The 72,089-nt window shown below is 37.0% G+C and overlaps 1 protein-coding gene and 1 non-coding gene across 6 annotated transcripts; both read right to left on the reverse strand.

The window, feature by feature from the left end:
- Positions 1 to 4,212: 4,212 nt before the first annotated feature.
- Ythdc1 (YTH N6-methyladenosine RNA binding protein C1) lies at positions 4,213 to 37,690 on the reverse strand. 5 transcript variants are annotated; one of them, XM_074042078.1, is made up of 17 exons: positions 37,282 to 37,689; positions 27,367 to 27,468; positions 26,642 to 26,970; positions 26,101 to 26,521; positions 22,255 to 22,344; positions 21,746 to 21,799; positions 21,072 to 21,166; positions 19,397 to 19,505; positions 19,196 to 19,313; positions 15,407 to 15,491; positions 14,102 to 14,268; positions 11,513 to 11,595; positions 10,060 to 10,096; positions 9,924 to 9,963; positions 9,752 to 9,814; positions 7,446 to 7,580; positions 4,213 to 5,186 (listed from the first exon to the last, which is right to left on the reverse strand). In XM_074042078.1, the coding sequence occupies exons 1-17, from the start codon at positions 37,307 to 37,309 to the stop codon at positions 4,962 to 4,964; spliced, it is 2,181 nt and encodes a 726-aa protein (XP_073898179.1). In that variant the 5' UTR covers positions 37,310 to 37,689; the 3' UTR covers positions 4,213 to 4,961. The 5 variants fall into 5 exon arrangements, with proteins under 5 accessions (XP_073898179.1, XP_073898178.1, XP_073898181.1 ...); XM_074042077.1 differs by having other exon boundaries at positions 9,924 to 9,987; XM_074042081.1 differs by having other exon boundaries at positions 5,052 to 5,186; positions 7,395 to 7,580; positions 9,924 to 9,987; positions 37,282 to 37,690.
- Positions 37,691 to 51,540: 13,850 nt separating this feature from the next.
- On the reverse strand, positions 51,541 to 51,612 carry Trnal-aag (transfer RNA leucine (anticodon AAG)). Its single transcript has one exon. It is a non-coding gene; the product is annotated as a tRNA-Leu (tRNA).
- Between the last annotated feature and the right edge of the window lie 20,477 nt (positions 51,613 to 72,089).

Consider the following 72,089-nt stretch of genomic DNA (forward strand, 5'->3'; position numbering starts at 1 on the left):
TTTTGAAATTCATAAACCAGTTTGTTTGGCAATTAAATATTTCAAGCCAAAACTGAGCTAATTAATCACTAAGAGGTTCTATATACAAACTGTGAGCCTCTCATGTAAGCACATTAAAGACTAAAGTTCCTTTGACATTAGAGAGAGACCTAAGATCTGAAATAGTTTACTGATCTGTAGTACAGTGAATATTACAAGATCAAAGAGGTCTTTCAGGTGCTACAAGCAAATTTAGGGAACAAAGAGTATGAGGAGGATAGAGACCCAAATGACACAGTAACGAGTACTATGAATTGCTTATGGTCTTTAAGGCCCCCTGTGCCTACTCTAAGGAACTTGTTATCTAACAATTTGGGCCAGTTCTGTCCCATGTGCCTCATTTTAATATCGGTATCAAACCACAGTAGGTATGTTTACCAAAATCAAACAAGTCTTGTTTCTTGAACACACATATTACATCTGATAAAAAGTCATAGAAGAAAGCAAATCCAAGAGAATGATATCCAGTCTAACTTCTTTGAACATTACTTTACCCAATAAAATTCCTGGCTAGGTTTTTAAACAATGAATAAATACATTTTTTTTCTTCTGGAAACATAACAATGATGTATGGATTTTTGGGATCACAGCATTACAGAGCACACGGAAGAAACCATGCCTTTCACAGTGACAAATGCTATCATAAATGCCTTCAAAAATTAATAAAAAATCCTCCATTTTATGTATTTCAACTTCTCTTACAGAAAATTATCTTACAATCGTAAATATAATGGTCCTCTCAATTTTTCATCATAAAAAAAGAAACAGGAGGAGGGAGGGAGGGAAAAGAGAGAAACAAAGAACAATGAAAAAAAACAGGAAGTTTGAAAAGGACAGTTACTATACGCATTGAGTGAAAATATGCATAGTGAATGAAATAACCCAAGAAAGTTGAGCAAAAAGAAAAAAAGCTAGCGGTATCATTCCTACTACCTAACTTCAAAATATGCCAGTCATATATAACTGAACTCCAGGGAACTAGCACAAAACCAGACACATGAACACAAGATAAAGAAAACAGAAATAAGTAACATCTATCTACAGCCAACCAGTTTTCAACAGAGGCTTCAAGAACACACAATGAGGAAACAATAGTCTCTTTAACAGTGTTGGAGAAACTGGGTGTCAACAGCCAAAAGAATGAACTTAAATTCCCACCATATACAAAAATCAGTGCAAAATGGGTTAAAGAATTATATCTAAGACTCAAACCTATGAAACTAGAAAAAAATATAGGAGGAAATACATTTATTTGATAGAGGCTTAATATCCAAAATGTTTATGTAACTATGAGTCAATAGCAAGGAAATAACCCAATTAATAACTGGGCATAAGCCAGGTGTGGTGGTACACATTTATAATCCCTGCACGTGGGAGGCAGAGGCAGGAGGATGGTGTGTTTAAGACCAGCCTCAGCTATTATTAAGACCCTGTTACAAAAATGAATAATTTTAAAAGGAAAAAGACCCAACTATTCTAAGATTTCAAGTACAAAAAAATGTTTACCACCAATCATCAGGGAAACCAAATTCAAAACCATAATAATATAGCCTCACTGTTGTTAAGAATAGCTATTATCAAAGGGCTGATAGAGTGGCTCAAGCATTAAAAATGCCTGCCCTGAGTTCAAACCCAGTGCAACCAAAAAAGCAAAAACAAAAAAGACTGAGTTGGGCTGGTGTAGTCACTCGAGTGGTAGAGCACCTGCCTAGCAAGCATAAGCCCGAGTCCAAACGCCAGTACCATGGAAAAAAAAGAGTTGGTGACAATGTAGAGAACATAGCAACATCATGTATAGCAATCCATGGAAAAATTTTATGAAATCACTGCAAAAAAATTAAAATAGAACTACAATATGATGTAGCACTTCCATTACTCAGTACATATACAAAGAAAATTAAATCAGAACAGAATCTGTATGCACGTTTATTCATAAGAGCCAAGAAATGGAATCAATCGGACATGTACATCAGCAGAAGGATAAAGAAAATGTAGTAGAAGAACCAACTCAAAGTTGATTAAGGACCTTAATTACTCACATTACACATGTGAGTAAATGTAAAAACAGTAAAATAAAAATTAAAAAAAAACCAAAACCATAGTCAAATGAGATTTAAAGGCAAAAGAAAATGTAGTAGAAAGGAAACCCTGTCATTTTCAACAACATGGATGAACCTGGAAGGCATTACCTTAAGTAAAACAAGCCAAGCATAGAAAGCCAAATGGCACATGAACTTAACTTTATCCAATCTCAAAAAATGATTCTAGAAGTACAGAGTACAACAGTGGTTACCAGAGGCTGGAGTGGCTGCAGGAAGAGGGAAATGTTGATCAAAGGTTTCATATTTACAGTTAGGCAGGAGTAAGTTCAAAAGATCTGTTGCACAGCATAGTAACTATATACTGTATTCTTGAAAAAATACCCATTTAATGTTGTGCTTTCACCACAAAATGGTAACTATTTGAGGTAATGTGGTTATTAGCTATTTCACAAAGTACATGCACTACAATTTTATGTCCATTTACATGAGTTAATGCAAGATTTTAGGTTTTAGGATTCCTTGTAGAAACTTAATAAATGTTAACTTTTAGAATCCATTACTCAATTCTAAGGTCTTATTACCCAAAATCCCTATCATAATTTAAGTGTGGATGGACTCTTCAGAAAAACTCGGCTTACGAAAGCCTGAATGATACTGTTAGTATTTCAAATTATCAGTAGAAACTAGCACCATCATTTTAGACATTTACTTATATTTCTTTTTTAAAACTGACGAGGTAACTTTTTGGAAACACCAAACTGGATAAAATTATGGGCTGAATCTCGGTAACATCAAATACTTTGTAATATTGAACAGGTTTAACAGTCTCTGAACTTGTTTCCCAACTATAAAAGTAGAATGAGATGCTATGTGAGGATAGATCAGTATGTAGCAGCATGAAAATGCACGATGTATTACTGTGTTCAAGTAGTATTTATATTACTATCATTTCAGGAAAATGACTTTAATATCACCCATCACAAGTTTTATATAACTACTTATTTCATAAAATTGCATTTCCAGAGATTCTTCCAAATCTCAGATATTCTTCAGCATTTAAGTAAAACACAGCAGATACTGTATAACTCACTGATGAATACAAAAATCCAGTGAACGACTTAGCTTACCAACACCAACTGGTTTTAGTCAAGTTGACGGCAATGACAAAAACAGTACTGATTTCCTAAAGAGTTAAAAGATCTTTCCTTTCCACCACAATGCAGATTTAACATAAATCCATAGGTTTCATTTTTGAGATAGATAAAACTACTCATTGTGAATACATAGGAAAGTATTCTCAATGCTGATATGAAGGTATTAAAATTGTAGTTTTAAGTTTTCAACAGTGAGGCTCCTGTATTAAATATAAAACCATGTATTGTGATTTGGTACAGATGCAAATGCAAGTATGAAACTGCTTAATATTAAAAAGAAAAAAAAATGCCAGACATTCAAATATCCCTAATGTTTAGATATTCAATTTTATAAAGGCCAAATGTTCAGGTGTATCTCAAGAAATTAAAATGCAAAAGCTTCTTCCATAAACCATTTTCTTCTGTGGCTCCATGTTACTAAAGGGCTTGTCACTAGTAGGACTTGACAACATGTAAGAACTATAAAAGGGTTGGTTACATTTAAGTCTTATTTAAGAGAAAAATATGCAAAGTAGTTCAATTATAGAAAGAAAAAAAGAGAAAAATCTAAAACATTTCTGGATTAGCACAGAACCAAAAATGTTATCAGACATACAAACACGTAACCAAAATACCAACAAAATCCTACTATACTGTGTTTTTATATCAGAAAAAGAATTCATTTTTTCTAAATAAAATAAAGCTCAACTTTATTTGGCTGATGTTTTGAAAACAATGTGTTAAATCAAAATTTGCAAATCAAACTCATTTAAATTCAACAGAGCAAGTGGCTTTAAGAAAACAAAACAAAACGTAAAACCTAAAAACACAACAGGTTTGAGCACCTTGGGGCAGAGGTTGCCTGCTAGTTTCCAGTCAGCTCCCATAAGAACTTACCCCCACCTCCACTAGAGGGTGCTCCTAGAGAAAGCATTCTTTATGTCTATTCATGTATAATAAAATAATCTGGAAATCAAACAAGAAGAAACTGTAACAAATAAGTGTCAATCTTTACCAATTTATTTTATACAAAACAGTAGCAATGTAGAATATGAGAATTATCTTCCGCTGCCACACACCAAGTTGTGAACATTCCAAGCCAATGTATACAGTTTGGAGGGGAAGGCTAAAGAATAGCATCCACCATGCTACTGAACATAGGAATTTTTTTATTTAAAAAGATTAAAAATTAGATAGCAATGTCTTCTTAATATTGCTCTCATCATTGAAGACTAAAAAATAAAAATAAAAAGTGACTTTATGAGAAAAAAGAGGGAAAAGAAAAAACCAAGAGGCTGCTACAACACTGCCATACAGTCAAACCATCATACTTCAATATTTGCATACGTGATAGCAGCATTATTTTTACTGAACCGTGTGCAACTACATGTGGAAACACATCAAAGCAAAATACCATGGCAGTTATCAATCAAGATCTGAAAGAAAGAAAACGAAAAAGAACTCTAGAATGAACACACTGTAAGATGAACTTTCATGGAGAATGAATCAATATCTACATTCTTGGACTGTTCCATTCTGCCCCAATAAAAGTGTCAATGTAACTGTCAACTGTGCATTTTTGGCGGATTTGAATTTTTCCAGTTCTTATACTGCATGCTTGGAACAAAGAGGGTGATAATAAATCCTTCTACACAATGAAAATAAATTTACTACTTGTAAACACACACAAAAAAAATACAAGATTTGTTTTTTTTTTTTATCTTCAATCAGTGCTTCCAATAGCACATTATCTTCGGTATCGACCTCTCTCCCCTCGGTCTCTGTCTCGATCACATAATCGCTCTCTCTCTCTTTCTCGATCACGTCCCCTATCTCGCTCTCTGTCTCTTCTATTATCTCTAGGGCGGTCTCGCTCTCGCTCCCGATCTCTTTCACGAGGTCTGCTTCTCCGACCACTCACAACAGCTTGTGTGCGGCGAAGGAAATCATCCACCCGCATATCATAATCATGCTAGAAAAGAAAAGAAGTAGGTTAAGCATGGCAAAAATTTAAATGAAATTTATGAATCCCTAAAAATAATTAGCTAGTGGAGAGGAAGATATTAGAAAAATGAATTTGTAGAACCTAATTTGGACATTAAAGGAAAAAGGATTTGATGCCTCACTAACTGGACATCTACAACATAATGAAATTTCTCCCTGCAGTTTTCTATTCAACTTTAATGACTTTTCCATCTGGTCCCTTTAATAAGATTTAGCCAAGGTAATCACCTGATCATGACCATCAACCAACCATCAATGCTATCTATTATGCTAAATACCAATGTCTTTATGCAATCTATTTTCCTCTCCTAGTGTAGACTCTGCCCTTTTGAGGTGAAATTAGGAAGTTTGATGATCCAGATTTTCTCTCAAAATAAAAATTTATGGAATTTGATGAGTAACAAACAATTTATGGACTTTGATGAACTTTAAGAAAGTATGTACTTCAGTAAGACCATTCAGTCTGTTCCACACAAAGCTAACTATGTACTGAAGAAAAGGACAAAAAAGGGTAGATGAGCAGCAAAGTGAGATGCATGGGTAAAGTTGCAGCTGCTTCTAAGCCTGAACCTGCTCTAGTTTAAAGCCTTCTATTTTTAGTTCTCAGCTCACCTTTACTTTACTGAATTTCATCTGTTTTCAAAATCTGTATAAAACTTAAGTTCAAAACATAATTCCAGGAATATACACTAACAAAAAAAAAATTAATGTATAAAAGTGCATAAAACAGAACTTTATTGATATATTAAAGAATTTTAGAAATATTCCTATTTTAAAAATCATGTTACTAGGTTTTTATTTTTTCCATAAAGCTCATGTTAGCATTTATAAAAGACATTTTTTAAGACAGCAAAAAACTTCTAAACAACTAAGATTTCATCACACACAGGTTACCTTCCACTTTCAAATCTATTAGTCAGGATTCTAACATTGGCTTAGAGAATGCTGAAGATCCTGATACGATTCACAATTCTGCCTCAGCCTTCTGAGTTCAGGGATAACAAGTATGCTCTTTTAACAATTAAACTACCATTCTAAGCTACCAAACTTCAATGCCTATTAATTATGCTTCCAGCAAGTACCAAAAGACAATTTCCATTTTCTAAAAAATGTACCTTTAGGGAAGAAAATTGTACTTACTAAACAAACTCAGCTTCACTAGTCTAAAATTAGACAATGCCTTTCCTTTGCTCTGCTTTGAAATGATTAAACAAAAGCATCCAAATCTATGCACATATAATTATTAGAGCCAAATCCTGAAGGGCATTATTCTGTTGCATTTCATATCACTTAGGGTTCACTAGCATTATCTTACCAACCAGAGGTTAAGGAGAGAGAAAACAACTCACTTGATTACTCATTTTAACAAAATTTGGTATAAATAAACAAATGTGATTAAAGACTATTTTATAAAGCTATACCATCTACCCTACAAAATTATAGAATTTAATAACTACCTTAGCATATGCCATCTGTCCTCCAAAATTTGTGTCTATCAAAATGTAAAAATGGGAGACAGGCCAGGAACATATATATATATACATGTATATATACACACACATACATACATATATATATCATGTCTCACACCTGTAATCAGGAGGTGGAGATCAGGCGAACTGTGGTTTGAGGAGTCAGGGCAAAAATTTAACAAGATTCCATTCTCAACAAAAAAGTCTGGCATGGTAATAGATGCCTGGATGCCATCTATGCCAGAAGCATAGACAGGACGATCACAGTCCCAAGTTTGCAAAAAGTGAGACCCTCTGTGACAAATAACCTAAAAGCAAAAAGAGCTGAAGGCATGGCTCAAGTAGTAGAGCACTTGGGTAGCAAGCACAAGCTCCTAAATTCAAACCCCAGTACCATCAAAAACCTGGTAAATACCTATTAGCAATAGTAACTACAAAGCTATAATTAAGATCCCAGTACAAAAAGAATAACCTAAGTACTATATACTTACACAACATTACCTAAGAGTTATAAATGTAAGAACTGCTTCAACTTAAGTAGTCTGAGATTTAGTAAAAGAAATATAAATCTATGTAAATAATACAAAGGAACACAATCAGGCATTTTTAATGAAAGCAACTTGTAAGTTAATCCAAAAGACTGCAGTAAGAATACAAAATGGTTCATCATTCACAGCAATCTGGTATACCCACATTTAAATTACCTACAGAATTCTAAGTAGTTCCCTCACACCTCTGCCTTCTTGTGCACTTACTACTCGTTTATCTCTGTATCTTGCTTCATGTGGTACTGGATGATGTCCTGAGTAAGGGGGATGAGCTTGAGGAGGCGGAGCATGGTGTTGATAATAAGGATGGTGTGGAGGCTGTTCCATTCCTGGATATGCAGGCTAAAAAAGGAAAACCATTTCCATTAAGAATCCACCAAATATCCTTGTGAACAAGTCATTCTTATAATTTCCATTCCCAAACAATTTAATCTACACTAATCATTTCCTTTTACCTAACATTCAAAATACCTTTTTCATTGAAAACAAAATGTACATAAACTCTTTAACCTCTTTTAAGATCTAACACACTTTTCTACACATAATACTTAAATTCTAAACAAACACATGGTGCTTAGTAAGAGCAAGGAACTGTCCTAAGCACTTTTACACTTAATTACTCATTTAATACTCACAGCAAATCTCTAAGATAGGTACTCTTATTCCTGGTTTACAAAAAGGAAAATTTAGACAACCAGGTTAAGTAACCTGCCTAGAGTCACACTGTTAGTAAAGAGGTACATTCTGATACAACATTATGCATTCTGGTTCCAAAATTAGTTATCTAGCTAACCACTAACACAAATTCTTATCAAAGAAAGTTCAGGAGCTAATGAACTTTTACATGACATTTTAAAATGAATGAAAGGCACAGATTACTTTCATCGTTAATGTCAAGTTCATATATTACATATTTCAGTATTTTTAATTTTAGACTCAAAAAGAAGGTATTCTAATGATCCACCTATCTGCACACAGTAGCATAAAACTACAAGAGAAACAAGTTAGACAAAGAGGTCACATAACATAAAAAGGTAAAATGAGAGACACAAAGAGCTACTTAAACTACCAAGTTTTTATTTCTTAAAATTTAATGCTTCAGGTTTTTGTTTTGGGTTTTATGGTTCTGGAGTTTGAACTCAGGCCATTGCCCTTACCAGGCAGGCATTCTACCTACCATGTGAACTGCCTCCCCATCCCTCACTCTTTTGGCTTTAGATATTTCTAATAGGATCTCAAGTTTAGACCTGGACCATCATCCTCTTATTTACACCTCCTGTTTAGCTGGGGTGTAAGATGTGCACCACACACCACTCTGCTTTTATCGGTTGAAATGGGGTCTTGAGAACTTTTTTTGCCTGGGCTGGCCTCAAACAACAGTCCTCCTGATCGTGGCTTCCCAAGTAGCTATGATTATAGGTTTCGGTCTTACCTGGCTCAAATACTACTTTTTTTAATCAGTACTGGAGTTTAACTAAAAGCCGTGCTCTGAGGTGCTTTATCCCTTGAGCCATGCCTCCACCTCCAGCCCTCCAGCTGTCTTTAATATACTCTAAGAAAAAAAATCCAGATTTCTTAAAGAAAGGAAATAATTAAAAATAATAATCAGGACTTAAGTAATCATATTTTACATAATTTAATTTTTTGGCAGGATTGGGTTATGACTTCAGGGTCATGTATTTGCCAAGCAGGCAGCTCTACCACTTGTGTCACTCCCCCAGATCTTTTTGCTTTTGTCATTTTTCAGGTAGGGTCTCCCGTTTTTGCCTGGGGCCAGTCTCAGTGGGAAATCCTCCTGCCTGCAGCCTCCTGCATAGTTGAAATCACAGGTACACACTACAGGCTTATTGACTGAAATTGGGTCTGGCCAACTTTTTGCCCAGACTGGGCTCAAACTGTAACTGCAATCCTCATGATCTCTGCCTCAGTAGCTGAGATTATAGCCATGAGCCACCACACCCAATTAATTAATCCTATTTTAAATGGAAAGCTAAGTGTACTGAATATTAGATCAGGCACTTTGCTAAACTTTACATGTATTCTGTCAATTTATCTTCTGTACAATTCTGAAGCCGACATTATTCCACATTAAATGTTAAGCTACACAAGCACTGACATAATGTTCATTTCATCTGCTGCTGTATAACCAAAGCAAAGTACTACATATATGCCTGATGAGCCAAAGTATGAATGACTACTGAAATTTACAGATGGGGAAAAGTAAGATACATTATAAAAATTATTTAAGGGTATAGACTTGGAAAGAGAAGGGAATGTATCTGGCAGAGCTTGCACTACTTATCATAGTACACTATTACACATACCAATCAACCCTACACTATAAACACAAATCAAATTACTGTTCTTTAGCTGTAAAAAGAGCATGCAATTATTTATCACCAAAAATTTGTACTGTAAGCCTCTTAATAACTGCAACCATAATATTCCAAGTAAGCACTCAAAATATTAGGTACCAAAAATGAAGTCAATTATAAAAATAGAATAATACAAACCATTCCTTGCCAAGGTGGTGGTGGTCCCATGTTATGAAATTCCCTCACATAATCATTGTAGGACTAAAATGAAAGACGATAATGTCAATAATAAATAAAAATCATTCCAGGAAAACAAATCAAATCAGAACGTGGGTTTATCTACTTTAAGTATATAAAATTTAATGCTTACCCCATTTAAAAACACATCTCGGCGAACTCCTGAAAATCGTCTGTTGGGAATAAGATTTGTGAAACTAAATTCAGGTAATTCATAAACTAGTTCCAAGAATGTAATTCAAAGCTAAGCAAGAGTGAACCCAACTTACCTATCTACTTCCTGGTATCGTGGATCCTTTAAATACCCTGTTCAAACATTAAGCATTTTAGTGAATCAAATTTATTATTTTTATTGTGGCATTACAATTAAACCTTTCTTACCACTCGTTTCAATTTTTCCCATGAAATATGTACTTTAAGTGATACTATTATTACTTTACTTTCAAATTTTCTTCTCAGATAACATGATAATATATGAAGTAACTAAATAACTTTATGGTATCACAGGATTGTAAATGACTAGAAAAGTTTTAGAATGTTATCTCCTAAGTGCACAGCCCAAATCTCATTACAAGAGAAAATTTCTTTATTCTACATCAAAGAGACAGTAAAGGCAGAGGAATTATCTTTAGGACACTGTGATAGGACTTCTTTAAACAAATGTTTACCTTCTACTTGAGTATATATAGACCATGCTAAGCAAACACAGATAAGTTCTAAAAAAAAAAAATGCAAAATCAAAGGGAAGGGAAACAGAATTGCAAAATTTCCAAAAATGAAGGAATGTATTTTAAATGAAAGATCCACCATGATAAAAGAAATATCCCCACTTCTTTTTCTAAGAATCCAGCAAATTAAAATGTAAAAGTATTTTGCTAAGGCACGCCTGTAGTCCTGGCTACTCAGGAGGCAGAGATCAGGAAGATCGTGGTTCAAAGCCAGCCCAAACAAATAGTTCACAAGTCCCTATCTCAAAAAAACCCATTATAAAAAAGGACTGGCAGAGTGGCTCAAAGTGTAAGCCCTGAGTTCAAACCCAGTCTGCCAAATAAATAATAAATAAAACTGAATGGCCATGTTACTAGGGAAAAACACAACCTCTTACTTTACAAAAGAATGAAGTTTATTATCAAGAATAAGAATATACAGAACTCTTTAATGCTCCCTAACACCCATTTCCAAATGGCCCAGGTTTAATAAATGTACCTCTGATTGTGATCTAAATATGTATCTCTTCCTTAATGGTTTGTATTTTTTAACTCCAATATAGACTAAGATGCATTAAGTTTACAAATCAAGTATTCCCCATTCCTCTCTAAAAGTCGTAAAATTTAAAAAATATATATATGTAGCATAATTTCAGTTTCCATTTAATGCTACAAACCACACGAAACACTAAATATCAAAGGAAACAAAAAGCCTAATGAAGTATAAGGTTACTGCTTTCCCTAACCACATTTCATATTAAATGCATGTGCAAATAAATCTGTTTTTGCAAAATTATCAATTTTAGGTAATTAATGGATTATGAGGATTCACACTGGAATACACTAAACAATCTTAACAAAGTAGAACTACTAATGAGATTAATGATCTCCCAAGGCTTAAGTAGTCATGTTCTAAATTTTCTTCACTTTTAAAAGTACAGGATTGCAATTAAGTTTTTGTTTTGTTGTTTTAATAATTTTAAGTCAAGTATCTGCAGGATTGTAAAATATTAACCTGGTCTCTGGTGAAACTCAGGGGGATAGTCAATCCTTGGTTTCTTTCTGCTGTTATGAATATCATAATCTTCTGGTCGACGCCTATACAAATTAGACACATTAGAAATTAAACGAAAAACTGCTTGGAGAACAAACAGCAAAGCAAGAGTTTTTTACAGAGATAATTACAAAGAATAGCCCACTGATTCCTTAAAAATAACATTAATTTTTGGTGAGCAACTTATCTTAAAAGTCCTAAATTTTAACTCCTCAAATTCATTCCTATAAAATAAGCAAAAAGGTATTGCTGGAAGTAGTAAGATTCTCTTCGATCTCATTCTATAAGACAACTTGAAAGAGTAAACAGATTAAAACATATAAATCACATTTAGTAAATCTAAGCAAAAGTAAATGAGCCATCCTCAAACTAAAATAAACATCCATTTTTACAATTAAAACATTTTCGCAAATAAAACTGCCTTTCAGGTGAAAAAGGGGAAGGAGAATGACTCATACCATCATTATACAATATACTGTCTTTTTAGATTATCTAAACAAGATGAATTTAAGTATTTTTTTCTCTGATTTGCACAAAGCTATACTTTTCATATGATTATAAAGTTTGATATTTAAATAAGAACTATTAACAAGAAAGCTTTAAAAGTCTTAATACTTTGAAAACTAACTTAATAACCTTTATTATTTATATACTTAATAACAGTAAGAAACTAAGGGAAATTTTCCCAGAGACAATGTCTTATAATAAAATGAATTATAAATTGGCATGACTTGTAAGTAGGCCATGAGTTTTAACAAGAGTTCATAAAATTAGTTCAATGTACTCTTTAGAAGGTGGTATTTTACTGTTTGCAGAGGGCTGCTCTTTAATGTTTTTCATAAATATTCATGGTAAATTTAATACATAATAAAATACATTTCAATTTACTTAGCATTTAATAAAGAGCTAAACAAAATTAAAACTCCAAAATGTTTAGGAAATAAACATATCTTTTTACCCTTAATATCAAATAAAAACTAAAATAACCTAGAATCACTAATTTTTCAGCTATTTCTCTTAATGATGGCTTTCATTAACTTTTCAACACAAGTTCATTCAACTGCAAAGTTAAATGTAACAACCCCAAGCCCCCCTCCCCAACAGAATAAAACAGTCGCATCTACAATAAATAATACTAAGAAAATTAAAAGCTGGTTTAAAAAATAAACATACCGCTTTCTTGTAGTTTGGGGAGTGCATTTACGACCGGTATAAAACATGATAGTAACAGTTCATATAGTAGTCCAACTACTGACTTTAAGCTGTAAGCCACATACATAAATGGAGGCCCTGGCAGGCTTGAGAGAAGGAGTAGTGGTGTAATAAGTATAGTTTGCAGTCCATTGCAAAACTGAGGAAAAACTTCACTTGTATAAACTGTATTGCACTGGAAACCTCTTAGCTTAAAACTTCAAAAGACATCTTGGTGCTCAGTCCTTTTAGGCCAAAAGTAAGGGGCTCTGCCAGGTTTCCTCCTACCTACTCGACAATGTCCTTTTAAAGCTCAAAGAAATGGGACTCTTGTTGGATTATCTGTACCTACCACAGGATGTTTCCACCAAAAGGAAACTTAACCAAAGGTTTCATCCCATCAACCACACATCCAATAGTCTTTAGCGGAATATTTTAGATTTAGCTGTACGCAAATCTATACAGGGGAAGGTGCTGGGTAGAAGGGCTTAAACCAGTCCTTTGCAAAGACTTCTCTCCAATTCTGTAACAAGTTAAACCCCCTTTTCCTGGAAAATGATGTTTAGTTCATAAAGTAGTGATCAATAACCATGGCGATCCTCTAAAAAACATTTTAAGTCCACAGGTACTGCCAGCATCTGGAAATGTTGTAAACAGACACAGCAACAGCCCTTCCTTTTGGTTTGTTGCCGGGTCTCCCAAGGCCACTTGATCCCCTTTGGAAAGAACCTATTGTTTTCAGAAGCTCAGCAAGATGTATGAATTCACTGGGTACACGTTAGAGAATATTTGGCAATGGGGTTAACACATCACGGTGATAAAATTTCAAAGTCCCAATAATGCTCCTCTTGAATATCAAAATAACTTAAAATATTTTATCCTCCTCTAAATGAGGCGTCATCTTCTGAAAAAATATAAGTGATCCTTTATAAAAGTCCCATATCTGATAAGGCTTATCCAGAGACACACCTGAAAGAAAAGGCTTTACAAAATATTAACAATTTTTGCAAATAAAGATTTCCTCCTCTTTCTCTTTTCTATCCTGTTCATAGCAACAAATGCCTACCTCATTTCACTTGTGTACTATGTTATCAAAGTACTATCTAATCTAAACTGGTTATCACTCTTTAGGAAATAATTTTTCTGCATAAGGAAAGATCCCCATTTTCCTCTTGAAAAATGACTGAGACCAAGGTGACCATGTGAAATCCTCAATGAAGCCACAAACTAGTCCATGCAGCTTGATTTGAGGATTTTCTCTTTCTTCTTTACCGCAGGACAAACTTTTGACGAATCACATTCCTCCATCATGTTATCCTGATACATGTGCCTATTACCAGTCCAAAGAACGTTTCTAACCTTCCCACATCCCGGACTGGTTCTCGACGGGATGGACGTCCTCTTGATCTAGGCTGTGAATGCATTCTTCTCTTGTGACGCATTTTATGAATGACCTGATACAAGTCAATACTTTCATCGGGGGGAAATAGAAGACAAAGCTGGGTTCCACATTCAACTTCAATTTCCTAGAATAGTAGAGTAGTAGCAATTTATAAGACAAAAATAATACAACCTTTCAAAAGATTTATATTTTCCTGATATACAAGAACAAAAACTATCTTTGAAGAGTTCTTCCCAAGACTGATGATCACATTAGATTCCAATAAGCTTTTAGATTTACAAAACCTTTCCAAAGTGTTTCATGAGAGAGATGTGGTGGCATACACCTATAAAATCCCAAAGCTCAGGAGGCTTAAGCAGGAGGATCTTGAGTTCAAGGCCACCTAGGATACATATCCAGGCCAACCTGGGGTACACAGTCAGACCCTGTCTCATGAAACAAAAATAAAAAGGTCTTTGTGTATTTATATAAAAGACAAGAACTAAAAGTGAACACTCTCCAAAATTCAATACACAAATGTCATTGCTTAAAACTCCTATAACATTCTATTCTATTCTACTGTATTCTAATCAAAGGAATATTTCTTTGTGCAGATACAAAAATATTAGGACAAATCATACATCTTAATTCAGTGAAGCAAAAATACATGTTAGTGTGTGCACACCAACAACTTTGATAATTATGAACTGAAATACATTATAGTAACGATAAAAGTAAACTGACCCACAGACTTCCAAAAATTGAGTTACCAACATTTTCACTTATGAGGAATATAACTGTAATACATACTATTAGTTCTAGTCAAGAATTATGTGTAGGAATTATCAGGATCAAAGGTACAAGTTTATTTTAAATCACTACACTCTTTCAATTTCATTTCCAGACTTTACGGGAGCTTGCATGCGTGCGTGTGTGTGTGTGTCTTTTCAGAATGCTAGTTTCTACTCAAACAACTTCAGGAAATATGTTAAATGGCATTTGTCACACTCTGATTACTACTGAAAATCCATTTAACATCAGGACATGTTTCTTTTATCAGTTTTCTCTTCATTATTAGTAATGAAAATACCATATAAAGCTACCTGCATTTCAACATTAGTAGATGACTTACTAAACAGTCATATTCAGTAATTACTAGTTCCAATTTTAATTTGTCACATTTCACCTTTCAGAAATGGTTAAAAATGTCCTTTAAACATTTAAAAGTACTTAAAACAGTTGACTAAATGTAAGCTTTAAAAAAAAAAATCAAAATAACAAACCTGTCCGTCACGTCCAATTTTTACTGGCTTATGTTCATTCCAAGGATTAGTGAGATGAGCTGACTTGGTGAAAGGTAATTCGCGCCTAAATAGAGAGTAGTATCAATTACATTCTTTAGCAGAAGAATCCTTTAGAGGTGTTTTGTTACTTCAGTATTAAATCCGTATGGGGTTATAGCCCTATAAATCCTGAGTTTTGAAAAGATCTTAGGTGAAAAATGCATCTAATACACTCAACCCTCAGAAATACAGCACGATGTAGAGTACTGGCTGCTTACCCTCCTGATTGTGGATCTGACTGGGAACTGCAGCTCACTGCTGTGTTCAGTGTATCAAGAGAGTACTGCCTATCACTAGCCTGGGAAAATATCAAAAGTCAAGGTAGTTTCTTCTGAATGCCTATCTATCCCTTTCACACTGCTGTAAAATCCAAACAGTTGACCCGTCATAAGTCAGGACCATTTGTACAGTACTTAAGAACATCGGCTTGAAAATCAACATAATTCAGGGCTTAAACTCTAGCTCTCTTTTATAATGAGCTTCTTCATCTTTTAAGCAAGATCATCCCAATTTATTTCACTGTTATATAATAAACAAATAAAATGATATATAAAACATTTACTATTTACCTCATTTGTGCACTCAAAAAAAATTTATTCATTAAATGACCAAGTAGCTGAACTTTAACTAGCTATTAACACCAAATGAAAACAGAAGTGTCCCCAATGCTTAATTCAGAGCTATTATCCAAATTCAAGTGTCCTTCTTCATTCAATAAGGCAATATTCACCACCCATGCAAAGAATCTCAAGTTGTACAAATGGCTATATACTGTATTTATATTACTTATTTGATTTAAACACTATTAATCTGGCTCTAAGCTCTCTGAGCCATAGGGCAAAATGGGTCACCAACCTTAAATAATAGCCTTTTTTGTTTGTTTTGGTTTGGTTTTTTTTGGTGGATCTGTGGTTTGAATGCAGGGAATCGCTCAGATGTTCTTAGGGCTTGAACTATGCTTCCAGTCCATTTTTGCTCTGGATATTTTAGAGATAGGGGTCTCATGAACTATTCATCAGGGATGGCCTTGAACCTTGATTCTCCAGATCTTAGCCTCCCAGATAGTTAGGATTACAGGTGTGAGCCACCAGCACCTGGCTCCTGTATAATTTTCTGACTGTACTAGAATTTGAACTCAGGGTCTCATGCTTGTGAGGCAGGCATTTATCACATGAGCCACTCTGCCAGCCCGTTTTTGTGTTGGGAATTTTTGAGACAGGGTCTTGTGAACTATTTGCCAGGGCTGGCTTCAAACCTCGATCTTCCTGATCTCTACTTCCAGAGTAGCTAAGATTATAGGGGTGAGTCGCCAATGCCTGTATTTTTATAGTTCTTTATCAATCTATCACAATGCTGAACATTAAGATGACACATAATCAATAGTTGTTACCAAAGAATAATAAAAAGTAACAGCATTAGGGGCTGGAGGCATGGCTCAGGTGGCAAAGCACTTGCTTAACAAGCACAAGGATGAGCTCAACCCCTAATACTGTCACCAATTTTTTTTTAATTAAGAAGTTAACAACACTGATAAAACCTTATTTAACTGCATACATAAATAATGTCAAATTAAATAAATGTTTTAAAGAACTCTTCGCTGTATCTATAATACAAATGAAACTGCTCAAAGAACTCAAAAAGATACAGATTGTATCCCCAACTTTTCTTCTAGAAGTAGACTTATAATTGAGGTTACATCAAAAGATCAGTGTATCAAGAGGCAGAGCTCCAGTGTGTATTATGTTCAATACGTTTTAGATTTTCCTTCTAAATTACCAATTTAATACAGTCACAGTCATAGGAAACTCCTACATCCAACAAAAAATAGGAAGGCTAGAGACTATTAGAAAGATCATGCAGGGCACCGGTGGTTCATGCCTGTAATCCTAATTATTCAGGAGGCAGAGATCAGGAGGATTACGGTTCAAAGCCAGTCTGGACATACAATTCATGAGACCCTACTTCAAAAAACCCTTCACAAAAAAGGGCTGGTGGAGTAGCTTAAGGTGTGGGCCGAGTTCAAACCCCAATACCACTTAAAAAAAAAAAAAAAGAGTCTATAGTTCCTTGAATGCTGCACACTCTCACTTTAAAAAAAAAAAAAAACAAAAAAAGAAAGAAAGAAAGAAAGAAAGCTCAAGATCCAAAGAAAGGGTACAGGCAAAGCCAGATGCATCATTTGGTGGCACTGGGTCTAATTAGGACAAAAACCTCTGTTCTCTGTCTGGGAAAATTAATCTGAGCCAGGACATCACAGAGAACCACAGAAAACAGGGCCCAGCAAAATTTAAAAATACAGAATCCACAGTCTATACATCATTTTTTTCTTTTCTTCTCAGGCTTAGTTACAGAACAGGTATCCAGTTACCTTTTCAGCAAACATATTATAAAGAAGACTACAGATATAAACTATCTTCACTATGAATAATGCTCTAGAGAACATGGAAGGAACTCTCTGACCTCTACAAATGGGAAAATTAACAAAAGACCAAAAAACTGTAGAGTCTCTTATGTGCTGGAGAGTACTTTGGGTTATTAAAGTTAAAATAAGGGAGTGATTCTGAAAGAAAAAACAGGTAGGTTATTGGTTTATTTGGAGAGATGTTATTTCTTAAACAATAAAGGAATGAGTACAAAATATAGTCAATAAATTTAATTCTGGATGAGTAACATTTCATAGATTATAGGTTTATTTTGAGCTAATTCCATAGGGCAACAAAGTCAGTCACTTTATATGCCTTCCTTTCTTATCTGTCAACATACATTTTATTTGGTTTCCAACTTCCATGTGATTACAAAGTATCTCAGTCATCAGGGATTCAAGTTTGGGGAGGGTTTCAGGAGTCTACATTTTTAACAATGAGTGATACTGATGTAGGAGTCATCAGTTTGGTCCATGACCACACCTAAAAAAGCTTAAGTCTATTATTATTAAATCCAAAAATTATTTAAATAAGTCTAATGACTCTATATCTGAAAAGAAAAAGCACAGATTAACAATTACTACTGATAGCCCTTAGTATTTGTATTTCTCAGAGTTTAATCCTTTTATTTCTGGCAGTCAAATATAATTCCCAATTTATAGAGAAAACTCAAACTCAGACATTTCAAGTGAAAACCCTAAGTCAACTTTTAGTTCATAAAGAATTCACACAGTCTCAAATATTTAAAATTAATTTTGGTAATTATGGTAGTAACTCAAGTACTCAAAGTAAGTCTGATAATTTTTCTAATAAACAGTTAAATCTTATTCTTGTTTCAAAAGAACAGTACAACCAAACACTAATTGCTAGCTTCCTTAAAAAACAGTAATTGTTTACAAGCAAATCAGTAAGCTCCAAAATTGTTAGCCAAGTCAGACAGTAATTATTTTCTCATTCCTCAGTAACTAAATGACTGGTTAAATAATGACATTTGCATAGATATGCCACACATTCCAAACAACTGAAATACATAAAACGCTTAAATCTTTACTTTTTTTATTCTATTAGATTTATAGGCAGTGAGACAAGATAAGGTAAAATGGGTTTTCACTTTTTTTCTTTGTTGTTGCAACACTGTAAATCTCATGAATCCAAATCATTCTAAGAATAATGCCCACAAAAATACTTGAGGAGAGTGTAAGAATCAGAGAATAATGAATTGAACCACTGTAGAATTTTAAAGTTAATCTCAACTGGCAATCCATACAAAACAAGGTCAACTTTCTCTGTATTGCAATGTTTTTACCTGCAAATCCAGTCAATTTTAAAAACACCTCCCAGCATTTTAGCACTCATTCCTGCTGGAAGCACCCAGTGTATAGGAGATCCTCCATGATGTGATTCTGAAGAAAGTCTTGCAAACCCTAAGGAAATCATATTACAAAATAATATGTAAGTGCTATTATAATTAATGTTTTTATATGTCCAAATTAATTTTTATTCTCACCTTGAAATTTTCCACTTTCTCTGACAGAAAATATTAAGATAACACTCCTTGCAGATCTGAATGCAGCATTTAGTTTTTTCTCATTTACAGGCAGTGTGGACCATACACCCTATACAAATAATGTAAAGACCACAAATTGAAATTTAACTGAAAAATCTCCAAGAGCAAAAGCTGTATCTACAAAAGAGCAAAAGCTATTGATGATTTTAAGAATGCTAAAAAAAAGAAAGGTTCTATTAACAGCTATAAGAATAATGTAAGAATTACTTATTTAAAAAACAGGAAAACGATGGAGAAATTATCTACTTTAAAAATCACAAAAGCAACTAGTAAACACTAGGGATGAGTACGCTGAATAAATCAATCACCTACAATCATTCTGAAACCACAACCACTTATTCTGTTAAACACATACTGTTCAAAAGTGAATCACAACTTGTCTATCTTCCTGAAAAGGTGCCTAATAAAGTAATTTAGGGCTTTTTTGGGGGGGAGAGGAGAGTGCTGATACTGGAGTTTGAATTCAGGACTTCACTCTTTTGAGGCAGGCATTCTATTGCTTGAGCCATACCTCCAACCTTCCTAATAACTTAAAATGATTTTTAGTAGTCGAACCATAATTCCAAAAGCTTTTATAGTTAAGTTGAAATTTATATGTATCAAAGTTGAAGAAGCCTTTTTTTTACCCAGAGCTAGAATATAACTCCTCTTCCTGAAAGATAAAAAGAGATGGAATGGTAAGGCAGGGCAGAAACTTTTAAACTGTTCATACCAATCTATTCATGTTTTCATGCACACTAAGTGTTCGATTACTTCAGCTTAAATCTACTTCAGCTAAAGAACTGAATACAAGATGACCAGATGGTCTATTTGGCACATTGTTGCCTTGTTTGTAAAGTTTTATGGAATCATTCACTCAAGTTAGAATCACAGGGCTGGTAGAGTGGCTTACAAGCATGAAGTCCTGAGTTCACACCCCAGTACCACCAAAAGAAATAAATAAAAACAGACTATTAATACCAACAGAAATATGGTTGGAAAAATATTTAAACTTTAACATTCTGATAGACAGAAATGTTATTGCTCAATTTAAACCAAAAATTGCAAGATATTACAACAGCTCATGTCTCACACAAATGTATTTTTGGATTTCCTTAAAAAGAAAATTAGGATCTTACAATCACAGCTACTGGACATATCTTCTTCTTTTTTTTTTTTTAAATAGTCTGGGTTGGGCCTTTAAAGCTATCTTTTCCATTTCTTCTAAATCCAAGTGCTCTTCTAAAAAAATCAAACCCTCCTCTTAATGGAATGACTTCTCAAAAGAAGCTCATGATGTAAAGCAAACAGCAACATAAGACAAACATCGGCTAACTAAAACAGCTATTACATGTTAGCACAATATATTAACTGGATATAGAAATAAAAATGAACAGAAATCAATCTTTCGCAGTATAACAGTTGTCAACATTGAATACTGTGACTTCTAAAATCATACTTTACTTAAATTACTATCAAGTTTCCAAATAACCATAAATCAGATCCTGAGTGGCAACTGGATCTTTAATAATTTTAATGAAAATCACAGCATTTTACATTACTAGATAATTCAAGTCTAACTTCCCATTTAAATATTTCCATATTAGGATAGTTTCAATAGAACTGATGCTAATACCTTAGCTTTGGCAAGAGACACATTTTCATGGTTGTTACTCTTTATGAGGAAAAATCTTGCATCCTGAAGGACATATTTGAGTTTACTGGTTTGATCTGAAAAAAAGAAATCCAAACTAATTAACCTCAGATCATCATCCTACAAAGGAGTATAAACAATAGTAACTAAAATTAGTCTTCCACAACCCAGCTAAACTCTTAAAGCTCAACCATCACCCATTCAACCTAAGCCACAACATAAAATAAAGCAAAGCTAAGAAAAGACAACCAGCATTTTGCAAGAAAGTAAACCTAATCTAGTGATATTCCGATATATCAGATCTATACCCAAGAATAAAAGTGGCTACAAGGTATTTTTGGGGGGGGTGGAAGGGGGCCTGCAAGTTTCATAGATTTTTATCAGAGTCACTGAAATATTGATTATAGACCATTAAACAAAAACGCCATCTTATTACATCCAAAAGCTAGTATCTGAAAGGTTTGGTATTATTCTGAAAGATAAGCAGTAAAAAGTAAACAAGGAGCATGGAGCTTTTCTAGTCTAAATTATATTATTTTTTTTCCTTAATATATCGGAACATTACTACATTAAACCAACTATTAATGGAGAACCAATAGGCAAAATAATGACTTTATGGAGCATGCAATGAAAACAATTTCAAATTTAAATGATACCTTTTCGGACAGCACGAACGGAAGATGATAATTTCTCATGCTTCTTTTCTGAACCTGTATTTAGCCAAAGTACATTTGTTCAGATTGTGCTTTAATAGAGGTAAGACAAAATTTCTACAGTCTTGTCACATAAAATTCTCATTCAAGATAAATTATTCTTCCTGGCGCACCCACACACACAAAAATGTACTTCTCAATGTGTACGAGTGTTTTGCTTTTTGGGTTGTTTGAATTTTTTAAAAAATGTATTTGAACAGTTTCCCACTCAGAAAACTAGTCACTGAATCATCATCTTCCAAGGAAAAAAAAGTGAAAATTCCACTTAAGCAGTAACAGAAGATTAAAATAAGAAAAAGCTTAGTTTCCTCTACAATTATTACACTGAACATGCCAAAAATCAGTACTAATGGACAACAAGTTCACACTAAACTACAGCCTCCACACACTTTCTAAAGCAGATTACATTAGAATCAGTCAGAATATGAGCACAAAAAAAGTAAACACATTACCTGCATAGGACTCTGATGCAGAGCTTCCACTTCTATCAAAAACAATTGGTGATATGCCTCGAGCTCTCTTCCTTTCCTTCTTTTTCTCATCTAAAACATTGAAAACATTCAACAAGAGTTAAAAGTATCACAACATAGAAACTAGCATAGGTATTCAAAGGACATACCATTATATATCTGGTTTTTGCACAGCTCTTAAGGTATTAGTCACTGCTTACTTTTATTCTCATCCCCCATTTTGAAGATAATATTTAAAAGCTAAGGACATTTTGTCTTACCAGTTTCAAACAGAAAAACACATGGATGTAGCTGAGATACCATGTATGTACTTCATTGTCCTATATATAAAGATGGAAATGAGTAAATTTTCAAAGAGGAGGGGAAATCTGTAAAGCAAATATTAAGTTTTTTCCATAAAATTTACTGTGTCCTTTCTATACACCACATAGCAAGGACTGTTTTAAGTTCTTTTCTTTGCTAGTCTTAACTATGCTACCATCTTCAAAACAATTCCAACTATGTCTCCTAAGACAGTTGAGGAGTACCAGAACTGATAGCTTTTCAACTGGAGGAAAAAAAGTACACCAATATAAATTAGTGATTCCTTTCTGAGGCCAAAACATATTTTTTGTCTTCAATTCCATTCTTCTTTACCATTTCCTTGCTGAATTACTTCTCTTATTTTGTAATTTAAAATTTATCACTAAAGTCTTAATGACACTCTGTGTGCTTCCACAAGAAAATCAAGAATCTTCAGTAGACAAAAAAGGTTTAGATTACCCATCATGTAAGAACAATTTCAAGCTTAATTTAGAACTTTAGACATCATACCATGATAAACTCCTTTACTCTTCAGCTGGGTAAGGAGGATATGAAGGGAGAAAAATGCATACACTTTACCTTTACAAAAGCAATGGAAAGCTGGGAAAGAATATTCAGTGACCATGCATATGTTATCATATTATACAATAACAGCTAACTACTTAAAAGCCCTTAGTAAATTGCTTTCCTTAATTCTCAGAGCAAGTTTATGAGATATTCTCATTGACAGATGAGGAAACCTCAACCAAGAACATGGCCACGTTCCCACAGCTACTCAGTGCCAGAACATAGATTCAGGTCAAAGTAAAGTATACCCATAGTGGAGATAAATTGAAAAACCCCTTTGAGCATCAACTTAAATATTAATAATGAATGACAGGACTATAAAATAGGTACGGGGGGGGGGGGGGAGGGAGGATACTAGTGGGAGAGGGGAGGATGAATGAAGGAGATTATGTGAGGGTGTATGGTTGATGAACTTCATATACTTGTATGAAATAGAACAAAGAAACCTCTTACAATTGCTTTAAGTGGGGCGGGAGAGGGTTGAGGGGGAGAGACAATGGGGGTGATCTAACCAATGTCCAATATAAACTTAATCAGAATTGTCACTGTGAATGCCCCCCTGTATAACAAATATATCCTAATAAAAATTTTTATATAAAAAAACTTTTTATTATATAATAAAAATACCCAAAAGGCCGGTCTTCTCTCTTGATAGTACAAACCCTGTCTTATTGAGTGAATGGAAAAGATACTTATTACTATTCTTGAAAGGGGGATCTAGATCTAGTTAGCATTTGCTCTTTTTTTTGCAGCACTGGGGTTTGAACTCAAATCTTGCACTTGCTGGGCAATCTACCACCTTGAGCCATGCCCCAGCCCAGTTTTTTTTTTTTTTTTCAAATCAAGTAATTGTGGTATGGTTAATTTTTTCTCATTGGGTATTTCAAGAGTTCAAATATCACAAATTCATCAGCCTGAAAAGGTAAAACATCTCATTGCTGATACTGCCCAATGATTTTATATACTATTTCAGCTGCCATTAGTATGAGCAATCCTCAAGGAATTTTCACCACATTTGCACGAGCTATTTCCACTATTCTTAAGTGCACGGCCTCTTCCCGAACAATTACTCTCAGGTCAAAAGAACAAAATTCATCTAGCAAAGTTTATCAACCAGAGTGTTACTCTTGTAAGTCACTAAAAAGTCTAAGGAAAAACAAGCAAAATATACTGGAGTCTAGAAAATTTATAATATTAAAGGCAAATGGAATCCCTTACATTCAAATTTTTCTTCCATGCAGTATGAAGAGAAACTATAAGAAAAATTATCCCCTGCATATTAAATATAGCATCTAAAGTAGGTTCCACATAGGAAATTTTCCTTAAGATAAGTAAGAGTTACGGGTACCTCTTTTGAGACAATAAATCTATTAACAGAATTTTAATACTGATTTATTATAAAAGTACAGGACACCATATTATAAAAGTACAGGACACCATTTAATCTGAAATTTCTTTTCTACAAAAGTATCAAGTACCCTGCTATAGTACTGGTATGACATAGTTTGTTAAAAATGCAAATTACTGGGTTGGAGGCATGGCTCACAAAAAAAGAAAGAAAAAACACTGATTCCAGGTCCTATCCATTAAGTAAGTCCCCACTGTTTGACTTAACAACACAACACAAAAATTCAAGACTAAGAACACAATATTCCTAACAGAGATACCAAAGGAAAGATTCCTGTAACATTCCCCACCCCAAAGATGGTTTCACACATTCTTCATAGTAAGTGAACATTCATCCTTTCTGCCTTAAAAACAAATGAAAACAAATGACAGGAATGTAAAACAGGTTCTTGGGAGTTGGGATGAGCAAGAGGAGGGTAGAGTATGAAAGGAGAGGGGGTAGTGTGTGAAAGGAGCGGGTGTAAAGTGGTAAACATAGCTGATGTACTTTACACACATGTATGAAAGTAGAACAATGAAACCTATTGAAATTATTTTCAGAAGGCATGAGGAGGGATGAGCCAAGGGGGTAAAAGTGAATCAGAGTACACTGTATAAATATATGGAAAAATCACAGTGAAATCCCTTTGTACAACTAATATATGCTACTAAAAAATGGGGAAGCGATTACTAATGCACTACTAAGAAAAATTCCACAATAACGAAACTATAGTTGCAAACAATAGAAATTTCTTTGTATTGTAATGTTGAGTACATTTTGCTTACGTAGCAAATGTAATAGGATCTTGACAGAAGAGGAGCATGAGACTATAATCACCATACAGTAGACAGAGGTCTATAAGTCCCTGACTGCTCTTTTTTGTATACTCTGAATTTCCCAAGACTGGGCCACTAGGACTGATTACTATCAACTAGATTTACATTTTTGTCTCACAGATCAGATAGGATAAAGAGGTAGGACAGACGGTATTAAAGAGATGACCTAAGAGGGCTCTTATACTATCTCTTCCCATAAGAACTTTTCCATTCTGTACCTTGACACCTTAGCCCTCTACAGACCCTGACCCAGTCAGTTAACTCGCACACATAGAATTGGAAGAAAACTTTGTGCTCCCCGAGGGCAAAAGAAAGAAGTGGTTCGGTTGTCACATACTGAAAATTTCAGAGAATTATATGAGAAATGTTGTAATACCTAGTGGAATTACATGTGAGTATACTTCAAGTATGTAAGTATTGAAATAAGCTGTGGTTGACTCTGAAAATTAAGAACCTACAACATTAAAACCTGAAATTCACATTTCTATATAAACAATTGGTCCTATGCTTCTAACCAATCAATTTTGTAACCTGGAAATATCTTTACTAAATGTATAAATTATATTCAAAATTTTTCAAATATATTTATAATATTCAGTAGCACAAAAATATAAAAGATCACAAGACAATTCCCCTACTGTCTCAAAAATCACATACTTCAATTTAAACACATTCAAAAACAAAACAAATCCTTAAAAACAACAAAAAGACAGTTTTACATATAAAAAGTAGTACCTGACCCATCTGTGCCTGAACCAGATCTGACAGATCCATCTGTGAAGGAAACAGACTCAGAACCAGAGTCACTGGCCTCACTTCGAGTGTCATAATCATTTCCCTCTTCCTTCTGGTCTCTCTCATCCTGTTCATATTCTTCTTCTTCCTCTTCCTCCTCCTCCTCCTCCTCCTCTTCTTCTTCCTCCTCTTCCTCTCCATCTTCATCCACCTCATCTTCTTCTGCATCTTCTTCTACCTCTTCGTCTTCCTCTACATCTTCCTCCACTCCTTCTTCCTCATTCTCAGTGTTGTTGCCTTGCTCATCAGAAGAACCACTGCTGCCAGTCTCATGGTCAGAGCCATATTCTTCAGAGTTCACTTCTTCCTTTGAAGACTGGCTGGATCTGCTTGCACGTCTGTCAACTTCAAGCCCAATTCTCTGATGTTTAAAGAAAAAGGGAATCAGCAGTCATATAACAGACAAGGTCAAGGTGAATAAATAGTTCTAAGCCTCAAAAAGAACTGCTTTCTGTTTTATATCTGCAATAATATTTACTACCTCAGAACCATCTGGTGTAGGAGATTTGGCCCTTCTTTCAGGATCCCTTTTTCGTAGACAAGTTTTTTCAGGTTGACTCTTGTAAGATTCTCTGGAGGCATTACTTGACAGACGAATTTTCCGATCAGCATCTAGACGCTTGTTTCTTTCAGATCTTTGATATTCCTCAGTTTTATACTCTGTGACTGACTTTCCTTTTGCACTAACTACTCTTTTGTTATTGCTAACAGATGAGCTTAGTGGCTTAGAAATCAATTGTCTTGAATGGACAGAAGGTTTTTGTCGCTTGGTATCAGTAGATTCCATTCGGTCACTTTTTCTTTTTGAGCCTTTAAAATATAATTTAAAAAGTCATGTAAAAGTATTTGCAGTATTCTATTATATTTCACCCAATATTTACAGACAATGTACATCAGGGAGAAAAATGTCTCGTTTCTTTAAAGTGTCTTCTGAAATATTTTTACTTCAGAATTAATCTAAAAGAAAAGTGAGCTTTTCAACCATTGAACTAATAAATCCATATACTTGAAGAGTTTCATGTACGCAAAAAAAAAAAAATTACTCTTATTCATATGGAATAGGATCCATTATGTGGAACAGTTTATTATGGACTTTTGGCATTAACTGTACCAATGAACAAATATAAAAGCACAAGACATTTTCTTAAGAAATGCAATAGCCTTCCACTTCCACTGTTATTTTGACAAAAATAATAGAACACTTACCCTTTTTCTCATTTTTATCTTGTTCGCTCTCTGGATTATACAGTTCATCATCCTGTTCTGGTACTTCAGTCAATATATCATCTAGAACATTAAGTTCTCCATCTGCAAACAAATTTAAAATATGATAGGAACAAATCAGTATCATAAAGCATTTATTTCTGAGTACTTACTAAGTATGAAGCCATAATCATTAAAGAGTTTTTAATTCAGGATTGAGATACAAGATTATGCCTGTAAAACAATTAAAGTAAAGAATGTATAAAGAGTTCTTATCTACAAAGCCAAAAATACATACCACATAGGTATGAAAAGATGGTAGGCACTAGCTTAATAAAGTAATCAAATTTAGTATCACCAATGAGACAAATCAATGTTATACACCTCCTGGGATGATGCACTGAGAACAGAATACTTCTATGACATTCCTATACAGAATGCAAAGTCTGAACTTATATATGAGGAAACATCAGACAAACCCAAATAAAAGGGCATCCAAATACATGAAACACAAAAACTAAGACATTACACCATGTTAAAGCAGACAAAAGACATAACTGAAGATAGTCACATGTGAGACATAACTGGTGAAATCTAAGTCTATATATTATAGTATCAATGTTAACTTAGTGATTTTGATAGTACTGTTAGTTAAGTAAAAGAAAATTATTTTTATGAAAGACGTAAGTATTTAGGGGCAAAGATGCATCCTGCAAATTGATAAGCAGTTCAAGAAAAAAAGTAGGCATGTGTGTACATATCCACATACATACACTTGGGGATGGAGCACTTACTGGGAGAGGGGATAACTGGGAGAGGAAGTGTGGGGGGGGCACACTAACAATTGACAGAAACACAAATGTGATAAAATGGTAACATTTACAAAACATGGCTGCAGAAAGCAAGAAAATTCTTTACACTATTCCAGCAGTTATTCTGTTTACCTGAAACTATATCAAAATAAAGTTATAAGGCTTAATTTTAAATGCAGTTAAGGCTAAGGCAGGAGGATCACCAGTGCCAGGCCAACCTGGGCTGTATGAGACCCTATCTCAAAAAAATACATATATACAAATAAAAAAAGATAAAGGGGGAAAAAAAAAACCCTAATGATGTGCTATACAAAGAAGTTTGGAGCCTGCTCGTATGAACTATGAAGGAATAAGTTGTTCAGAACTCAACTACAACTATTTTGACATATTCAATGATGACCAAAACTTAAAACTCACTTTTTCCTCCCTACCCCCAAACCAGTCTAATAGGACAAAATAAGTCTTAGAAATATATGCAAATACCACTTTAAATAGTTTTTTAAATTATATTTATTACACTAACAGTAAATATTTTGAACTTTAACCTTCCGTGTAAAAATAATTTTTTTCCAAATTTAAGCTGGGCAAAGGAAGTATAAAGGCTTAAAAACTGATGAGACACATTAACTGTATTTATTGCTACCACCAAAAAGCAAAGCACTCTCAAAGCACAGTAAGGTTAATAAGTTGGGGTCAATAAGTGGATTAGATTGAGACTCAAACTTCACAAAAGGGGAAAGGAAATCAGTGACTAAAGATACCTGAAACAGTAGGTATCAACAGTAAGATAGGAAGAAAGATTACACAGAAAATGGAAATGTTTCTATTTAAGAATGATACTTAAAGAATACTGTTTGTAATGGCACAGCAACAGATCTGAGTGGTATTAATGTTTACTTGTACTTTGCCATGTTTTTAAATTTGTAAGTATTACATGAATTGTTTTGTGTGTGTGTGTGTGTGTTTAAGGTGTGTGAGGGGAGAGGGGTTGCTTTTGTGGTGCTGGGGATTCAACCTAAGGCCCTGTACATGCCACGCAGTACTCTCCCAACTGCACTACATTCCTAGCCCTTTTGTTTTTGAGACAAGGTCTATGCAACTCCAAATCCTCCTGCTTGCACCTCCCATGTACCTGGGATTATAGTCATGGACCATCACTCCCAGCATTCCTTATTTTTTTAAAATGTTATTGAGAATCAGGATGTGTTGAACATGAAGGCATCCTGCATCTAGATTTGTTTTCACTGAAGACAAAATCCCCTCAAGACTTAAATGGTGGAAAATACTATAAAAACTAAATTGTTTGATAGAAATAATCCAAGTTTTACAGATGTTTAATGATTACGGACTCAAAGTTCTCTGATCAGTAAAAAGTCAGAACCAACAATTCCAACAGAATCAAATATACTTGTAAAAGACAAAAACGCTAAAATATCACAAAATAGGCAAATAGTGATAAATCTTCTCATGAAATCACTAATTTCTATTGGAAATACACCCCCAAAAACCTGAACATTTACATGAAATTATACACTTCATATATGCTAAATTTAATATAGAAAAACAGCTGATGGAATACAGCTCAAGTGGTAGAGTGCCTGCCCGAAAGAAAAAATATACACAATTTAAATATTAATGACAATACAGGCCAAATACAAATACAAGCAATATTATACACACATAGAAATATCAAAAAGTGGGACCAGTAGAGGAGACCAAACGGAGGAGGAAAAGGAAAGATAGTGAATAATAATGAAATACATCCCAGCTATGAAGGAACAAGACAGAAGGAAACATGCTGAAAACTGTTATCCTGAAAATACAGGATAGGGAAAAGGAGTAAACACAGTAAAGGGTGTTACACTGACTTAAACACAATGGACGTACAGGCAAAATTCCCACTGACCAACAGACACCTAAACAATGAAGGACAAGAATGAAAAACAGGTCATTCTAAGAGGAGGGCACTAATAGGGGAGAGGGAGTAAAAGAAGGAAGAAGGTAATATGGGTGGTGTATTTTCTATACAAGAATGAACATAGAGTTTTTAAACTTACTATAATCACCATAACAGAACTAAGGTAGAAAGAAGAAAAATGGAGGGGATGAACCAATTCGAGATACAATACATATATACATGAAAATGTCATAATGAAACTATATAGATATCTTAAGCCAAATCTTTTTTTTTCTTTTCCCAAAAATGAAGGACAGGAACATAAATCAGGTCCTGTCTGGAGTTTAGTACCAGTGATGGGGGAGGAATATCAGGAAGGGGTGTAGGAGGGTGAAGATGGTGGAAATATATGGTAAATTCAACTATGATATACTATAAGAACTTTTGTAAACGTTACAATGCACTTCCAGTACAATAATATAAAAATATTATTATTTTTTATTAATATAAATATTAATAGCAAATCTAACTCATAATTCACCAATAAAAAGCCATTTTATAGTTTAAAAGTTTTAACAAATTCAAATTCAGGTATTACTTGCACTTTCAGAAAGCACCTGCAAACCTTTTCAAGCTAACAAATACTAACCAACAATTACTTAATAACACATCTTGCCACTTTAATATTTTACCACTTTCACATATATCCTATGGATGGATATACACCACACAAATAAAACACATTTAACATCCATTACTTTGCAGATAAATTGAAGAAACAGAAGTACAAACTAATCAAATACACTAGTTAGTACAGACAGATAAAAGTTGAGTTCAGAGGGTGGTGGAGTGCCTCCAGAGATAGAGGGCCTGCCTAGCAAGGGTGAGGCCCTGAGTTCAAACCCCAGTGCCACCAGAAGAAAAAAAAAAAAGAATAAGGGCGGGTACCAGTGGCTCATGCCTGTAATCCTAGCTACTAAGGAGGCAGAGATCAGGAGTACTGCAGTTCAACAAAGCCAGCCCAGGCAAATGTTCAGTGAGACCCTATCTCGAAAAACCTTTCAACAAAAATAGGGCTGGTGGAGTGGCTCAATGTGAAGGTCCTGAGGTCAAGCCCCAATACTGTTATTAAAAAAAAAAGGAAAAAAAAGTTGAGTTCAGGTTTTCTAAATCTACAATTACATGGGGGAACATTAAACACATCTTTAAACAAAGTACAACAGACTCAACGTGAATGCAAAATATTAAAAGGTAGTATGCATAATATTAATTTCAAATTACTGCACTACACAGCCCCATAACACCAACATTCTAGTATTTTAAATTTACTTTGTATTGAAGGTCAACTAGAACATCTTCACTTGATGGAATACATAGTTTTATCCATATCATAGTCTATAATATCAACAAGTTAACTGTGCAACTAGCTTAAAACTGTAGCTCTATCAAAAATTGGCAAACTAAATCCTGTAGGACAAAGTTGACCCATAGCCTGCTTCTGTATGGCCTGCTATTTATAAAAATGGTTTTTATGCTTTTGAAGGTATTATAAAGAATACATAGCCCAGAATTTTTGTGGCTCACAGAGCCTATATAACCCTTATAAAAAGTTTTGCTGACCTGATATAAATGATCACATTTTAAATTATTTTTTCCATCACTGAAACCATTTACATATTCATTGAAATAGGATGTATAGAGAAGAGATTTAGAGGTGAAGTAACCTGGATTATCCCTTAAGAGCTAGATACTGAGAAATTTTCAGCCTTTCTAAGCTCCAATTTCTTAACCGCTAATAAGAGGCATCAAGAATAAAAAGATCAGCTAGGCACAGGTAGTTCATGTCTATAATCCTACCTACACAGGAGGCAGAAATCAGGAGGATCATGGTTTGAAGCCAGCCCAGGCAAACAGTTCCTGAGACCCTATGTCCAAAATACTCAACACAAAAAAAGGCTGGTGGAATGGCTTAAGTGGCAGAGTGCCTGCTTAACAAGCCTATGGACTTCTAGGCATTTCTTATGGTAACCCCTTCATGGCAGTTTCAGGATAAGAGGATCTATTGTTGATTTAGGGTTCTAAATGTGTATGTCCCAATAAAGAAAGAACTAGTTAGAACCCAGTAACACTACCACGGAATTTTATTCATAGAGACAATAAAAGCCAAGAAGGTTCAAAGGGAGGATATACTTCCTTATTGCTGGGAGAAATGGCAAAGTGGAAGATGCTTTCCAAACTATTTTTTAATTTAGTTTTTCAATTAGCATACATTAATAATAATAGGGATTTCATCATGATGATTCCACATATGCTTACAGTATACTTTGGTCAGGTCCACTTACCACTCATCCCTCCCTCCTTAAAAATTTTAATTGCAAATATTAAGGATACTTTTTAAAACCAAAAAATGGTTTAAAAAGGTCAATAAGAGGGCTGGCAAAGTGGCTCAAGTGGTAGAGGGCCTGTCTAGGCTCTGAATTCAACAGCCAGCACCACAAAAAAAAAAGAAAAAGAAAAAACAAAGACAATGAAAGTTCTAATACTAGACATGACTAAAACTAATCTCCTTCCTCTGGTGACTTTCTTCATGACTAGAAAAAGTATACTTTGTTCATTTTTCAACCTGGAATGAACTGGGGGAGTTTTGTTTGTTTTTGGTGGTTCAAGGGTTTGAACTCAGGGCCACATGCTTGCAAGGCAGGCACTCTACCACTTGAGCCACTCCCCCGGATTCAAGTTGGAATAAATTAGTTCTAAAGAAAGGAAACATTTTTATTTATTTATTTATTTGTAGTACCAGGGCTTGAACTCAGGGTCTACACCTTGAGCCACTCCTGCAGCCCTTTCCTGCGATGAGTTTTTTTTGAGATGGGATCTCAGAAACTATTTTCCTCATCTGGCTTTGAACTGTGATCCTCCTGATGTCTGCCTCCTCAGTAGCTAGGATTACCTGGCACCCTGCTGGGAAACATTACTTTAACACTCTCACAAGCTGCTGTTAAAGACTATGTTTATCATTGCCATATCTTTATTGGAAAGAAGTAATTATCTCTAAGAAATCAAATAATATCCATTAGTTCTAGAGTGACTTTATTTAAACTACCTTAATAGTGTTTTAGATCATTTTCTATAGGTTTAAAGCACTATAAACTTGAAATTTCTTTTAATGCCCATTTTGTGTTTCAAAATTAAGATGTCACAAGATTTTTCAAAATGTGCTAGTGTAACAAATTAGTTCAATGAAATAACACTTTCATTCAACAAAAATTTCCTTTTAGAACTAAAATTCAAATCTATCAAAAGTTATTAACAGTTAACAGAATGAATCCATCTATTGGATGCTTTGTTTTTGAAAATGCCAACCCACTTATTTTTCCCCTGTAACAAAGATCTTGAGCTTTCTTTTTTTTTTTTTTTCCCTAAAGGACTACTGATTAGGCACCCAGATTCTCACCTGAAAATAACCAGAAGAGCAGCCCTAGCAGTCTTCTGTCAAGACACAGAAAAGTTAATAAAAGGCTTTGCATGAGATGCTCTGTTACTGCCTCGTGTTTTTTATTAGCACTGTCTGAACACTGAGCATGCCTACTTTTTAATTTTTTTAAACATTACCTGTTACCTATTGTGTTAAACAGTAAGTTTACCTGCCTGACTCTAAAATGCATGTATGTCTTAAACCCCTAGTAATATTGATGCAAAACAACCTCAAAAAAACTGAAGGTACTGGTGTGGCTCATGCCTGTAATCCTAGATACTCAGTAGGCAGAAATCAGGAGGATCAAGGTTGAAGCGAGCCTGGGATAACAGTTTGTGAGACCCTATCTCACAAAAACCTAATACAAAAAAGGGCAGGTAGAGTGGCTCAAGGTGTAGGCCATGACACTGAAACCTGTCAAAATCATTTTAAGAAGGGGAAAGGGGAAGAGGGAAAATATTGGAGGGGATGAACCAAACCAGAGTACATTGTACACATACATGGAAACATCACAGTGAAACCCCTTGTACAATCATAATATACTAATTAAAATTTTTTTAAATATATATAATTTTTCTAAATGAAGTCCAGAGTCTTGGATTTTTCCATCCCATCAAAATTTCTTTCTCTCCAAAAAGCGGGTAGCATCTTTAATCTCCCACTTTACTTCTATCATGAGACTTTACAAAAAAAGAACGGGGATGTCAATTATATACTCTAAGTTTTGTATACCATAACTAAAGTGAACAGGAAAAGCAGTTTTATCCTAAGAAACAGTAAGGGCTGCAGTATGATGTATGTATGCATATATGTGTATAACTATGTACATGTATGTTTGTGTGTGTGTAAAGAAACTGAGAAACTTACCTTTGGATTGCACACTGCACTCTACTGAACAACTCAGTTATTAATGATGTCCAACAATGTAAATACTTAAGGTATAGAGACACAATTACTATACAAAAGGAACATGGTAAAGGAGACAAACATACTCTTTGCCCCCGTGAAGCTTCCAGTCTGGTAATGTGCAAATTATACGTATTTTAGATTGAACGTTTAGAAGAGCTCTTTGTAAAGAACTTTGTAAAAGCTTAAGAAATAAAATGTATACAAGATGTTTATAGTAACAGAAAAGATGCATATTTCCTTCTAATTAAAAAAAAAAAATGGGGCTGGGAGACTAGAGGTCTGGTTCAAGAAGTGGAGCCCTGACATGTCTACTTAGCAAGTGGGAAGCCCAATATTGAGCAGGAGGAAAAAAAATGGGGCTAGGGATGCAGCCTGGTAGTTGAGGGCTTGTCTAGTATGTGCAAGGAGCCCTGGATTTAATCCCCAGCACCACACACACACACACACACACAGAAAGCATTTACATTAATAGCCTACACAGGAATAACAGGAAGCTGGCACTTTGTCTAGTAACATAGGATTCAGCTTTTAGGTGTACCATAGGAATATTATAGAAATTGGTGTATGTTGATTACAGAGTTAATATGCAAGGCCCAATAATGCAAGGAGTCTATGACCAAGAATCTTTTAATGGTTCTATAATTAGCATATAGTAATAGCAAATTTCTGCAAGTTGGACTTATTTTTTCAATCAAGCTCTTATCCTGTTTACAGAATAATTAAGGGAACTTAAGTTTGAAGCAAGACTTTTGCAGGGTTTAGCTTTATAATTTCCTAACGTTTCTTGTAACTGATGATAGTAAAATTTAAAGTTTTCTATTTTTCCTTGTTTAAATATGAGACAGACAAGTACTAGATATTTGACCATGATAGAGTAAATGATACACTAGCACCTCCAATAAATTACTACCTTTTTCAGCAGCCCAGAGATAATCTTTGTTCTAAATTCTAAAGATAAGCATGTGTATCAGGGTTTTTTTGTTTTGCTTTCTTTTGCTGGTGGTACTGGGGTTTGAACACAGAGCCTCACGCTTTGCTTGCTAGGCAGGTGCTCTACAAGCTGCACCACTCCGCCAGTCCCTCTCTTTGTTGTGTTGATAGGGTCTCAGGAGCTACTTGCCCAGACTGACTTCAAACCTCAATCCTGCAAATCTTTGCCCCCTCAGTAGCTAGTATTGAGCCACCAGTGCCTGGCCATGTATTGGTTTTTAGATAGAGAAATTCAGTTGTGGGAAAATTAAGTTTTAAAAAATAAGGCAAAGAACCTTTCCAAAGTTGGAAAATTTATCCTAAGTATTGCTGACAGGTGGCATTACTGCTTCTCAAAAATAAAAGTTTATGTATTTGGACATTATCATCACTAAATCTATTTCTAAAACAAAACTTAAATCATCACTTATATTCGTCAAGCACTTAACTTTACTTATGTTTTTGTTTCATTTATCTCTTACATCCCAGGACAACCAGACTCCATATTCCTAACTGATAAATTACCCCCTGACAATCAAATGCTGAGTGAATTTTTGTTGGTCTATTTTAATAGCTGTTTTTACTAATAAAAAGTGTCTTCCTTTATTCACTAACACCATGCAATCCTATGTTCACATTCTTTGGAATTTCTCAAAAAAAAAAGTGAGTGGGGGAACTTTTAGGGGTTTAGTTTAAAGATGGGGGAGGGGAAGGAGCTGCTATAACCTGATCAACAAACTGCTTTAGGAGGACACGGACATCTTAAGCATATTTCCACCCACTCCACTTCCCAAGCTTGTCCTTATCCTTGAGCAATTCCTAACAGCATAAACACTTTCCTACTGTAGAAACTAAAAAAATGAGAGTATCACAAGCTTAATGCAACTTGATGCTAGAGCCAACTTAACAAATCCCCACCCCAAACTAATTTGCCACACAGAAGAATCAGATAGATATAGGGCAGCAACTGTGTCGTATTTTCATCAATCGTAACTATTTCAAGGCTACCAAGGTAATTTTAGGGTTGAAAAATACGTCAAGGCAGCATCCAATCTTGACAGACAAGTACTGATCCAGATAGGGTCTGGGAACTTAATATTTCAAAAGAAATTACATTGTACCATAGCAACATCAGTTCTTACATTTTATTCCTACAACTCTACACCGCACTCATTTGTTCCTAACTGTGCCCTGTGGGAACTCAGAGGTGCTATGCATAACGTATTTCTAGCAGAACTGCCAGAACTGGGGCTGGAAGGGAGGTAAGCCTAAATCACATCATTTTTTCAAGCATTACGCTTTCCAATGCATTAAGAGAAACAAAACGCAATCCTTGCCACTTTGCCTATTATTTAATACAACAGTCAAAAGTTACTTGTACGTTATTTCTCGAGACTAGTAATCCACCTTACCACTTACATATGCTCATTTTAATTAGACTTTATTATGGCATTATACATTCTCAAAATTGGCCCTAACAGAAAAGCGGGTCTGAAAATACGCAATACAATCCGCATAATCCTACCCGGAAATAAGCCTAGAGGCCGTAACACAGAACAGGCCCTTCCTTTCTCAGTCTCTCCCATGACAGCGAAAAGGAAAGTCAGGAGTGGAATACAGATCAAAGAAAACCCCAAGGCGAGACGAAATGTTGGGCCATGTGGAAACCGAGGACGAAAGAACAGGCCAGGTTTCTTGCTAAGGAGCCCAAGTGTGTCGCTGGGAGGGGGAGAGTGACCGGGTCCGCGCGAGACAAGCTATAACTTCCCCAACCCCCACCCTGCCAGGCAACGACGACCGAGCTCCACCACCACTGCCCAGCCCCGCCTCCGCCAGTCACCTTTCTCCGCACTAACCTTTCTCCTCCCGACTGTCGGCCGCCATTGCTCCCCTCCGGCTTCCGCTGCTGCCGCCGCCGCTACCGCCACCGCCGCTGCCACCCGGACGCGACTCGCGCGGGCGCCGCAGACGCGGCAGCAGTTGCACGAGCCCGTCCGTCAGTCCGTCCGACGGGCTGCGAGCTTTGCACTTGTCCTCTATCACTCACCCTCCTCCGGTCACCTTTCTTCCCTTTCTCCTTTTCCCCCTTCCCTCCTTTCACTCCAGTCCCCGGAGGCCTAGGCCCAGTCTTCCCGTTGGGGTTCAAATACGGGAGGGGTAAGGAGGGAAGTGAAACATATGGCGACGGCGGGCGGCGCTAAAATGGAGCCTGCTTCCTGCGTGAAACAATCCCGCTCCCGAAATGCCCTGCGCTGTTTACGCTCCGTTCCTCTCTGGGAACGTCATAGTACGGAGAGGGGCGGGGAAGCAGGGTGGCAAGGGAACGTACGTGGCGTCAGCACGTCGTCCTGCCCCCTGTAGCCCGGATGTCCTGGGAAGGAGTCTTACTTCCTCAGTTGACTAGGTGGCCTTGGTTGATCTTAGGCCGGTATGGTGTGCTGCAAACACTCGAGCGATTCTGTTTTCCCAACAAAACGCCTACTGGAGGCCCTAGCAGGTCTTGAATAGGTAGATAAGTAGACATTGAATCAAAAATGAGTGTTATGTAATGTTCTAATCACTAATTCAGTGAGCTAGGATTTATTAGGTTTCTAATACATCCAAATAGAGGCAAATAGTTTTCTAGGCTTTAGGGGGTATGTATGTGTACATACATACACGTGTATGTGTGTGTGTTTGTATGTTGAGGATCTGTTGTTGCCCTCATGGAAGTCTGAGTTTATATTCTTAAGGCTGGAGTAAACAAATTTAAAATTGCGAAGAATTTTATGAAAGAAACAAAAGGTTAAGTGAGAAGAGATCTTTTATGGAAAAGAAAACAAAGGTCTTTACGTCGAGGTGAAGTTAAGACTCATACCTAAGGGGTAAAAGGGATCTAGCTAATAGGTGGAGTTAAGAATCTTCAAACCAAAGACTTTGAAGAAAGAGGAGATCTCCATGAAGACAAGGATCTAAGGAGAACACCAGGGAGCTAGAATTAAGATAATGAATGAGAGGACAAGTGGCCAAGATGTTTCACAAACAAGTCACCTTAGAAATTAAAACCTAATAAGAACCTATCTAAAACAAAAGCAGTACAACATCTGGAAGAAGACTGAATTTAGAGGTTGAGCCCACTGTAGGATGAGAACAGAAAATACCTTTAGTATTTCACAGATTCACATCTATAAAATGTAAAGGCAAGTCTATGCAAGTTTAAGGTGATCAACACTCATAAGAAGGTAAAATCTAGTGTCTCGTAAACATACTGCTCAAGTGAAGGTCAGGTTACATTTCACAGGTTGTATGATGTCTGTTAACCTAATAATTTCCATGAGTCAGCTGAATCATGGCAAATATGTTTCAAACCATGATGGATGGTGACAGGAAACCATCATTTTGATAACTCTTTAATAAATTATCATTTATCCTGTTTCTAATTCAGACTGTATCTCATAGTTATCAAGCAAGTAAGTTTATGAAGGGGAGTGTCTTTTTATGAAAGTACACAGCAAATATATGGCCAGAACAAAGCAATGATAGAACTCACACATCACCATTTCACAACAATTAATGAAATAAACATCCATGCAATGATCTCTGTAATGTGTAATGTAGCAATTAAATAAAGGCTATTAGATGTTATGCACCTCCTGATAAAAGGACACATACTATCAATAATCATGATGAAAAAAATTAAACCTGGATCTCATAAAGACTGCATGGATCCAGCTTCATGTGAGTGCAGCCATTCTGACTCATAACCACTATGATTGCCTCTGAGTAAACCTACTGTGTTTTCACTGCAGTTTCCCAGCATACTATAAATAGACAAAACCATTACAGTGAGTAGAGAGCTTTATGACCAGACATGGTCCCCAGGAATGTGTTTAGCTCTTGGAATTAGCTTGAGATAAAGCAGTTACATTCTGGCGTCAATGAAGTCACATTTGCCCCAACCATCTTATTAGCCTGCATCTTCTCACTCAAATCTCATGGATCTGTCTGGTCTTATTGCTGCCCAGGACCATGCTTTTGTCATTAAGTTAGCAATAAATTGCACTCTTTAATTCTGGATCTGTCTGCCTCTTTTCTTTGGTTTTACAGCTCTTTGTGGATGGTTCTCATACATTGGGACCAGGTTATTCTGGAGCAAAGACTTTAGGTTAGTGGTTCTCAGTGAAAGATTGGAAATGAAGATGGAGGTGAGCGTGAGAGGAGAAGGGGGGATAATTCTGCCCCCCAGAGGACATTTTGACAATGTTTGGAGAAATTTGTGGTTACCACAACAGGGGAGACCTACTGGCATATATGCAGAGAAGCCAGGTTGTTGCTGCTAAACATCCTACAGTGCACAGAAAGCCCTGCCCCACTTATTAATAAAGAACTATCCACTCAAATGCCAATAGCCCAAGCTGAGAATCCCAGGGCACAGGCAGAGCATAGATGAATATGTTAAGTAATCCTATATAAATACCATAAGCAAAATCCAGACAATAAGAAACTCTACAAGATAAACTTCTTCAAAATAAACTGCAATAGTCATATGCCCATGGCTCACTCCTGTAATCCTAGCTACTTGGAACACAGAGATATAGAGGATCATGGTTCAAGAACAAATAGATCTCAAGACCCATCTCAAAAATAACCAGAGCAAAATGGACTGGAGGTGTGGCTCAAGTGGTAGAGAGCCAGCTTTGCAAGCATTAAGTCCTAGTTCAAACCCTGGTCCCACCAAAAAAATTAATTACATTAAAATAAAGTTACTAGAAGTATAAAGCATACAGATATATCAGTTACAGTGCATGTGAAGGATGGACTGCAAGAGGTCCCAGAAGGTAATAATTGGCCGAGGAGATATTTCTCCTTCCCAGGAAACATCTGTTTGCACCTGAGAGACATCTCCACCCTTGGGCAAAACAAAAAGGCTATAAAACCCAATTTCCAACCTGACCCATGGGACCACTGATTTCCGGGTTCTGCTGCATGCCCCCATGCAACCTTTCTCTCCTCTTCTCTACAAATAAAATCTTCCTGACCTCTGCTGCTGGAGTCTGCCTCTGCTTTCAATTTCAGAGTGGACCCAAGAACTCTCAACAGCTGAAAATTCCTGCATGTCTTCTGTGCATCATATCTGGCAACCTACGAAGGGACACTTCTTGAGCTGAGCTCGGTACAGGTTGCACCAAACTGGAGGGGACTGCCTAGAAAGTGGCTGTGATCATCCAGCACTCCGATGGAGTCTGTCCTCCAGGAGAAACCCCCACCATGGCTTAGCTAAGGTGGATCTCTCAGGCTAACCTTCTCTCTCTCTCTCTTTCTCTCTCTCTCTCTCTCTCTCTCTCTCTCTCTCTCTCTCTCTCTCACTAGGAAGGCTTTCTCCCTCAGGAACCTGGGGGAAAAGCTCCAAACCCTCTATAGCTGTTAAGGCAGGCACCCTGATAAATCAGGGGCCAATTGGGGGCTTGTACCAGACTGCCAATGCTACATGGGCAGAGCTAAACTTCAGTGCACTAAAGCTTTTTTTCCTCTCAACTCTCAACTCCCTCCCTCCTTAAACTCTCTCTCCCTTTGAGATCTGACCCATTTAGGAGAGGTCCAAAAACAGCCAGTGGAAAGGAAAGTTTCTCTTCAAGTTATAAGGGTGCTCTGGCTGGGGCAACTCCCTGGTAACAGCCGAAGGCTGAAGATGCAACTTCCTGACTCATCCTGAGGCTCCAAAGGTGGCTAAGTATTGGACCACTTCAGCCATGTCCATGGCAAAAAGACAATCAGACCTCTACACTTTCTTATCAGACCTCTACACTTTCTTCACAGTTCCCGTGGCCAGAGAGTGGAGGTCACCCCTCACTTCCAGTGCTCTAGTACTGCCTCTGGTGGGATTGATCTGGATAGTAGTGATGACTAATAATCCCTTATGCATTGAGCTTGGGAACTCTCTTTCCCCCAATCCTCAGGTTCTCCTTCCTCTTTCCCAAGTAGATCAGGATAAGTGGCCTCCCCCCTTTATTCTAAATAGCAGTGGGCTTCCTTCTTCAGTCCAGTCTGGGAGCGTTCCCTACATCCCCCATGACAGACACCAGAAAGTGCTACTCTCTAACTTGGGCTTAACTCTTTTTGTCAGTCATCTGGTTGATCTAGTTAAGCAAGTTACTGTAGTCTGCCCTCAGGGGGAAAAAAAGACTTAAGGGAATAGACACCTCAATGGTCTTCTCTGTTTGTCTCTTACTGCAGCAAAAAACAATGTTTTCAGACACTCCCTCTCTTTTCATAGAAAACATATGTGTCTCATAGGATATATAGGGGGACAAAAGTCTACCTCATCAGGAGTACCTGTCCATGTCTCCACAAGGGTCCCCCCTCTGGCTGTGCAAGCCCTCTTGGTTACTTTGACATAGTGTTTTTAAGTTACAAGCCTTCAGCTGGTAGAGGAGAACCAGGTACCTGGGTCACAAGGCAAACAGGCAAAGCAAAACAAACAAAGAAAAAAAATTGATCAGGGTCACTCCAGCGGGATGGCTGCAGCCAGACATACCTAAATGTTTCCCCACAACCTTAGCCACAGGTGGCAGTGGCAGGAGAGCATAGGAGAGAGGGACGCCCTCTCCCATGTAGAGGATCTCCCCACCTGGGGATGCCTAGGTAAAGGGAGAAAACCTCTGTTAAGGTGATAAATTTTCCCTTGCTTCCCTTTTTAGATGGGGAAATGAAGCTTCCAGTACGCCAGAAGAATCACCCCTTGCCTACTTACTAAAACATTGGAAAGACCTTGATCCAGAAAGTTTTCAAAGAAAGAAACTCAAGTTTTACTGCACCCAGCCTGGCCACAATATTCTCTGGGAGATGGGGGAAAATGGCTAGAAGGAGGGAGCCTTAATTATAATATCATTCTTTAATTAGATATGTTCTGTAAAAAGGAGGGAAAGTGGACTGAAGTCCTGTATATTCAACTTTTTTTTTCTAAGAGACCACCCAAAATGGCTGACCAAATGCAGGCTAGATACCTAGATTATGCTGACCCTTTACAAAAGCTCCCAAACTCCCTTGAGGAACCAGAACAAAAAAACCACCTAATGCCCAAGGGCCCCCCATAATTTCAAAGGGGTCTCCCCGATGACAGAAATCAAATCTTACTTCTCTGGAGAAATAGTGAGTACTAGATCAGGCAGCTGAAGCTGGGGATGATTATCACTTAGATAAATGTGACCCCCCCCACCCCACAGGCCTATTTCAGACTGAGCCCTTGTGGGGGGGGGGAGAAAGACAGACACAGGAGATCAGGTAATGCCTAGGTATGATCTTAAGTGGAACCCTAAAAATGACAAGGATGAATGGACCTGTAACCATTTCATCTGCTGCATTTTTCAGGGCCTGAGGAGAGCCAAGATAAACCCCTTAATTACTCCCAAGTCACAGCTGTAGAGCAAGGACTCTTAGAAACCTCAGTAGCTTTCCTACAGAGACTTAAGAATGGTTTACAAAAGCATACCAACATTGTACCAGAGTCACAGAAGAAGGAGATTGTCCTAAAAGATAAATTAGCCCCAGATATTTGTAGAAGTCTTCAAAAACTGGTGGCTGATGGGAGCAGAGATCTAAACCAATTGGTCTGTGTAACCACATCCATATGCTATAATAGAGACTTAGAAAAAGAAAAAAGGGACCAGGAGAGGGAAATGAGAAAGAATAAATTGTAAGAGGCTCTGATTGCAATGCTCAGAGAGGTTCCCCCCAAGCAGAATCCAAAGCCGAGGACATGTTTTCAATGTGGACAGGCAGGCCACTTTAGGAGGGAGTGCCCCCGGAGGAAGCCACCTCCAGAACCCTGCCCCATTTGCTGGGAAAATCATTGGAAGCACACTGTCTTCGGTTTCCTGGGGAACCAAGGCCAGAGCCTCCCACCAAAGACAGGTTCGCGGGCCCCCATTCAGGCTCCTGTAACCACCAGAAAAGCAGAGAAGCCCCAGGTGATACTCATTATTGAAAAGCACAAGGTCAGCCACCTTATTGATACCATAGCCAGCATTTCAGCTATTCCTTTCTCACCTGGACCAGGTCCTTATATGTTCAGGGCATATAAGGTCAGCCCCTACAGCATTATTTCACTCAGCCTCTAGCCTGCTCCTGTGGAGATTTCCACTTCTGTCACTCCTTTTTAATTTTCCAAGAAACCCCTACTCCTGTGCTAGGATGAAACCTTCTATCTAAATTGGGGGTACAGCTCCTTTTATCCCCAGGAAAGTACTTTTGCTTTCCCCTGATAGAGGAACAAGTAGACCCCACAATGTGAATGGACAGACATACAGTGGGATAGGCACGAACAACAGTCCCAGTCCTAATTCATCTCAAGGCCACCTCTTGATTTCCCCATCAAAAACAATATCCTTTAAGTTAAGGAGGGTCTAATACCCATAATCAAAAACTTAAAAAGACAGGGACTGCTAATAGAATGCTCCAGCCCATATAATACTCCTCTTCTCAGTGTCAGGAAGGGACCTAACAAATGGAGCCTAGTCCAAGATCTCTGCCTGATCAATGAAGCAGCAGTGCCTCCCCACCCTGTAGTTCCAAATCCTTATACACTTTTAGCCCAAATACCTCTAGGTACCTCTTACTACTCTGTCCTGAACTTAAAGTACACCTTTTTCATTCCCTTATATCCTAAAAGTCAACCTATCTCTGCCTTTGAGGACCCCACACAAAAGTCTGGACAGGTCACCTGGACTGTCCTCCCCTAGGGATTCAGAGACAGCCCCCATTTCTTTGGGTTGGCTCTAACCCAAAACTTGGCAGAATGGCAATATCCACAAGCTACTCTGCTGCAATATGTAGATGGCCTCCTCCTCTGTGGACCTACTGAGCCTGTCATTTCATGAGCCACTGAGTCCTTACTAAACTTCCTAGCAGATAGAGATTATAAAATCTCAACAACAATGACAAAAATGCCCAGTTATGTCAGTCTAGGGTTACATATTTAGGTCTTAACCTGGAGAAAGAAATGAGGGCTCTAAAAAAAGATAGAATCTGTCCAATCCTGATGTTTCCTCTACCTAAGACTCTAAAACAATTGAAGGCCTTTGGAGGTGACAGGATACTGTCACCTGTCCTGGCATATGCAGACCTAGCCAGGCCCTTATATCAAATCCTTAAGGAAGCACAGAAGGATCCCCATCCCTTTATTAAATGGAATGACAAGTAAAATAATGCATTCCACCAGTTAAAAAAAGGCCCTTATGACCGCTCCAGCCCTGGATCTCACAGTATAGGACAAGTTTCAATTACATGTCTATAAAAAGGGAAGATTGGCCCTGGGAGTGGTGACTCAGCTCCAGAGCATCACTTCCCAGCCAGTGGGCTACTTAAGTAAAGAATTAGATCAGGTAGCCAAGGGATGGCCAGGAAGTTTTCAAGCAGTCACTACAGTTAGCCTTCAAGTGCCAAAAGCTGGTCCTAAACCAGCCCCTAACAGTTTATACCCCACATGACCTAGGGAAATTTTTAAACTCAAAAGGGAAGTTATTTTAATAGTTTTAGGGATGACAGCATTCATTACAGCCCTAGCTAAAATCAGTTATGGGGTGATTGCCAATCATGTGATTATAAAAAACCTAACCAAAGTAGTAGAGAGCACCTCAGACCAAGTAGGCCTTGCCATTAAGGACATGCAAAGGTCCTTGTCATCCCTTGCCTGTATAGTCATGGACCACTGCCTGGCCCTAGATTTTCTTTTGGCTAAACAAAGAGGTGTATGTGCCATTGCCAATACTTCCTATTGCACATATATAAACACTTCAGACATTGTAGAGGAATGTGCAAACTACATTCTCCAACAGGCTAAGTGGCTCCAGGAACAGTCCCTCAAAAATCAGGTTTCTACACAGGTATGGAACCAAATAAAATCCTGGCTCCCCTCCAGGACATGGTTCCTACCCTATCTGGGGCCTATAGTTGCCATTATTCTCTTACTTGTGTTTGGGTCTTGCATTTTTAACTTACTTGTCAAGTTGTTTCCTCTCCCCTAAAATCTATCAAACTACAGATGCCCCTGTTGGAGTGGAAAGCGACCTACTATAACAGTCCCCTAGGTAGTCCTTCTCGTGGTCAGCCCTGATGCTATGGGCCTCTTCATTGCCCCCTGTCAGCAGGAAGCAGTCATTGAATAGACTTCTTCATCCCTATTCCTAACAGCAGTTAGGGCAACCATTGAGAGGAAGGACTTGAAGGAGGACCGCAGGAGGTCCCAAAAGGTGACAATTGGCCAAGGAGATACCTCTCCTTCCCAAGAAACATCTGTTTGCACCTGAGAGACATCTTCTCCCTTGGGCAAAACAAAGACTATAAACCCAATTTCCAACCTGACCCACAGGACCACCAGTTTCTGGGTCCCTCTACGTGCCCCCATGCAGACTTTCTCTTCTCTTCTCTACAAATAAAATCTTTGTGACCTCTTCTTCTGGAGTCTGCCTCTGCTTTCAACCTCAGAGTGGACCCAAGAACCCTCAACAGCTGAAAATTCCTGCTTGTCTTCTGGGCATCACATGAATGAAATGGGTTGAATTCCCCCAGAACATGTTGAAGTCCTAATCCACAATACCTCAAAATGTAATCTCATTTGAAAATAGTGCTGCTTCAAATGTACTTAATTAAGATGAGGTCTTACTGGAATAGAGTGCATTTGTAATCCAACCAGACTAATGTCCTTACAAGAGAGAAGAGACAGAAATAAAGGCACACAGGGAGAAGATAGAAGTAGAGGTCGGAGTGATATAGCAAAGAAGTACCAAGGCTTGCTGGCAAAAAAAAAAAAAGAACCCAGAAGAAGCAAAAGAAAGATTCCTACATGTTTTGAACAGATCATGGCCTTGTGGACACCATAATTTCTGACTTTTAGCTCCAGAACTGAACTGTGAGACAGATATTTAGTGTTGTTTTAAGCCGCCCAGATTCTGATATTGTGTTATTAGCAGAGGCTCTTTTGGATATATTTGGAATATTTGAACACACATACACACACCCCCACACACACCCCACACACTTATACACATGCACACATAAATATGCTAAACACAAAGTAAACGTCTAATAATTTGGAAGAATTGTTGTTAGTTTATAAATTATAGTAAGCTACATTTTTAATTCTTTCATTTTATTAGCATATTCATTGTATAGGAGGGATTCAGTGAGCCAATTCCAAATAACCTCACATTGTACATTGGTTAAATTGCCCCACCATCTCCCCACTTAAAGCAATTGCAAGAGGTTTCATCATTGTGTTTTGTACATGTATATGAAGCCCATCAACCATATTCCCTCACCTTCATGTCCTCCATTCACCCTCTCCACCTTCATAAGTACCCCCTTGGTTGGAATTCTGGGTCTATACCTTGAGTCAATCCAGCAACCCTTTATTTTTTTTGTGAAGGGTTTTTTCGAGATAGGGTCTTAGGAACAATTTCCTCAGGCTGGCTTTGAACCACGATCCTCCTGATCGCTGCCTCTTGAGTAGCTAAGATTATATGCATGAACCACCAATGGCTTGGCTTTCATTTTTAATTCCAAAGCTAATGTTCAAAGGGGTTTCTTGATGTATCCCAGCAGTAAATATACTTTACTTTGATCAATTCAACCCCGTTCTGTTACTCTCCCTTACCCCTTTCATCCCACCCCCCATTATTCAATAGTTTCCAGTACATATTATTATAGCCTTAACTGCACAGATGTAATGTATTTCAATATTTTTGACTATCATTCTCTTTTCTTTTCCCTCCTCTCCTGAGTGTCATATAGTAGTTCCACTATTACAAACATGTTCTATATATAAATGTGTATATATGATCATGGGTTTTTGTTTGTTTGTTTGTTTTTTGTGGTACTGGGTCTTGAACTCAGGACCTACACATTGAGCCACTCCACCAGCCCTTTTTTTGTGAATGGATTTTTCAAAATATGGTCTTGCAAACTATTTGCCCAGGCTGGTTTTGAATCTTGATCCTCCTTATTTCTGCTTCCCAAGTAGCTAGGATTATTGGCATAAGCCTCCTGAATTCTTATAATTTAGAAATGCATCATAAAATATTTGCAGATAGAATGATACAGAATCTGGGATTTGCCTCAAAATAAATTGGTAGAAGGCAGAGGAATATGGGTTGGAATATAGATGAAACGTGTGCCCCTTAGTTGATAATTATTTAAGGTGTGTGATGCATGCATGGATAAACATTATATTCTCCTGTTATTTTTTATACATGAAATTTTCTTTAAAAAGGCAGGAAACCAGCAAAGAAAATTAAAGAGCTATAAAAATGCCATTTCCCACAGTCTGTATTTATCCTATTAGAACTAAGAATTAAAAATAATTTTTTTAGCCGGGCACTGGTGGCTCACACCTGCAATCCTAACTACTCAAGAAGCAGAGATCACGTGGAGCATGGTTTGAAGCCAGCCCAGGCAAATAGAGAACCTATCTCAAAAAATCCATTACAAAAAAAGACTGGTGGAGTGGCCCTGAGTTCAAACCCCAGTACCGGAAAAAAAATTGTTTTTTAATGCAAATAAAATTCCATGTTTAACTCTTTATTATTAAGATAACAAAGGACAACTTTTTTTTTCTTTTTCTTTCTTTTTTCTTTTAAAGGACAACTTTTAAAAATGTTTTTTTAAGGGCTGGTGGAGTGGCTCAAGCTGTAAAGTTCCTGCCTAGCAAGAATGAGGCCCTGAGTTCAAACTCCAGTTCTAGAAAAAGAAATGTTTTTTAATTTAGTTATATTAAGAACAGGAAAAATCATTAGAGTTATACAGGATTGAAACCTGGATTTATTGGTCTGTCCAAATAAGCTATTGTATAGTGATTAAAGGCACAGGCTTTAGTTAGGGGAGGTGCTTCAAGCCTGTAATCCCAGCTACTTGGGAGGTGACTATCAGAAGGATCACAGTTTGAGGCCGGCTCAGGCAAAAATGTTCAGGAGACTCCCAAACGGCACCTGTCTTGCCAGCTACACAGGTAAGCAACAAGCAGGAGGAGGTGATCCAGATTTGCCTGGGCATAGTGAGACCCTAACTCAAAAATAATAAAAGCAAAAAGGACTGGTGATGTGACTAAAGTGGTAAAGCATCTGCCTAATGAATGGGACGCCTTGAGTTCAACCCCCAATACTGCCAAAAACAAGCAAACAAAACAAAATAAAAATGGCTTTGACCCAAACCTCATGGTACATGCCTGTAATTCCAGCACTTCAGTGACTAAGACTAGAGGATCATAAGTTTGAGAGCAGCCTGGGCTACAAACTATACCTTGTCTCAAAAAAAACATTTCAAAAATAAAGCACAAGCCTTGCGGTCATAATGACTTGAGTTGAAAAAGGCAGTTGAATGTTCAATATGCTGAACTTCTTGTTATTTTTATTAGTTACATGTTACCTAAAGGGGAGACACAGTTGGGCTGAGATGTAGCTCAGTGGTAGATAACTTGCCTAGTATGCATAAGACCTTGGGTTTGAGTTACAGCACCAAAAAAGAAAAGATGAAAGAGGATGGAATAAATCATGAAAACCAAGTCCTTAGGTGATTCCATCATTGTGTGAATAACATAAAGTGTATTTACACAAACTTAGATGATCAGTCACTTGACATAACATTTTGATGCAATCAAGAGACATGGTAAGCACAAGATGTATGAAGTTGCTATATACAACACAATGTTTTACAGTGAACTGTTTCATAAGTAGCAGAGTACACTCTAAAATAACAGAAAAGTGGCATATATACATAAACTTAAAAAGTCATTTATTATTGAGTATCATGTACTTTACCTAAATGCATTGCTATACTTCAATAAAATTGGCAGCACAGAATGTTTGTTGGCAAGTATCATCACGAACACACGAGTGATGCTTTGCCCTTCAATATTAAGATGGCTATGACATTAGCTCCATTATAATCTTATGAGATTCACTGTCATTAATACTATCTGTAGTTAAGAGAAATGTTTTTTGCTATGTGATTATAGAGGCTATCTGTTAGGATTGCAGTTTCTGTGCTCTAATGGGGGACAGAATGCCTTTCTAAACCTCTTAAGAAGACACCTGGTCCTGTCCACAAAATGTATTAGTTATAAGCATAGTCATCTATGTCTGAGAGACCATAAGCTATGCCAGGTTCAGGTCCTAGAGTACATGCAGTAAAAAACTCCACCTTAAAACTGGGTGCTAGTGACTCACGATTATAATCCTAGCTACTCAGGAGGCAGAGATCAGGAGGTTCAAGGTTCAAAGCCAGCTCAGGCAAATAATTCGTGAGACCCTATCTTGAAAAAACTCATCACAAAAAAGGGGGTGCTGATAGAGTAGCTTAAGGGGTAGGCCCTGAGTTTAAGCCCCAGTATCACAAAAAAAAAAAAAAACCCAAAAGAACTCTGCCTTAGGGGGACATGGCTCAAGTGGTAGAGCATCTGCCTAGCAAGGCCGTGAGGTCAAACATAGGTACCTCAAAAAAACAAAAGAAAACAAAAAACCTTCATCTTGAGGAAAGACTATAGTTGGTAGAAGAAATGCTGACAACTCATTGAATGTTTTTTTTTGTAGAAAATGAAAATGTAGTAATCTGTAGACAGGCCTCTTTCCTGAAACTTTTGGGTCATTCGATTAAACCTAAGCTGCGTGCCAGTGGTTCACATTTGTAATCCTAGCTACTTGGGAGGCCAGGATCAGAAGGATCTGGGTTCGAGGCCAGCTCAGGATACCCCATCTTCAAAATAACCTGAGCGAAATGGACTAGAAGTATGACTTAAGTGGTAGAGTACCTGCTTTACAAGCACAAAATCCTGAGTTCAAACCCCAGTCCCACCAAAAACAAACAAACAAAATCCCACAAGAAAGAAATGCAAGACATGCTAATAGTAACAGTTTTCAAAAACCCTCCAACCCAGAGGCAGTTTTGAAATAGAATCAATTTCTATTCCTCTTTCTTCTCTCTCCTTTTCTTTCTATTTTCATTTTTACTACTCAAATTCATTGCTTTCTAACAGACTACTCTTCTTCCCACTTATGCCTAAGAACATCAGAAAAATGTTCCTGTCATATTGCAATCATTTTACTTTTCTGTTCACTAACATACAAATAGCACCTTACTGTTGCAGGTGAATTACTAAACTTTAAAAGACTTTCCACATTTTGATAATACCTAATTTCCATTCCTATCTCCCACTTAAATCTAATCAAATTATCTACTTGAATTAATTAAATTTGTTCCCATGTTCTCTGCTAAATACACTATGCCATTATTTTACAAACATGCTCATTAACTTCTTTTGCCTGCCTAGAATCCTATTTCTTCTATCAACTGCCATCTCCACTAGGTAGCCTATGTCGTATACTCAGTTTTTAAGCTGCAGTGTATGTGTGTGTGTGTGTGTGTGTGTGTGTGTGTGTGTGTGCATGTGTGTGCGTGTGTGTGTGTGTTTCCAGATTTTTTTATCAGATTACATAAATATACTGCTCATAATTAGTTAGATTAAGGCAAGGCTCCTGTCTAAGAAGCCTGTGGCATGGCTTAAAAGGTGAGCTCTGTTCATCAGGAACACCTTGCATTCGATAATTAGATCCCCTCTATTAATATGTGGGTCTATAACAATAAGATAAGATGTGGAAAGAAACAGAAAGGCAAGACAGAGCCATTAATAAAAAGAATAAATGTGATCAAGAGCAGAAGATTAAAGTGTGGCTAATAAAGGATAGTAGAGACAAAGTCAATGCAAGCTGGCCCACCAGAGTAGTGGGTGAATTGTAGAAGGAAATGGGAGATACCCACTTCTAAGAGATGTTTTCTAGGGTTGGTATTAAGCCAGAAAAATTTATGGAAATAATCAAAGCTATTTCTGTATCCTAGATAATATTCCTGTTATTTATTTATGTAGGCTGTATTAGGGTTTGAACTCAGGGCTTCACATTTGATAGGCAAGCTCTCTACCACTTGAGTCACACTCTTAGCCTACTTTTGCTTTGCTTTAGTTATTTTTCAAATAGCTTGTGGTTTTGCCTAGACTGGCCCCAGATCAAACTCTTCTTACCTCTGCCTCCCAAACAGCTAGAACTACTGATATGCACCACCATGCCCAGCTTGATTTTTGTTTTGTTTTGTTTTGACAGCACTGAGGCTTGAACTCAGGGCTCCTGCTTCTTAGGCAAGTGCTCTACCACTTGAGCCACACTGTCTGACCCTTTTAGCCTTATTTTATTTTTCAGATAGGGTCTTGCTTTCCCCTGGAGCTGGCCTTAGACTGCAATCTTTCTACCTAGGCCTTCTTCATAGATGAAATTGCAGGCATGTACCACCAGGCTCACCCTGTTGTTTATTGTTTTGGGCACTTGGCTAAAAGGCTGTGAAATAGGTACCTCACTACTTCCAAAACAGCTCATACTGCATATATATATATATATATATATATATATATATATGCATTTATTAATTGATTTTTTTTTTTGGTGGTACTTGGGTTTGAACTCAGGGCCTCACACCTGTTAGGCAGATGCTCTACCACTTGAGTCACTATGCCTACCATCTTGTGTGTTAGGTATTTTCAACATAGGGTCTCAGGAACTATTTGCCTGGGGCAGACTTCAAACTGCCATCCTCCTGATCTCTGCCTCCCAAGTAGCTAAGATTAGAGGCATAAGCTACAAGTGCCCAGCACTTCAATTGATTTTAAATAATAAATACATATACCTTGCATAAAATAAAAGTATTTATTTATTTATTTATTAACAATATCATCCAGCTTGCTGCAAGAAACCACTGCTTACTCTAGAGGTCTGTGACAGGTGCTATCTGCTCCTCTCAGAGAGTATTCTTCTGTGACTACTTACACATGGCTGTCCAGACTAATACATGTCTTTCCAAATTCATGTTCATCTTCTCCTGTACAATAACTATAATGGCTAATCTTGATTCTCAGCTTGACTAGATTGAAAAACACTTAAGAAATTAGTAAACCACACCTCTGGGTGTGTTTGTGAGGATGTATCCAGAAAGGTTTAACTAAGGGGTAAAGACTCACTTTGAATGTCCGTGGCATCATCCCATGGGCTGGGGGCCTGGATGGAGTAACAGGGGAAGAAGGAGAAAGTCAGATAGCTCAGGCATTCTGTCTCTACTGACTGGTCTCCTTGACGTGAGTTGGTCTCCCACATCCTCCCCACAATGATGAACTGAAACCTCGGAAGTTGTTCTTCCTTTTATATTGCTCATATCAAATATTTTGTTACAGTGAAGAAAATCTGACAGATGCAGTAACCTACTCTAAAAACTACCATTCTATTTGCTGCATGTAATTAGGATTCATATAATTTGAGTGTCAAAATTGGTACAATTCCTGGTGAAGTATTTATTTGAAAAAATGGTGAAGAACTTTAAAGGTCATTTGGGCACCAACGGCTCAAGCCTGTAATCCAAGCTACTTGGGAGTCTGAGATCAGGTTGATATCAGTTCAAAGTCAGCACAGACAAGTAGTTCAGGAGATTCCCATCTCCAAAATAATCAGAGCAAAATAGACTGAAGGTTTGACTCAAGTGAATGAGCCCCTGCTTTGCAAGTGTGAAGTCCTGAGTTGTAACTCAGTCCCACCAAAGGAAAAAAAAAAGAATTTTGAAGGTCTTTTAGAAAATAAAAGTATGTAATCATACACTTATATTGCTTTATAGTTCTAGTACTAAACAAGCAATAACTGCTCAATAAATATTTTTAGAATGCAAACATGAAAACTAAATCACAAATGAATTTTTTGTGAATAAATGCTTGAGATTCTAATGCTAAATCTAAAGAGAGTACTGATCTGTTACATTGAAACTAATGTATAAGGAATGAGGAATACGTGTGGGTGTGTACATATTTACATATACAGAAGTGAGTATGTGTGTGTGTATGAGCACAAGTGTTGGAAGAATTAGGGAAACTAGAGATAAAGAAAACAGATACACTGACAATTAGATTCTAAAGTAACAAGTCAATATGTACTCTTTCTTTCTTTCTTTCTTTTTCAGTACTGGGGTTTGAACTCAGGACCTATACCTTGAGCTACTCTGCCAGCCCTTTTTGTAATGGATTTTTTTTGAGGTAGGGTTTTGAAAACTATTTGCCTGGTCTGACTTCTAACCTTGAGCATCCTGATCTCTGCAGCCTGAGTAGCTAGGATTATACCACTGCCCAGCAATAACTGGCTCTTGTAAGTCATTATGATTGGGTTCCAGCTACTAGTACCTTTCCCTGCCCCTCAGGTTTGTGTGATGCTCTGGTATAAGCTGGCCACAGATGACTAAACAGCTCTCAAGTCATTTCCTCCAGAATTGAACAGTGAATCAAAACAGAAGTCATTCTCTCTGTGTGGCTGAATCTGTAATTTATGAATATTTGAAGCTACAGTTAGTCACTCTTTAACCATAATGTGGTGAACATAAGACTGATCTTCCAATAACGAAGAATGAAGAGACACAAAGCAATGGCAGACATGGGAAAATACATATCTTGGCCATCTTAAAGCAGTGTAGTCTTCAATGTAGTGCTTCCTGAGTCCTGGCTACATCATTCCAATCTTAGACTTGGGCTAATAACCTTACCTCCTCATAATAATTTTCACTTTTGTTTAAAATAACTTGATTTAAAAAAAATAGGATTAGGATTTGAACTCAGGGCTTTGTGCCTGCAATGCAGATGCTCTGGTTATTTTGGAGATGGGGTCTTGTGAACTATTTGGCCTGGCTGGACTCGAAGCAAACTGCGATCCAGACCTCAACCTTCCAAGTAGCTAGGATTGCAGGTATGAACCACTCTGCTCTTGACTGAATTGTTTTGCTTTTGCAAACAAAAAGAAGAACTGAGAGGAAAAATAAAATATTAAAATTAGCATAATAATAGTAAAGTACAAAGTGAGAAACGTATAGTTGCTCCACAGCTTACAGATGAGACAGACAACTGTGATCTCTTGTTAGATAATGAGTATTAGAATAAATATTTGAACTCTCTGACAAAAATAGAATCTAAATATTGCTGCCTTTTCCTTTACATTCTACTTTACTATAATGTACGTTTGGATTTAACTGCGTTTCATTGTAAGCAAGATTACTTTTGAGTCAACGGAAAAATAAATAGTCCTTCTTTGGCAAGCTCAGTGGCTCCTACAGTTTAATCACCATGTGTAACATGTAAGACTTCTCACCTGACATCAACTATCTCCAGACATGTCATCATCATATCTTCTTGGATGTCTCATGGGTAACTCAATTTTTTTGGGGGGTGGGTATTGGGGCTTGAACTCAGGGCTTTCACCTTGAGCCACTCCACCAGCCTTATTTTTGTGAAGGCTTTTTAGTAGCTAAGATTACAGGCATGAGCCATTGATGACCGGCTCAATTTTTTTGCTGAATCAATTTATTACTATTATTATTTTTATTATTTTGGTAGTACTGAAGTTTGAACTCAAGGCCTCACACTAGCTAGGCAGGCATTCTACCACTTGAGCCGTGCCCCTAATCCTTATTTATTTGTTTATTTACTTACATACTTTTCAGCTTTTTTAGTACTGGGAATCACACATGCTAGACAAATTCTGTACCCACTGAGCTACATCCCCAGCCCTGGGTAGCTTAAATTTGAAAAGCTCAACAGTACCTGTATTGAATCTACTAATGCCCTCTCTGCCTATCAACTTACTTATGCAAGTGGTCTGGGGAAAAGGGAGCTAAGTCATAGACAATGGCTAATTTATACCTCTAGGTAGAGAGTGATCCAATAGTATTAATATATAGTACTACAGAGTCATATTATAGGTGAATAACTACATGAATTATTCATGTGCTTGCTCCCTCTTTGTGGAATATTCTTTTGGTATTTACTTCATGAAAAGCACCATTTTACTGTACAGGTTTCAGCTCATCTTGCTTTCTTTCTAGGAATTCTTCCTTGACAACCTCTCCCTAACAGAACAAGGTGTCTCTTTTGCAATCCCACTGCATTTGTACACATCTCCTTTACAACAATTATAGTTTTAGATAAATTAAAGCTACTATCAAGCCCTGAAAGAGTGCCTGGTATGTAAGAGGAACCAAGTAAGAGTGCGATGTAGAGAAAACAAAAGGAATAAGCAGAGGGAAAGAAGGCTGGGTATTAGGAGACCTGTGTTCCACCAGTGTTCCACAAACTATAAATTATTCTCTTGAGTCTTCATTTCCTTATTTGTTCAATTAGAAATTGGACTTGAACTTTCCTTGACCATGGTCAAGTCACATAGCTACAGTTTCTTTACATATAAAATGAAGACAATATCAACTACATAGAGTTATTATGAAGATCAAATGAGTTATGTATGACAGTTTTTCCACAAGTCATATAAAAACTTTAAGCATGGCTTTTAGTACTTTAAAGTTTCTTTCTACCTCTACTTTTCTTTTATTCCATTCTATGGTATGTGGCAAAATTATACATCATTTTCTTTTTCTCTTTTTGACCAGGGGTGGGGTCAGAGGAGAGAAGCAGTTGAAAGAATCAAGAGGTTTCTCACTTGGGTGAGCTTGGCCTTAAATCCAGACTTTGTGAAGCAGCTTTCAGGACAATTTCCAGGGATGCTTTAGAAATTTGGGTCTACTGGAACACAGATGTGCAGCTTCTACTTTTGTACATGTGACTGACTGTACATGCCTCTGAAGGACTTTAAGGCAAATGTGTTCCTATATGCTAATGTTCCCATCTAAACTGACAGGCACTGATGGCTTATGCCTGTAATCCTAGGTATGTGGGAGGAGGATTGCAGTTTGAAACCAACGCTGGGGAAATAGTTCAAGAGACCCTATCTTGGACATACCCAACACAAAAAGGCCTTGTGGAATGGCTCAAGTCATACAGCACTTGCCTAGCAAGCATGAGGCCTGGAGTTCAAACCCTAGTCAAAAAAAGAAAAAGCACTGAATCATTTTACTGGTACAGCCTGCTCACACGCCAGTTCAAATGGGAAAAGTTACAATTAAAATGAAAAAAAAAAAAGAGAGAGAGAAAGACATTTAAAGGTAAGTAGTTAAGCTTACACTTTAGTTAAGATTGCATTTGTTTTTCAAGGGCTAACTGACCTTCCGGAGAAAGGAAAATAAGGCAGAAAACCATTAAAATTTGAAATTAATATGTACAGACTTTCTGTAGAGATTCTAGTCTCCCCGTTTCCTCTATTGCAAGCCTCAATTTTTGTATTGTTTTGTTTTTGAGATAGGGGGTAACTATGTAGCCCAGGCTGGCTTGGAACTCTAAATAATCCTGCTTTAGCTTCCCAAGTGCTGGGCTCAGTCCTTAATTTACTTTCTTTTTTGTGGTGCTGGGGACCAAACACAGGGTCCAATGCATGGCTGGCAAGTTCTCTACCACTGAGCCACATCTTCAGCTGTCAGGCCTTAATTTCATCCAGAATTTTAGTATCCTGACCCACCATCCTAACTTACTTCCCTCCCTGCCTCCTCATTTTTTCCCACAAGCATTGGTTGAACTTTATCTATCATTGCCTGGGGTATTGTTTTTTTATGCCAAGTCAAGGAGTTTGAACTTGATCCTCTTTGTTTCTTCACAATCAAAAGAACATGGAATGCTTCATGCATTTGTGTGCCATCTTTACATAGGGATCATGTTAATCTTTCAAATTTAGTGTATGTGCTGGCAAAGCAAGCCTGAATTCGATACTCTTGATCAGAAGTGCTCAAAATATAGTGTGCAAAGATTCATAGAGAAATTTTGATTAAAATGCAGATTCCTGGTTATAACCCTAGAGATCAGATTTGGAACTTCACTATAGTTCCAGAAACCAACCATTTTAATGAGCATCTGAAGTGATTCAAGAGAATATCATGATTGCACTTGCATTTTTAAATAACTCTATCAACCGCTATGAAATGAAAAAAAAAATCTAGTGATTATGTTTGTGGGTAACTTAACAGCAGAATTTCCTGTTTCTCTTTAGAAACTTTGGAATCGGACTCTGTTCAAATTCAGACTCTGCCACTTAGGAGGTATTTAGTTGGTTAATGGGTCAAGTTAAGCTCTTTGTATGTGTGTCCTCATCTATAACGATACATGGGAATCAAAATTATCTATCTCAGAGTTACTATGCAGATTTAGCAACTAAAGTATATGTATTATTAGGCAAAGAGTAGTAAATGCTCAAAAAAATGACAACTACAACAATATTATTATTATTATTATTTGTTCCCAATTTTTGGATGTAACAGGGAAAGGACAGAAAGTTTTGCCCATGTTAAGTTGTGATGCTCTTGGGACATAACTAGATGATTGCTTCAAAGTGTTCTGACTGCTAAATTGTCTCCTTTAAGGAGAAAATGATTGTGCTAGTAATTATCATTTTATTTTTCATTTTCCATGTATATACTTACTAAATCCCTGAGAAGTAGGTACTATTGGTATTGCTGTTTCTAAAATTTTCTTTTCATTGCTTATTTATTTATTTTGCAGTACTGAGGTTTGAACTCAGGATCTGTACCTTGAGCAACTCCACCAGCCCATTTTTGTGACTTTTTTTTCGAGATAAGGTCTCTCAGAACTACTTGCCAGGGCTGGCTTAGAACCTCAATCCTCTTGATCTCTGCCTCCTGAGTAGCTAGAATTATAGGCCTGAGCTACCAGCACCTGGCACACATTGCAAACTCTTTAAACCAAAGGTGCCCACAAATATATGCAGAACATACTGGTGTGTTCTTTGCTTTAAAAATGTGTTTTCAAATGAAAACACATTCTAACAGAAGTAGAAAAAAAGATCACTTAACCTAAATAATTGTATTGCTTCTAACCTCTAGAGAACTTCTCTACTATTCCCTTCCTCTGTTGTAAAGAATAGAGACAAAAAAAAAGAATAGAGACAGCAAGCAGACAAGCACTTAATTGTTTAAAGAAAAATATTAAAGCCACCCTCCCGCTTCCCTTCTCTTTCCCAAGAACAGGCTGAGCAACTAAAACTAGGAAGAATGCAGAACGTCTACTGTTCATGTAAAGGAGACTAGAGTCATAGTTGTTTGAATTTTAAAGAACAGAGTACCTTAGTTTACAAATGGATTACACCTAAAAACAAATGCTTTTGAGAAAAATAGTACAGCCACAAAATCATGGTTAAGGCAAGGATGGAAATCATATTTACTTGACCCCACAACAATGCTGAATTACTCCCATGTGTTTAAGCCCTTTAAAAAACACTTTTTGGAGGATCAGAGTCTGGGGAAGGGGTGGCAGGCACCTTGTCCTAACATGAAGGTGGCAAAAAGAAGCCCCTGAAAAATCCCAAGAAGCAGACTAACAAGATGGATGAGGAAGACAAGACTTTCAAGCAGAAACAAAAAGAAGAAATTCAGCTAAAGTGAAGGCCAACGGGAAGGGCCTCCGGCCACAGGGGGGATTAAGAAATCTGGCAAAAAGTCAGCTGCTCTTTGTGCCTGAGATGGTGGCCTGATTTCATTCCTATTAAACATCTGGGATTCCCTGCCATAACATCTTTCGCCACCTACAGGTAGAATGAAGTGTTGTCCTGAAGTCTGTTGCACATTTAAGACAAACTTGTGTAAAAAAAAAAAAAAAAAAAACCCAAAATCATAATATAGTGCCTCGTGTGTCTAGTTTGTCATCCACTGTGTCAGCCATCTGTACCTCAGCAGTGAATTTAAAGTAAACCCAGTCAGGAATGCTCCCAGACTCTGCTTTTTTTGTCTTTGTTGTACTCTGTTGTACCTCGAGTTAAACCAAATCATTTGAAAAAAACAAAACAAAACAAAAACAAAAAAAGCCCAAGAAAATAGTTTTTAGAATAAATAGTTCTGTATAAATTATAAGTCATTGAAATAAATCAGTAAACAAATTAGAGACAGTAAAAAACTGCAGACTTTACTCCTGTATCATTAAATAGTATTCATGTGATTTTTAAATCGATGTGCCACAACTATGGAATGGATACTTTGTTGGAGATGGTTCAATTGCAGATTGATCCTAGAGCAGAAATAAACAGAACTCGTTATTGGGCACTGGATGGCTGACAGACTATCTGGAACTGCCACTCACCAGACTCATACTGAAAGTTCTGAGACCCCGAGCCAAAACTGCCACCAGGAAACTGTCAACCCACAGGGCTAATGGCAGGCAGAACAAAGCAGGTTTGCAGCGTTTCAAAGCGCCGCCAGGGCTAGAGTCCCGCGCATGGATCCCTGCATCTGATTGGCGGAGACAAACCTGTCTTCGGCCCCATGGCCAGGCACCAGGAAGCACAGTTTTTACCTTCCAGCCTCCAAGGCGCAGAAGCAGGTTAGAAATGGATTGTCATGAAAACAGCAATGTTTTATAATTTTAGGTTGTTACACATTTTTCTCTACCATAAATTAGCACAATAAATTCCTGACTTAGGAAATATGAATACTTATCAATTTTTTGAGGATTGCAAAATTGCCCTCTTGAAAACGTCTATCAGTTTATACTCCTTCCAGTCATCCTTGTTTCATATTGTCAATCCTGATTAATACATTCGTTAGTACTAGTACTATTTTATATTTATTTGTTTATTTTTGCAGTACTTCAGCTTGAATAACTCCACCATCCCCTTTTATGTGATGGAATTTTTCGAGATAGGATCTCACGAACTATTTCCCCTGGGATGGCTTTGAACCAAGATCCTCCTGATCTCTGCCTCCTGAGTATTTAGGCTTACAGGTGTGCGCCAAGCACTGTTTTTATTATTTCATTTCATTTGCAGTACTGGAGTGAACTCTGGGCTTTGTGCTTGCTAAGCAGGCTCTCCACCACTTGAACTACCCAGTCCTTGTTAGAACTTTCACACATAAAAATGTTTAAAAACAAGAATCATTTAAAAATTGACTGGCATCAGTGGCTTGTAATCCTAGCTACTTGGGAAGCTGAGATCCCTATGATTGCTGTTCCAGGACAGCCTAGGCAAATAGTTTGGGAGAGCCCATCTCCAAAATTATCAGAACAAAGTGAACTGGAGGCTTGGCTCAAGCAGTAGGGTGCCTTCTTTGTAAGCATCAAGCCCTGAGTTCAAACCCCAGTCCCACCAAATAATAATAATAAATTAATTAAATAAAACCTTTGAACATTTTAATTCTCATCATAGGTGAACTTTAATTATGTCTATGCCTTAGCCTGTTTCCTGATAATTTATCAGGAACCTGTATTTGTAGGTTTAGTTTTTCAAGTAAATACCAAGGAAACTTTCTTCTTTTCATTGTCTCCAAAATTAAAATTCACTGAAGATTGTAGGCCTAAATTCAAAAGCAAGATTATGTAACTTGATGCAGTCAGTTTGATTTAGGTGCAAATGCTAGATTTGAAATGTGAGCATCTGAATATCTAACAGTATAGTTTTATGGCATTTGGAGTTTACTTGTGCACCAGCCTAGGCTACGAATGTCTCGCTACTCATAATAAGAACCATGGAAGAAAGGAAGGAAGTTCTGTAAGGAAAAGCCCTATGACACAAGAAAACCCAGTAAGTCTAAACATCTACAGCTGTTTTTCCACTAGCTGGAATCTGCTTATGGAATAACTATTCTTCCCTGATTTAGTGAGGACAAGTGAATTCCTGGGGAACCAACCAACCAACCCTCAGGCTCCAGGACAATACCTGCATATCCTTTTCTGCTAGCAGGTAGAAGGTACAGCACCCAGCTCGAAATGGTGAGACCTTTATTTTTGTTGTCATTATTACTATTTCTGGTGCTAAGCCTCTTCCCTTTTCTTCCCAAATAAGTACAAGTATAGGGAGATTTATTTTTATTTTTTACTTTTAATTATTTATTTTCTATTGTCATTGAGCTGGGGGTACATTGTGACATTTACAAAAGTTCTGACAATATATCATACTTGAATTTACCTCCTCCATTATTCTCTTTTGTCCTCTCTCTCCCAAGTATAGGGAGATTTAGAGGAGGCATATTTTTTAAAAAGGCTTGTTTTACTCATATTTAGTGATTTAGAGGAAAATGAACTTTTTTCTTTTGTGGTACTGAGGTTTTGAATTTAGTGTCTCATGCTTGCTAAGCAGGCCCTCTACTGCTTGAGCTACTCCATCAGTCCCTTTTTATGATGAATTTTTTTCAAAGTAGGTTCTCTGGAATTATTTGTTTGGGCTGGCTTCAATCCATAATCCTCCTAATCTCTGTCTTCCCCTTCCCAGTAGCTAGGATTACAAGCATAAGCCACCCGTTCCTGGCTGAAAAGGACTTATTCTAAATTCACTTTTGAAACTAGAACACTAAATTTTCACCAGATTAAGACAAGACCTTGTACATAAACATTGTACTTTAACAGCTATATTTAAAGGCTATGATGACCTCAAGACCATAAACTGTCCACACTCTCCATCTACTGGCAAGTCAGGCTAATTGAACTCATAAGTGTTGGGCCCAAATATTTAAAGAGATTAGTAAATAGTATAGTGGTAGATAAATCTCACCATTGTTTTGTTAAACTCTAATGTAAATAAACTTACTATGTATAATAATCCATGATTATAATTTGGTATGATGCTAAATCATGAAAGAGAAAGAATACCTTTGTTGGCTGATGAATAGAATATTCACAAGTACCAGCCTTTTCTTTTAAGTGTTTTATCTTATCATCTTAAACCTTTTGCCATCATAAAATGCTTTATCTTTAAATCTTTAAAAAATGTTGAATAGCATTTTAGTAGTTCAGAGATGAGATTTAAAAAGTGTTCTGTCAACTGCCAATTTAGATGAAATGAATCAACATCAGAATTGTGATTAAATGAGTGTTTTTTTAGGACAAAGCCTTTGTAACCTGGGGATTTAGTCAGGATATGATGACATATATAACTACTGTGGTTAGCTGACAGAGAACTTCACATTGGGCCAAGACGTAGCCATTGAGCCCATGTCAGGTAGTTCCAGTGGCTGTGTACTTGTTGTAATGTATTCAACATTCTGCTCTGCTTAGTTGGTGTCCATGTTTAGATAGTAACTAAATTATTTGAATATTACTCCAGATCACAATGGACCATGTGTTCAGAGGAAAAAAAATTGCAAAATGAGGGGAATATAAACATCATGAAAAGAAAGAAAAAAAGCAAACTGGGAAATCCTTCAAAGAGAAAGCCAAATGAATAGACTATACAGAAAAAGAATTTTGGGGTTTTTGGCAGCATAAGAGTTTGAACTCAGGGTCTCATGCTTCCTAGGCCACTTGAACCACTCCACCCTGCCCAAAAACCAAAAATTTTTTATTAGGATATATTTGTTGTAAATGGGGGATTCATGGTGAGAATTCCAAATAGGCTTATATTATACATTGTTTTGATCATCTCCACCATCTCTGCCCTCAACCCCATCCCTGCCTCACTTACAAGCAATTGCAAAAGGTTTCTTTGTTCTAGTTCATATAAGTATATGAAGTCTATCAACCATATTCCCTTACCAAAAATGATTTTTTAATAGGCATAATATTTTTAAGAAGCATAATAAGTATCCATAGAGGCTTAAAGGAGGAAATTGAAAACATGAATAAGAAAATAGATTATGCAATGAAGGACAGGAATATAAAACAATTCATGCAAAGGGGAAGGTAAGCAGGAAGGGAAGGGTAAAGGAGGGTGAATATAGTTGAGGTACTTTCTACACATGTATGAATATGGAACATTGAAACCTATCAAAGTCTTTTTAAGAAGGGGAGTGGAAAAAGAGGGGGATTAATGGAGGGCATGAACCAAACCTGGGTACAACACATGTATATATGAAAATGTCACAACCAAACCCCCGTATAACTATCATATACTAATAAGAGCATTTTTTAAAAAGGAAAATCAGTTATGGAGGACCAATTAGAGATATTTACTATGAAAATCTAATAGCTGGAATAACTTAAGGTTATGATTTAAATATGAAATGTCCCTCACAGGCTCCTGTACTGAACACTTGGTCACCAGCTGGTGGCATTATTTTGGGAGGTTCTGGCAACTTTTGGAGGAGGTACCTAGCTGGAGACAGTGAGTCAGTGGAGGTGTCTCCTTTGAGCTCTATCATGTCCTGAACCCCTTTCTGTTCCCTCTTTCAGTTTCCTGTGAGCAGTCTCTTCTCCTACATGCTTCTACCACCATGATGTTCTGCTCAAGCATGGGGCAAGTAATCATGGACTGAATTTGAATGCAGTCATCAAATGTGTTTTACATCAGAGTTAGTATTCAATCAGTATACATGACCATATTAATTGAGAACGCATGAATTTGTTCTCTCAGGTACTTGCTCACAGCTATGCAAAAGTAACTAACACATTTAATAAGCCAAGTATTAGGTTAGATCTTATTACTGTTTAGTGGATACTGTTTTTCAGAATGAATACACCTGAAAAACAAATCAGTGAGCTGGTAGCTCAGGGCAATGAGTTCTTGCAGAAGGAATAGGAAGTGACACTAAGTGAGAGAAAGATTAAGACAGTGACAAAATTTTGCAGAACTGTAGAATAATATTAGTATGTAGGTAGAGAGAACACATCCAAATAAGAAATAAATTAGGATATCCAAGATGGCTACTGGGGCACAGAAGCAGTCAGCATGAGCTCTGAGAATCAAAAATCTTGCTGAGTCACTGAAGCCACACTTGGTGGAAATAAAGCACCAAGGTGAATCAAAACTTCAACACCCTGAACCCCTAGCCCATAGAAAGCTTCTCCATGCCATGTTACACTGAGAAAACAGGAGGACTCCCACCACTGCCAGACTTTGGCTCCAAACCTGCTTGGGAGACACTCAGCAGACCAAATACGTGAGCACCAAGCATTACACAGTATTCCCCCTGCCACCCCTAGGATGAACCAGCATAGACCCCTGGGCAGACTGACACTGCTGCCAAAAAAAAACCTGAATAAACAATGAACTAAAAACTATCAAACAGCAGAGGGGGCAGGAATGCTGAAAGCACCAGAGAAGAGGGGAGAGGCAAGGAGCTGATCTCTTTGCAAACTTTCAGTAAGCAAAGGCTGGAAAGGCAGAAGGCCGGCAGTGGGCTGATGAGAAGCCATTGCCTGAAATAGGGCAGGTAGCAGTCAAGAAAGCTCATCTCCTGAGCCAGAGAGCAACATCTAAAGTCAAATGACACTGCAAAATTGAAAAACAATTAGCAAACTATCAAAACACACTGACAGCAGGGGGCCAGTTGACAGATCACTGACCTTGCCCCACAGAAAGGGGGTGAGGCAAGGAAACAAGCCCCCAGTAAACTAGCACAGCAAAAACCAAACTCCAAAGCAGGACAGCTGGTGAGCTACAGAGCTGATCTCTGAACCTGAGGACAACATACAAACTTAAACTGGCACACATCATTGAGAGAGGAGCTGATTAAGCAGCTGCTGATGAAAGACAGAAGAAAAAAGAACACTACCTAGCCACCTGGCAAGACTACAACAGAGCTTCTGCTTAAATACCAACACCAGAACTGGATGCTGGAGGAGTAACACCAGAACTTAAACTAAGACTGAAATTCTATTGTTTCTGAACCTGGAGTTCTTTTGTGTTTGTTTGTTTATTTTGTTTCTTGTTTGTTTGTGTTTGTTCATCTCTCCCAATTGATTTCTTTGGGGTTTTTGTTTTGTTTTTTTGTTTTCTTAGTTTTACTGTTGTGAATTAGTTAATACTAAATTACAACCATACCAGGACAGAACTAGCACACACACACACTAAGCTAAAAACCCAATACAGCCACAAAACAAAATTAAACCAAGGGAAAGAAAACTGGTGACTGAAACCACCAACAAGCCTATCAAGAATATTGTTACACAGTACCAAGTGGAGCAACGAAAAGATGAAAAAGGGATGGAAACAATTCTCTTCCTAAAAATAATTTAACACAGGATTCAGAGGGAAATGAAGAAAACAGATATCCATTTCTGGACTTCAACAAAACAAAGATAAATGATGCCAAGAAACCCAACGTTGCCTACAAGGACAGCCTCAAAGAAGAAATCTTGCAAGTAATCAATGAGAATTTCATGGAGATGTTACCAGGCATGGTTAACCAAAATGTACAAGAGGCACTCAAGAAATTTTAAGACACCAAAAATCAAGAATGCTAAAGACACAGAAACAAATAAATGAACTCACAGAGCCCTAAATAAACACCAAAGTGAAACAGAGACACTATAAATAGAAATGAATTAAAGACAAAAATTGACAATATGAAAGAGGAAGTGACCCATGATATGGAAAACTTCAGAAAAAAGAATGAAACAGAAACATGAAACACAATGGAAAGCCAATCCAGCAGACTAGAATGAGTAAAAGACAGAATCTCAGAACTTGAAGATAAAATGGAAAAAAAGGAAAAACTGAAGAGCTATTAGTCAAACAACTCAAGACCTACGTAAGGAATATGCAAGAACTCATGGACTACATCAAAAGACCAAACCTGAGAATCATGGGCATTGAAGAAGGAGAAGAGGTACAAGCAAAAGGATTTGTAATATATTCAACAAAATATTAACAGAAAATTTCCCAAATGTAGAGAAAGCTATGCCCATTCTGGTACAGAAAGCCTCCCAGACACCAAACAGACTTGACCAAAATAGAACTACCCACAACATATTATCATTAAAACAACAAGCAAGAGAATAGAGAAAGAATATTGAAGGCCATAAGAGGAAAAAAAAAACAAATAACATATAAAGGTAAACCCATCAAAATCACAGCAGATTCCTCAACAGAAACCTTAAAAACAGGAAAGGTATGGAGTGAGGTATTCGGGCAATGAATGAAAATAACTTCAACCGCAGGATACTTTACCCAGCAAAACTATCATTCAAAATAGTTGGAGCAATAAAAGTCTTAAATGATAGGCAGAAACTAAAACAATATATGCCCACCAAGCCACCACTACAGAAGATTCTTCAAGGAATTCTGCACACAGAAAATGAAAACAAACAAAAAACCATGAGAAGACAGGTAGTATCAAACCACAGGAGAAGAAAAGATAAAGAATTAGAAAGTAACATTGATTCAGCTGCACACAATCAAACCATTAACCAACTAAAACAACTAAATTACAGGTATCACCACATACCTATCAATATTAACACTGAATGTTATCAAAAGACACCATTTGGCAAACTGGATTAAAAAGGAATATCCAACAATCTCTTGTTTATAGGAAACACATCTCATTGACAGAAATGAACACTGGATTAGGGTGAAAGGCTGGAATAAGATTTACCAACCCAATGGCTCCTGAAAACAGGCAGGAGTAGCAATACTTATCTCAGACAAAGTAGACTTCAAACTTACATTGATCAAGTGAGGTAAAGAAGGGCACTCCATACTAATAAAAGGAGAAATACACCAAAAGGAAATAACAATTATTAACCTATATGCACCAACATCAGTGCACTGAATTTCATTAAACATACTCTGAAGGACATAAAAGAATATATAGACTCCAACACAGTGGTGGTGGCACTTTAATACCCCCCCATCACCAATAGATAGGTCATTCAAACAAAAAATAAAGAAAGAAATTCTAGAACTAAGTCACACCATAGATCAAATGGACCTAGCTGATGTCAATGGAATATTTCATCCAACTTCTGCACAATATACCTTCTTCTCAGCAGCCTGTGAAACTTTCTCCAAAATTGATCATATCTTAGGGCACAAAGCAAGCCTCAGCAAATATAAGAAAATAGAAATAATCCCATGCATTCTATCTGATCACAATGCATTAAAACTAGCATTCAACAACAAAAATAACAGTAGAAAACATGCAAACAATTGGGAGCTGAACAGCACATTGCTCACTGATCAGTGGGTCATTGATGAAATAAAAGAGGGAATTAAAAGTTTCCTGGAAGTTAATGAAAATGAAAACATGACCTACCAGAACCTATGGGACACAACAAAGACAGTCCTAAGAGGAAAGTTTATAGCCATGAGTGCATATATTAAAAGGAAAGAAAGATCTTAAATCAATGACCAAATGCTACATCTCAAACTCCTAGAAAAACAAGAACAAGCAAAACCCAAAGCAAGCAGAAGGAGAGCAATAATAAAAATAAGGGCCGAAATTAATGAAATAGAAACAAACAAAAAATAAACCATACGAAGAATCAATGAAACAAAAATCTGATTCTTTGAAAAAATAAATAAGATTGACAGACCCCCTGGTAAACCTGACAAAAATCAGGAGAGAAAAAACCCAAATCAGTAAAATCACAAATGCAAAAGGGAAGATAATAACAAATACCACGGAAATCCAGGGAACCATCAGAGACTACTTTGTGAACCTATATTCCAATAAATTTGAAAATCTTAAAGAACTGTACAAATTTCTGGATACTTATGACCATCCAAAATTGAACCAAGAGGATATTAATCACCTGAATAGATCTATAATACAAAATGCAATTGAAGCAGCAATAAAGAGTCTCCCAAAAAAGAAAGATCCAGGACCTGATGGATTCTTTGCTAATTCTATCAGACCCTTAAAGAAGAACTAATACCAACTCTCCTTAAACTTTCCATGAAACACAGAGGGAAGGAACACTGCCTAACTCAGTCTGTGAAACCAGTATCACACTCATCCCAAAACCAGACAAAGACACATCCCAAAAGGAGAACTACAGACCAATCTCCTTAAAGAACATTGATGCAAAAATCCTCAATAAAGTAATGGCAAACCGAATCCAACAACGCATCAGAAAGATATTCACCATGACCATGTTGGCTTCATCCCAGGGTTGCAGTGGTGATTCAATATACACAAATCTATAAATGTAATACAGCACTCTAATAGAAGCAAGACAAAAGCCACTTGATTATCTCAATAGATGCAGGAAGGGCCTTGGATAAGATCCAACACCAAAATGATGAAAGCTTTAAGAAAACTAGGAATATAACAAATGTACTTCCACATTGTAAAGGCTATATATGACAAACCTTTAGCCAATATCATACTTAATGGAGAAAAACTGAAACCATTTCACCTAAAATCAGGAACAAGACCAGGGTGCTCACTATCCCCACTCCTAATCAACATAGTTCTGGAATTCCTGGCCAGAGCAATTAGGCAAGAAGAAGAAATAAAAGGAATACAAATAGGTAAAGAAACTGTCAAAATATCCCTTTTTGCAGATGACATGATCCTACATCTTAAAGACCCAAAAAACTCTACCCAAAAACTCCTAGACACAATAAACAGTTACAGCAAGGTGGCAGGATACAAAATCAACTTACAAAAATTATTAGCTTTTCTATACACCAACCATGAAACAAATTAAAAAAGCATATATGGAAACAATTCCATTTACAATAGCTTCAAAAAAAATCGAACACCTAGGAGTAAACTTAACAAAGGATGTGAATGACCTCTACTAGGAGAACTATAAACCTCTGAAGAAAGAGATTGAGGAAGCCTACAGAAAGTGGAAAGATCTCTTGTACTCATGGATTGGTAGAATCAACATAGTAAAAATGGCTACCAAAAGCAATCTACATGTTTAATGCAATTCCCATCAAAATACCAATGACATTCATCACAGAGATTGAAAAATCTACCCTGAAGTTCATTTGGAAACACGAGAGACTGTGAATAGCCAAGGCAATACTCAGCAAAAAGAGCAATGCTGGAAGTATCACAATACCTGACTTCAATCTATATTATAAAGCAATAGCAATAAAAACAGCATGGTACTGGAACAAAAATGGACATGAAGACCAGTGAAACAGAATAGAGGCCCTGGATATGTGTCCACACAGCTATGCCCACCTTATTTTTAACAAAGGTGCCAAAGACATACAATGGAGAAAAGACAGCCTCTTCAACAAATGTTGCTGGGAAATGTGGTTATCTGCCTGCAAAAACCTGAAACTAGATCCATGTTTATCACCCTGTACTAGTATCCACTCAAAATGGATCAAGAAACTTAATATCAGACTCTAAACTCTGAAGTTAGTACAAGAAAGAGCAAGGAATACTCTGAAAGCAATAGGCATAGGCAACAACTTCCTCAATAGAACCCCAGCAGCTCAGCAACTAAGAGAAAATAGGACAAGTGAGACTACATGAAATTAAAAAGCTTCTGCACAACAAAAGAATGATATGTAAACTGAAGCAACCACCCACAGAGTGGGAGAAAATATTTGCCACCTATACATCAGACAAGGTGCTGATAACAGAATATACAGGGAACTCAAAAAACTAAACTTTCCCAAAATTAATGAGCCAATAAAGAAATGGGCAACTGAACTAAAAAAACTTTCTCAAAAGAAGAAATTCAAATGGCCAAAAAAACATGAAAAAATGCTCACATCTCTGGCCATAAAGGAAATGCAAATCAAAACCACATTAAGATTCCACCTCACACCTGTTAGAATAGCTATCATCAGCAACACCACCAACAACAGGTTTTGGAGTGGATGTGGGGAAAAAGGAACCCTCGTACACTGCTGGTGGGAATGCAAGCTAGTGCAACCACTCTGGAAAACAATATGGAAGCTTTTTAAAAAAACTAAACATATATCTACCATATGATCCAGTGATCTCACTCCTAGAGATATAATCAAAGAACTGCCACTCAGGTTACCCTAGAGGCACCTGCACACTCATGTTTATTGCAGTGCTATTCACAATAGCCAAGTTATGGAAACAGCCAAGATGCCCCACTACTGTTGAATGGATTAAGAAAATGTAGTATTTATACACAATGGAATTTTACTCAGCCATGAAGAAGAATGAAAAAAAAATCATAGAGTAATTTGTGAGACTATTAAGACACTTTCATTTGAAAAAATGCAAGTAAAGTTAAAATCTGATAGCTGTTTTCTTAGTTCTTATTTGGTTACTAGTCATCATTAGCCTTTAGGAAGAATGTAGAAATATTGATTTTTTTTAACCTTTATTTTTATGTTTTTTGGCAATACTGGGGTTTGAACTCAGGGTCTCATGCTTCCTAGGTAGGCATCCTACCACTTGACTTCTCCACTAGTCTTTTTTTGTGTTGGGTATTTTCAAGATAGGGTCTCTCCAAGTATTTTCCTGGACTGTCTTTAAAACAAGATCCTCCTATCTCTGCTTCCTTAGTAGCTAGGACTGTAGGTGTGAGCCACCAGCACCTGACTAACTTTTAAGTTTTTTAAAGAAATGTTGATTTTTTAGTAACACATAGACTTTGGTCTGGGAGATGAGGCTGTAAGAGCTACTTAAACTGTTTTTGCTGAAAAGAATCACTGACTCCTTTCTTGGGCCCATGAATGAACTAAAAACAGGAAAAAATTTGGCATCTCTGTCTCCATTTCATACCTATTGTCTTGTGGCTCTGAGTCATTCTCTCCTATAGCCACCTTGAAATTAAGGAAGGACAGAACTGGTAACATCTTCATTAGGAGGAACCAAAATATCCTTAAGAAACAACAGAGTCTTGCAGGACAGACCACCCCTCCAAATGAGGACAATTGCCTAAAGTGAAAAGACTACAACCTGGAGCAGGAGTAATTATCTCTTGGGAACCAGTTTGCTCTCTTCAAGTGATGAGAGGGATAATAACTTCTCCAGAACCCTAGATGAACAGGGACTGAGGTAATGTTCAATCAGTTCCCACTGGACTCCTGGAACACACTTGTGACTGGGGCTGTTTAACTGTGCATAGCTTTTGTCCCTGCCCTAATTCTTTGTCTATTTAAAGCCAAAGCTTACATCTGTACCCCCAAAATGGCTAAATATGGCTGAGTGCTCTTTCCATGGCATATCCTGGGCCATGTAACAAATATCCCTGCTCTGTCCTTCACTATAACTGTCTCTTTATTTAGCATATAAGGGCAAGTGGCTGCAGCTGTCATGTGGAAGCCCAAGAATTTGGCCCTGGGGTCCAAAATTCAGGTTTCAAAGTTTCCTTCAGATCCTGCTTTTACATGGTCTACAAATTTCCTTCAGTTATTCCTGGGCCCTTCCATTAATTTCTAACTCAAATTAACATTGAATGGTCAGACAGCTTATTGAACAGTACTTGATACTCTTATTAAGTTGTACTTACTCTCACCATTCCAAATGTTTTCAGCTCTCTGTCTAGCCAGCAGATGATAGATTGCAGGCAGGAACTCACTTTAGTGAGCACTGCTGGTGTGAACTTGCTTCCCAGCTGGCCCACAACATCTTTCCCTTCTGCTGCATAACATTTTTGGAATTGTTGACTCATTATTTTTACAGTAAACTTAAGCCTTTTTATTTCTTAAACTTTTTTTTTGCAGTACTGGGATTTGAACTCAGGGCCTACACTTTGAGCCACTCTACCAGTCCTTTTTTGTGAAGTGTCATTTTTGAGATAGGGTCTTGTGAACTATTTGCCTGGGTTGGCTTTGAACTGTGATCCTTCTGATCTCTGCCTCCTGAGTAGCTAGAATTACAGGCATGAGTCACTGGCACCCAGCTCTAGGACTGAGTTCTCCTCAGGACTGAGGCTATAAAAATGAACTGTTTATCACTAAGGTCTTCCAGAAGTAAAATGTTGTTTTTTTCCTATTATTTGTATTGTATAAATTTAGAAAATTGCAGTGAAAAGCTCATTTGTATGCAAGATAATCATACTTTGAAGAAAAAAGAAACTTTGTTTATTCTGAACCTAAAAATAGTAAATGTTGCAGAAATTTCAGATGATAGAACC

Source organism: Castor canadensis, chromosome 9 (assembly GCF_047511655.1).
Source record: "Castor canadensis chromosome 9, mCasCan1.hap1v2, whole genome shotgun sequence".
Classification (NCBI taxonomy): Eukaryota; Metazoa; Chordata; class Mammalia; order Rodentia; family Castoridae; genus Castor; species Castor canadensis.

What these genes read in the sequence shown, in the direction of transcription:
- Ythdc1 (XM_074042077.1), bottom strand. Translation starts at nt 37,309, where the DNA reads ATGGCGGCCGACAGTCGGGAGGAGAAAG. An exon ending in AAAATTGACTGGATTTGCAG is followed by an intron (nt 15,492 to 19,195) that starts GTAAAAACATTG and finishes CTCTCTATTTAG; the next exon opens with GCGCGAATTACCTTTCACCA. An exon ending in TGAGTTTCACCAGAGACCAG is followed by an intron (nt 10,097 to 11,512) that starts GTTAATATTTTA and finishes ATGTTTGAACAG; the next exon opens with GGTATTTAAAGGATCCACGA.